Genomic DNA, 72089 nt, shown 5'->3' on the forward strand with positions numbered 1-72089 from the left:
AATATAAAATGAGAACAAATGTGAAATTCAGTTTAATAAGTAACTTTTACAAGCATTCGTGAAAACATTTTATTAGACTTATACAAATTACAAATTGACTATATTCTCAATTTAGACGTAACAACGCCTGTCACGTCATCAAGCTAGGACATCACAATAGAAACAATGATAACCTTGATCCAATCCCTGAGGTCATAATACACGTGTGGTTATGACGTCATTCATGGATAAATATAGCTCGATAAATCCATTCATACTAATTTCAACAGTTCTAGGTCATCTGAATTCATGGATTTAGAGTATTCACGTAATCAACGAAAATTAATCCCCTTCAAAATTATTGACTTTGCAGTAATATTTATGGTTTTTAAAACAAGAATTCCACAGGAATAGACATGTCACCTAGTATACCATCTTCAGTATCAAGTTTTCTTAACATGATGCGGCTTATCAATTTATTGCAACGAAATCGCCGTTAGGGCAACTGACGACAGATGAATTCGCCGGAAATAGAAATTAGCGGAAACACTGACTCTATAGCTATTTGAGGTATAGTATTTTTATGGGTTTCTAACGATGTATGTAATCTTTGTGTGATGTTGCCTTAATATTTTAACATTTACTTATTTGGCCTCACTAACAAAGCTGATATTTCTTCGTTTAACGTCAAGTCTGGCACGTAGGAAGTCGGGTCGATTTCACTTGCGGTAAAAATGAGTGTGAATCCGCATTTTGTGCATTTATTTTGTAAAATGATACTTTGTTTCGTGTGGTGATGAGTGGTGATGAAGAAGTCCAAATGCTGTGCGGGTGTTGAAGGTTTTATTGCGATGTAGGCTTTGGAGAGATGGAATACTCACATGCCTTCAGGAACCGATACATACTGGCTAGAAAGGTGATCGTATTTATACTAGCCATGTTAATTAACTGAAGTACTAATACACATTAGCTAACAGGTAAACATTGATTGCATTGTACATGAGTTATTGACATGGTCTTGCACACATAAATGGCAACAGATTCTGCTGTTTACAACAAGATAAGGTTACACTGACCATCATACAAACTGCTTAGATAGGCTTCAGGTAATGACTAATATAATCAGGGAACGAACTAATACATGAACATGTGTAGTAGATCAGTAACGAGAGAATACCTCTTGCCACTGTTCAGTACATAATTGTTAATAGTAGATGTCGGTACTAAATTAATAGATACATTATGATGAGACATCTGACTTATGTCTAGCACAATTTTGAATAATTGAATCTTGAATCATATTAACTTTTAATAGATGATTCGTCCCTTTCTATAAAACTGATTTCAAATTAGTTACAATTTGACATCATCTATGATAATATATACAGTCCATTATCCGCTTTTAGTGCATTTATTTTGCATAAACTAGAAAAATCAACACAAAATTTGAAAGGAGATGCAAATATTTAAAATATCTTACAAAAAATTAATAAAAAGACGTGTGGAACTATTTTCTATTTACTTTTTGTAGTTAAAATTGTTCGAATCAATGAATTTAAGATTTATACTAAAACCATTGCAAAAGTACCAGGAGAATATGACCAGGTGTTTCTAGTGGTAAGTGTCTTTCGCTTCATCGATGACATCTCTCAATGAGAACAATGTTGATAACAATGAACATCCCTATATTACAACGAACATCGATTATATTCAATTTTACATCACATATTTCTCAAAGATATCATGGCAACTATCAGAAAACTGCCCTATAATCTTCACAAATCTGCATCTGCAAAAACACCTTGTTATAAGAATAGTTATCAGAAGTCAAAATCTCTCATAGAAATTGTGATTTAGATATCAAGCCCTAGTGTATCGAATCAACAGCAGAGGCAGGAAAAGCAAGGATGTAATTACCTTGAATTATCCCGCAATAAGTAAATCGAAATCATGACGCTTCGGGTAGATAGTTATCTCCCTTGGTTGGTAGGACAACAGAGTGTGTCATGTCCTTGATTCCCGTGGACATGATTAATGAATTGGTATTTTAGACATCACTCTACCTAAGCGTGAACCGACGTTACGGTCCTTATAACTTGTCTTGATAAGCTCCTATATAAATTCAGGTTCGTACGAAAACAAAAATAAACCAGCCAATAGATAGATGGACAGCGTTTAATCTGAAAAAGACTCAGGTATTCCATTCTGGAAAGCGACAATAAAGCGAAAAGAAGGGCACAGTAGTGGCCGAGTTTTTTATTTTTTTTTTTATTTTTAAAGAAATGAAATATTTTCATATGTTTACTTGTAAATACATACGAAATTTTCATTCCTTTACATTCCTTTACATATATATATTCTAAGTAACATGGGTGAATGAAAACCTCGATGTTTCTTGAAGGAGATTACTCGAACAAAGCGAAAGTAAATTACATTGCTGGTAACAAGGAAAACAGTGGGATTTTATATGGATCGTTCCGCAATATGAAATACATAAAAGATATCTGCTGTATGTGTTACGCCTAAATATATTGCTAACTTTTGACCCGTGATCAGCATTCATCTTCGTGTTTCGTGTTAATAATAGCTCGGTGTTAACCTTGCCCTATAATCACCCTTTTATAATGTACACACAGGGTATGTCTTTGCATACATATATGTAGTATCATTAGCACAAAGTCGCGTTATCTGCGTGTGTCATACGGTCACACTGAAGAGTCTCTCGCTGGCCGACTCATAAAAAGCGTTTGTCCCTCATGCCAACTTATAAACTAACATATTTTCCCTCTCGTGCGAGGGGGGAATTAATTCGCCTTATATTCACAATTGTTGGACAAACATACAAAAATGACATTATTGCGATGGCAGACTGGCCGCTCTTTAAGAGAAGTAAGTAATATAATAATAAGGGGGTATTTTAAAGTTAACCTGGCTGTTAAATCCCTGATGTGTAACTATATTCGATGTCTGTTTAACCAGGAAAGACTCTTGTTACAATGTCGGCAGAACTTACGTCATTATTGAAAATTTAATAAACAAAATGATAAGGCTATTTCAATTCGTATTCTAAACATGTCATTCTACGTTTTATCTTACAGAGATGCCCACAGGGCAGCTGCCAGTCCTGGAGGTGGATGGAAAGCAGCTGTCACAGAGTCTAGCTATAGCCCGTTATCTAGCCAGGGAATTCGGTAAGGTTTACGTGTGAGGTATAAAAATGACATCTAATTATCACAAAAACATTTTCCAGGATGAAATTTGAATTGATAAATTACATATTTCATTAAAAGTACTATCTATATGAGGGAGACTAACGTTTAAAATCATACACATAGCCATTTTCCCCCAGCGTTTTAAGGCATATCTTGAACTTTTGTTGTTATACATGCATTCTTTGTAAAATAATGTTTGTTTCTGCTGGAAACAATATTACAATACGTATAATTTTCCTCCATGTTATTGTGTCATTTAAACACCCTACTCCAGCACTAATGAAACATGTGATAGCTATTGCAAGGAAAATAACACTTTCATAGACAAAAAGTATGGTACGGTTAAAACAATAGCAAGTAAGCGCGTCAGACGAGCCATGTATATTATATATAAACGGTTAAAACGATTTTCACGTCGTCTTTTTAAATACCTAATACACAGGATTTTTGTTCTTGATAATGTACTCATCAAATTACTGTTGGTGTCCTGTTACAGATCTGGCAGGTCATAGCAGTCTGGAGCAGTGCTTGGTAGACCAGGTGGTGGATACAGCCGCAGACGCGTTTACGGAGTACTATGAATATTTCAAGTTGCAAAGGAAAACGAAGATCAAGGGCAAAAAGGTTGTTGCACAGTCGTTTGGGGAACCTTATTGTTCTTGAATTACGAGTTTTTTTAGCACGACTGAGCTGAACATTTAGTTCGTATATAGTGCATGCTTCCATCCATCTTTGCATGAATCAATTTGCTATGCTATCATGTTGCAGGTTGCAACTGCAAATTCTGAAGCGTGACATCAGTCATACATCTTCTAAAGATAAGACATTTCGTTTTTAGTAAGCTTGAAGATAAGATAGTGTGTTGTTGGTAAGCTTGAAGATAAGACATTTCGTTGTTAGTAAGCTTGAATATGTGAAACAGGAAATAACTTACTTTCATACATTGTTCCTTTTTCCCTGAATAACAGTTACAGATGTTTCCTGTTATTTTTCGCGACAACAATTTGTCAAAATATTTTTTGTCTACCATTACAAGATGAGATTATGATACCTGGATATTAAGAAAAAATAATGTTGAAACGGGCTTTAAACTGCATAGCAACCGAACAATGAACTTGTTTCAAAATTATCTCAATCATTTATCTATCTTCTAGTATTAAACTTTTAAAAATACGTTATAGCGATAATCTTTTTATGATACTTTTCATGATTAAATAAGAGCGATCACTGTGCTTTATGTTTTACAATTTTCGTCTAGGAAGACTTTTTTAATTTGAAATACTGAACTATTTGTTTTCGAGTACTAAAAATATAATTCTTGAATTACGTCTCTGTTTCACTTATGTTTTTTTGTTTATAAATTCTGTTGTATTTGTCAGGAGGAACTTCAGAAAACCTTTGTAAATGAAACTGTTCCAAGGTTTGCGAGGATCTTCAACAATTTTATGGAAAGCAACGGAGGAGAGAACATGTACTTTGTTGGTACTCAAGTAAGTTAATTAACACAACCATTTAGTTGTCATTTCTGTCCAACGAGGAAAAACACAAATATCGTTTGTTAAGAACACAATCTTTTTTATGAAATCTGAATGAAGACGGGGACTTCTATCGTTTGAAACAAAAGCTCAGTATCACATCAGTCCTGTCACATCAACCGTTTTTTTTAGTTTGGATACAAGTGATTCGTTTAGATGCTTCTGTTTACGTTAAAGACAACTATGAAAGATTATTATAATGTTGATACGTGTTAGATATTACGATCGTTATATTGTTAAAATACATTTTTTCTAAAGTGTTTGATAAAAATGTATGATATGAATCGTTTAATATAATACCGTTACACAGCCTTCTGCCCTTTTGGTGGTTGATAAAGGGTGTGTTATCAAAATAGTTCTATGATATAGCCTCTAAGTAAAGCACAAATTGTCAACTATCTCTAAATAAATAGTCATTTAATATAGTCTGGAAGTAAAGCATAAATAACACAGTAGATCTAACGAAATAGTCCTTTAATATAATATCTAATCTCAGCATCAATTAACCAGTATTTCTAAAGAAATATTCCTACAATATAGCCTCTAATTAAAGCATGAATTACCCAGTATCTCTTAATGTCATCAAAGTCGTACTAGTAAAACTCATGTCAGATTGCTGGGCTTGTATTATGTTCTATGCATAATAAGTATATTGTAAAATTATATTTTATAGATTGTAGCTAATTCATGTCTTTGGCCTACTTTTTGAAATAATAAATTGTGTGATCCGAAACCTGTTTTTAAACTATAAAAAGATTACAAACATGATACAAATATTTCAAAAATATTACAAAAAAATATTTTACGGAGTAACGTGTTATTTTTTTTTTTTTTAGATGACAATAGCAGATCTTGCCTGTTACGATATCTTCACGTCATTTCTTTTGTTGAACCCGAATGCTTTGCAAGACTTTCCCAAATTGAAGGCAAACCGCCGAAAAATTGAAGAGAACGAGAGATTGAACCAATACTTGGCAAAGCGCCTGAAGAGCTCTATCTAAATTACACATTATACAGTCGGATGTAGATGTTAAACTTCGTTATATGTGGAAAGAATGAAATGTGAACGATATGCTGTCTTTTATCTGTACGTGTAAAGACATTACAACATATATTAAGACTATGTTAATATGTGATAGTTGTTGTTATTTACTAGAAGCCTTAGATTGCTTTTTGGAGAGAGAAATTTATTTTGACATTTTCATTTTTACCATTTTAGTAAAGTGATCATGAGATAAAAAAGTTGTGTTATTTTGCATAATGTGATGTTGGTTCGTTTCAAAGTAATTTATTATTTTTATTAACGTTGAGAGACGGAATGAATAAAGAATGTCTTCATTACAGTTCTTCTTACGGTTATGGTATACAGATTGATGAACATTTAATTCCCTCTGGCAGATATTTTATTCAGCAGAAAATTCATTTCACAGCCGTTAACCAGGTGCGCAATGAAATATTCATTTCATCAAAATAGCATTGCATGTCTTTGATTTGTAACTTTCTGACATTTACACGCTGCAAAATTGTCATGTGTACGTAATTCTTGTTTTTTATTGACAAGTATGCTCAGAGGCGTAGCAATAATGTATGCTTGTATGCTTAAACATACATTCGAATTCCATTAAGATATATTTGCCCTACTTTTTTTAACCTTACTGCGCCCCTAGACCCCCTTAACCGGGGCTTCGCCCTTGGATCCTCTCTTGAAAGCATACACTCTTTAAAATGTTTTGCTACGCCACTGATGCTCATTGAATTTGTCGTCGTTATACAAAAGTGGCTATCAGGTGCATTCTCACCTTCCAAAAAATAACACAAACATCGAAATATCTTGTACCATGAGACATAATTGGAATATTGCAATACTCTCCAGCCAAAAGACTTCTTGTATACGCATTTAGGTGGTGTTTGCATGTTTCTTGAACCATTTCAATCAACAGTCCATGGAACAAGGAATATGTATGGCAAGATCCAGGTCTGATTCTGAAAATGTGGAGTATTCATTAACCTTTGTAATATTGCTGATGTCTGTAAATGCTTTCCTGAGGACATGTTATTGTCAGTACACCTAAGTGTTTCTTGATACCGTTTTCAGACTGTGATGTTAATAGATTATTGATATTTTTCTTCCTAAATCTTTTTATTTTAAAGACATATTATACAGATATTGAGATAGACCTTCAAACTGGCTGATTTACTCCATTTTGTTGTATTGCCATCGTCCCTTCGTCCCGAGATTATGCTATCTTATATCTAACATATAACTGCTAAATGTTTAAGCAATATGTACCTACATTTTCCCTCTAGTTGGAAATCAACAAATGTGGCGCCAAACTACTCCTCATTTTTACAGAGGCAACGTCCAGACATGCTTCTCTATCGTGATTAAAATCCATTGCATTACGTACTAACATGTAGGTAGGAGTTACGAGCAGACTGACAGGGAACAGTGGTAAGAACTTCGCAATATGTTCTCTACATTTGATGTCAGAACTCGATGAAACTCTTCTTTTATCAGAGATTTTCCGTTCTTTTTTCGCCATCGTGTTGTTTGCATGCTGCAGGATGTGGTCACAAAACCTCAATGGGAAGACTTAGACAAGATATGGTTTTTCGATTTTATTGAATGTTACTAGTAGGTAGATTGAAAAGGCTTAAAGCTGTCGCCGCTGATTTGGAGAGTAATTAAGACAAGTAAACAGTTTACATATTGTTTACTTAGAATTGCCAGTAAGTGTATACCTAATAAAGATATCATTAAAAAGCAAATGATGCTGCTTCGATGATTAGTGCAATTAGAAAACTGATTCGTAAACGTAAATATATAACATAGCAGAGTCAAACAGTCACAGATTGCTGACGACTAGAGGAAATTCAGGAATGCCCGAAACATTTGTATCAAAGCCATCCGTAAATTTGATTACTTTAACAAACTATGTGTAAAACTTAACCTTACTAATACCAGTAACAAGGAATGGTGGAAGATTAATAATAGTTTCACGTCAAACACATGTATTTCCGATAACGGTAACTTTATCCATGACGACCGCAAATAGTCAATGCTTTTAACACTTTCTTCAGTTCACAAGCTACTATTAACGACACTGGTGTTGAAATACCTGGCCCCACTTGTATAAAACATCTCAACTTGAGATTTCCTCAAGTCGAGATTTTCCTCAGCTGATATCTCCTCAAAAACGGCTTGTATAATTTTTTTCAAGGAACAGGAGGATGGCATCAGCTAGGATGTCCTGAAATTCCTTGAGGAATTTTCATACAAAATATTTTCAAGGAGATATTAGCTGACGAAAATCTCGACTTGAGGAAATCTCAAGTTGAGATGTTTTATACAAGTGGGGCCTGATCTACACATATTCCATAATCATTTTCCTTCTGACATACTGACAAGATGTTCTTGCGGTAATACAATCGCTTGGCCGCAAGAAGCTGTTGCTCCTGACTTTGTAAAGGCAGCCGATGTTCTTCCTTACCCTCTTCAAACGTTTTTCAGCTATTCTCTTATTACTTATTAGTTCCCGTCACTATGGAAGAAGGCAAATGCTACTCCTGTAACAAAAAATATGAGTCATCTGTTCTAAGAAATTATCTTCCTATCACTCTTTTCTCTATCTTGGGTAAAATTATGGGATGTATATGTATATCGGGTTTCAGATCCGGTGATTCCACTATAAATCAATTTCTATATATTCCTGATGATAAAGAAGTTAGAATGGTGCTCTGCTTTATTAGTCAGGCATTCAACCGAATATGGCCACTATCCTTTATTTTGTTATCACTGGTATCATTGGACGAGTTCTCGAGCTTTTTTCATACTCGCAGTCAAGCTGTTGTCGTCAATGGTAAACAAACTTGACATACCTTTTTGCTGAAGTTCCTCAAGGGTCAATTCTAGGTCCATTATTATTTCTCATTTTATAAACGACATTGTCGAAGATATTAATTGTTTTTATAAAGTTTTTGCAAATATTGCGTCTCTATACGTTATAGTGGATTTTCCGGACATGAGCGCCGATCTCTTGAATGATAACCTAAAACAAATTCATGAATTGTCCAAAACATAACTTGACGATTGCAATCCCACTAAGACAGTGCCAAGAACAGTAAGTAGACAAACTACTACATCCGGCATTATACCAAATATACAGTATTATCAAATAAAGCAGCTAACTCTCCATACATATAATGTATTTGTAGAGAAAATAATTTCGTTATGTTCGCAGTTAGGAAAGAAAACATTTTTGCATTTTTTCAACGAATCAAAATTTGAGAAAATATCTAATATTCCTACATGCATCGATACTAATCGATAGAGGAAAACGAAATTAAATACCCATGTGGTAGCTCAAACCAGACAATCACCGCGAAATTACATTTAGCCAAATGCAGGAAGATTACTAAAACCTAAGCCTGACTTTACATGCTATCAACAAATAAGCGCACTTGTAAGACAGTGTGGAAAGACTCCCATAAGAAAAAAAAACAAGACCAACTCTATCTTGTAGCGTTATCATGTTTACTTAAATAACGATAACTTATCGTTGCCTGATTATCACTTCACATGTGTTTGCATACACATTTAGCGTCATTATCATAGTCCCGAACTTGAATTACAAGGCCGCAATCACAAGCCGTCTGTAACAAGCCACCACAAAGACATTCTATCAAGACGTCTTCCAAAATGCCGTCATACAAACTGATTTATTTTCCCGTCAGGGCGAGAGGAGAATTGATTCGTCTTGTCTTTGCAGTTGCTGGTCAAAAACACGAAGATGAAGTTATCACCATGGACGACTGGGCGTCTCTCAAACCAAGTAAGTAATAAAATAGTTGAAAAACTATGAAATGCAAATTGTTTTATTGAAATAAGTAAACAATTACAGAGCTAAGCATTGATTGCAAATACAGAACAATATGTTATTGTATTTAATCATAACAATAGAAAGCTTTTAATGGGTATCTCGTTGATTGCAATCAATCCATTCATGTTTAGCACTTCTCATTTGCATTGCAAAAGACCCGGCAATTCGTATTTTTTTTAATTGGAACGAAAGATGAACGATTGAATGAGAGATTGTTATAAATATTTCACAGATATTGTCATTTCTTTGAATTCTAAGATTTGAGACCTCTTGAAGAATAATAGGTGGTCAAAGCTTGCCTAAGTGATAACAAAAATTTATTATACCACAACAATATTATAAACAAGCAGTTCAGAATAGCTTACAGTACTTTACTTTAAACCTTCTATGTTTTTGTCAAACCAGGAAAGTCATTCTGTTGTTACGTTTATATAATTCGATGTATACTGTTCAAGCTAAGGTTGTCTCATATTTTCACTGTATCAAATAGAGATGCCAACGGGTCAGCTTCCAGTACTGGAAGTGGACGGAAAGCAGCTGTCACAAAGTTCGGCCATTGTCCACTATCTAGCCAGGGAATTCGGTAAGAATTTTATCAAACCCATTAATGTACCTTACAAAGACATTTATTCAATGACAATATAGCCCAAGATATGACATTGATAATGACAAGCACGTTTGCATGTACAATTAAGAAAAACTGTCTGGATTGATACATGGTTTAGAGATTGTCAGCCATATAAGTGAGCGCAATGTGCGGTTTAGATATTGTCAGCCATACATTCTAGCACAATGTGTGGTTTGAATATTGTCAGCCATATATGTGAACGTAATGTGTGGTTTAGATATTGTCAGCCATATAACTGAGCGCAATGTGTGGCTTAGATATTGTCAGCCATACATGTAAGCACAATCTGTGGTTTGGATATTGCCAGCGATATAAGTGAACGCAATATGTGGTTTAGATAATGTCAATCATATATATGAACACAATGTGTGGTTTAGATATTGTCAGCCGTATATGTGAACACGTCACATAGTTCTAACATGATCTTACTTCAATTGAATAATTTCAGTATCTTCTTGTTAATCTCAGTTATAATTATATCCGGAATCTCAAGTGTACTTTCTTGTAGAGATATATAATTTTTAATAGGATATTGTGATAGGACAATTGATAATCTAAGACCTGTTAATTTTCCTTATATTACGTAATATAAGAAGCAAAGACTTGACAGGTTCGTATATGTTTCCATTCCCTACAATGTTTAAAATCATGTAACAGATATGGCAGGTCACAGTAACCTGGAGCAGTGTCTGGTTACTCAGGTGGTGGAAACAGCCGCGGACGCTTTCAATGAGTTTTACGAAAATTACAAGTTGCAGGACGTGGAGAAAGACAAGGACAAAAAGGTGGCTTCTACAGCAAACAAAAAATGTTCTATGTTGTCAAAAGCAGGAAATTTTCTGAGATTTTTCATTAAAATTAGCAGCAGATTTGATACTTTAGTATTATATCTTTTCATGGGTTAATTTTCATGGGTTTTGTGGATTAATTCAGGATATCTATTTTACTTTTTATTAATATATATCATTTGCTTTTCCTTGTGTTCTCTTATGTTATGCATATCCGTTTCATCTTCCCCAGGAGGAACTAAAAAAGGTATTTGTTAATGAAACTATCCCAAAGTTTGCAAGAATCTTCAGTACCTTTATGGAAAATAGTGGAGGTGAAAACGGGTACTTTGTTGGATCTAAAGTAAGTTGACATAAACCTACATGTAACTAAGTGATTATAATTCATTGAAAAGAGAATCAACGAACACTTTCATCGTTTTTATACCACCTCCAAGTCCCTTAAATCAATAATGTTTTATGTCAAAGATTATTCATAAAAACCCGGTTTCGTCATGCCTTTTATTACAATTAAAATGTTTATATGTCATTGAAAAATATGATGGAATATTATTTTGTTTAGAGTAATGATTGTGGCGTCGTTTGTTACGTCATGTCGACAAACCCAGGGATTCAAACACTTCTTCATATGTATAAATGTTTATATTGTATTACAAGTAACTACGATAGATCTGGTTCTCATATCCTCAGAGAGGTAAGACACCATCAACAACCCTCAGTTACAAATTATTTTTGTTCATATTAATTCGAAAACGTTTGACTGTTTGTAGTTTTTTCGTTGTTTCAAAGTCTCTTTGAACCCCAAACAAAACTATAGGCATCCGTACAACTAAATCCTGCGATCGGATATTTTAAAAGTAAAATTGTAGATTAGGAATGAAAACATGCTACAGTGTTAACTGTATAACAAAAAGAAAACATTAAAAAGAGGTTTCTTATCTCCTGACTGCTCAATGAAGAATACACCGCCGTGCAATATTCGATGTCAAAATTCTTACACAAAGAGAACATAAAAATCTGACACGGTATTTGATGTGTAGTAATATCTATAGGAGGTTCGGTCAGGATAGTCATTATTTCAAACAATAAGATTCATATTGAGACAACAATGGTTATATATGCAAAATCATTAAATGTATATGTAGTTTGATGACAGATAATGCAACACTAGGATCATAGCTTAATCAAATCAATATCACTAACTCTGTTTGCCGTAATGTCTTGATTGTGATGTCTTTTTCCTTTTTACAGCTGACAATTGCAGACTTGGCGTTCCATGATATCTTTACAACGTTTATCTATTTAAATGCGGACGCTTTGAAGGATTTTCCCAAATTGGCAGCAAATCGCCAAAAAGTTGAAGAAAACGATGATCTGAAACAATACTTAGACAAGCGCCCAGAGAGTTTACTATAGAATCCGGACCTCAATTTATACTACTCTCCATTAACAGCATTTTTTTAAAAAAAATACACTAATTGAACATGAATACAGCGAGAATTTGGGACTGATAAGCACTTGATAACAATGTTTTATTTTATGAAATATAATGTGGAGATCGGACAAATAAACGTCAATTTCTTTATGTAATGCGAAACCAGGTGATGAATTGTGCCTAATAATAAATCTTAAGAGATCTGCATTGACATTTTGTATTCATTTAACACGAATTTTATTCTGTGTATACTAAACGTGTGGTGACACGATAAATTGTATATATTGTAGTAACACATCAACAAAGTCTACCAATATGTTTTATTATATGCATGATTTTTTTCTCGAAATCGCATTGGCATGATCCTATACACGTGATCAGTTCTCAAAAACTGATGAGGACTGGTTTTCCGGTGAATATCGATTTCTAAATATAGCCTAAATGGAAATTCCCTACAGCTTGTCGCAATGCATGCGCAGTTAGACCGGAACGCGATCTGTCAGACGATCACAGACGTTGCGATGGCTGTCGGCGAACGTTTCGCCTCTGTTACAGATGAGGGTTTTGGAAAACTGCTGGAGGATAAAGATGCTGTAAACACCAAAAAGGCAACCGAGCACGCAGTGCGTGTTCTTCATTCGTATCTCAAGGAAAAAAAACCTGGATCTTGAACATATAATAAAACAGTTATGGACTTCTGTGCTGGTAAATATGATGTGATATGAACCTGAAAACATGATATTAACCTCGGCTTCGCATCGGTCAATATCATTTTTTCAGGTTCATATCACATCATATTCACCAGCACCGAAGTCCATAATTGTATAGTATACCATTATCATCTGGAATAGACAATAAAACATCATTTTTAAACAAGCTTTATTTCTATAAGCCTGAGATAGATTGTGAAGACATAAACTAAATAAAATGTAGTTCAAACATATACAATACCATAGCAAGCATAAGTGCTCGGAAAGCGTTGAAAATGTGGAGGGAAAACAATTATGCTCCTTTGCTCTCAGATGTGTTTTTAATCCCAATCATTAATTTTACTGTTTTGCTTTTTTGGTGTTGCCTGAGGTAATGATTTACTGATGAAAGTCCATTTTAATATAATATCTCTCAATTCTAAATTACATGGTTTCATAGTCACATTTTCAATAAAGATAGGACATTTTCATGAGAACGCTTGTTTAGATGTACATTCAATCAAATCACACAACGGGTAGCCTTTCCGTCGTCTTTTATGTATTGTTTTCATAATGCTTTAAATTAAATTGGGACGCATTTATATGTACATTTGCTTCACTATACCGGCTCGTTATTGTATTTTGAAATTGACTATCCGGATGCAAATTAAAGCAGAATCTTTCTTCTAATTTGTACTGCATTCATGTGTATTATCGAAAACCTTTGATGCAGACACGTGATTTGGCATGACTAATCATAATTTGATTTCATCTGTCATTCAAAATATACACTGTAAAAGCCACACAGCGTTTACATCAGACTTCGTATATCGCTTCATACTGTAACAAAATTCCTTAATGCATAATTGCATACGTATCATTGTCTTTCTAACGAGAATATGCTTGAGAAAGAAATACACGTCTGATCAAAATTTATTTACATATAATATTCTTCGCTCAGTGTTGTAAAGGAATTGACATGAACCAAAAGAGCTTAAATACAGGACTTTTCATGCTCTCAATAACGCAAGTTAACAAATGGATTTTTAGGCGTTGTTACAACAAACAACGACGTGTATACGGGAATTCGTTATATCCAACGCCGCTTTCATGGATTTTTGTATTTGGTTGTTGTTTTAGTGAAACATTCGTTGCTATTATAATGTTAGTAAATGGTATTTAAACATTTCCAATACATAGAGATAATACAATAATTTATAAGTAAAGGAAATGTCGGGTCTGGTCAGATTAAAATGCATTAAAATGTAACTAAATCAGTATGCTGCTTATGTAGAGACTATCCGGAGACAAATTTTGACAGTTGTTGACTTCGCGTTAATTGTTGTACTGTTGCCATGGCCATTCTTCTTTTCGGTTACAATAAAACACTAGGTGTACGCGATCATCGGTAGTCTCCGGTACTCCGTCACCGTCAAATCTCCATGTATTGAGGAGAGCGTCCGCATAATTCTTGCCATAGTGCTGTGGTGTATCGTTATTTATTCGAATCGTGGCAGTACATCGCTTGTACGTCCCATCCACTTTACAGTAAGGCTTACAAAGTCTCCCACAAGAGTCGTACGCAGCAACAAAAACTTCTGAAGGTTTATTTGTTGGCTCTCTTATTGGCAAGTAACTGTATCCTACTGATAACGCCATTCTTTCATCTACGATTGTATAATCAGTTGAAAATCCGTAGTAATTCAGTCCATAAACATCAACGAATATCTTGGAGGCACCAGAACCAGAAAGCTGGCACTTCCTATTGGTACCCATATCACCGAAGTCTTCATGTTTTCTCAGCTCAGCGTATTTTTCCGTATCGTATATGTCTAATGTTTGGTTTGCAATGCCGTCTTCAACGTCAAATGCTCTGAATTTTTCAAACTGTTTCCTTTCGTTGATGATTTTAATTGGAAAATAAGCCCATTTACTGGTATCCGCAATGCCATCTAGGACGAAAGTGTTTTGAATAGTTGTGTCCATCTTAAAGCAGGTGTCTTGAACAATATCCTCCATCTCACAGAGTTCCGCTGTTGTGGAGGTCATTAAGGTATCAAAACGTTCTGGGCGAAAGCTGTTCGTACGCCTTCGTCCTTTTGATACACACCTCCCTGTGTGATGCTGGCAAATAAGCCATTTTGAATTACATGACCAAGATTGATCTTTCGAACATGTGGGACTCATTTCATACGTATAAATATCCCGTGTCCAGTTTCGTGAATAACCATCGATATTTCTGTACATACCAAATCCATTCATTATGTCATTTGCCTGATGACCATCGATATCGGTTTCAGGATAGTCCATGGAGGGATCGATACCATTGGCTTCTTGTTGATTTCTAAACCTCCACCAAATGTAGTCAATAAAAGCATGCAACATGTAGAATAAAGGGTCGTGGGCTGCTGAGACTAAGTTCCCCAAATGTCCACCTACAAAGGTGTGTATTCTTCCATGAAAATGTTCTATGTTATACTGGCTTTCTGCATTGGGAACAGTTATTTCAGATGTATAGTCTTTTGATAAAAAGTTGTCAACATCTTGGTAACTCATCAGCTCTCCGCCGTTGTTAGCTGCTCGAGTTAATTTGCCGAACTCTTCATGTTCCCAGTCTTTGTAAGGACCTGTATCAACTTCTCCGTCACTATTTCCGGCAAAACGACGGGAAAAGATTATTGACTTCGACGGATCGCTCATTGGTTCATCCAACGTACAATCCCAGTAAGGTAATGTCACGTCAGGGTCAATTTTTCTCAGTGCGTCTTCGTACCTAAATTCAACATTAAACATTATAGTAATACTTAGTGATTATATTGTTCTATGAATACCATGAAAAACTCCAATAATTGCCTTTTAAGTAAAATCTAATTACACTCTTTATATTCTGATTATATTCGTTAAATCTACCTTGAAAGCATTACTTTTACATAGCATACAGCTTAGTGTCTGGTAATGAACTGTTCTTTTGATTTGATATATTTAATAAGAACACATATGATATGATTGCGATAAGATCTATATATATGAACTGTATGGAACATGATATTTCAAGCCTTGGTATGAAATTTCTTCTACAAAACACCTCAATCTGCTCTTCTGTCAATATCTTATTCTATATTATGGGGAACGGTGGTCTTATATATATCTGATCAATGAAGTAATAGCAACAATATATATTTATATAATCCTTTTAACTCGAATAACTTACGTCATGAGATAAATTCTGTGCCACCCCAGGAAATTAGGTCCCCAATGTGCTGAATGTTGTATTTCTGTATTGTGGTAATTAGCGATAGCATCGTAAGTGTTCGGTTTCAGCCTCTATGTAGAAACAAAATATAATTATTGTAGATAGCGATCGCGTTTGATGCAATACTATATCGTTACTCTAATGTTTCGGGAAATGTAATAAAAATCGGCGAAATCGGACTGCATTAGTCATTCAGCATTCCAAAGTATTACAAATTTTCTCATTTCAACCTTGATCATTTTTAACAAAAACATATATGAATTACTAAAAGCTTAAGATATCCTTATGCTACTCTGTTTTAGTGTTCTCATGGAGTACCTTATCGTTTTTCAGGGCTTTTACTGCTCGGTGATATCGCCTTCTTTCTTTGTTCGACAACATGCGATACTCTTTGCGGACGTAGGGTTTTCTGAACGGCAAAGCGGTCTTGGTTTTTGGGTTTGATGTTTCATCTATCAATCTGTTCCTCTCTTTGCCCTCTTCCGCAATAAACTTTACAATGTTCGGATCAAAATCCGGAGACCATCTCTCCTTACCTGTTTTCCACAGGAAGCTGGACATACATGTATGCAAGACATTCTCTCCAGCTATGTTGCGTATGTTTTCATTTCTAGCCCAGTTTGAGAAACAATCCACTAGTTTTGACGGGATGTCAATGTTTTCGATTTTTGATACAACATGCCAGACCAAAAGACTGAATGTCAAATATCTTAAAATATATTTGACATGTGCCATCTGTGAAACAAAAATTTAGAGGTAAAACATTTTCAAGTTGTGTAACATAACATCACAAAATCTTCATCATCAATGTCATTGTAAACAATAATTCATGTCTTTGCTTGTAATTTTGTTAATTCCAAATATGTGGAACTGGTTCATCATTGTTGCTAGTGGAGATTTGGGGTGATATTGTGCTTGTAAGCTTAAACCAAATACGCGGAAGCAAACATTTCAAAATCAAACTTTTCGCTGTTTTATAATTTCGGACATGAAATGAGTATATTTCTATATTAAACAATAAACAATAAATGCCTTATGTCATATTTAATGCAAACTCACAAAAATGAAGCTGAAAACATTGTTTGGTGGTAGAAATTATTCTGTTTTAAGATACATAACGTCGTTATCTCGACCTCATATGACTCGAAAACCAAGTTTAAATCGAATTATTGCGTCGGTCCCGACAAAACTTCATACTAAGAATTCTAACATACATGAATAGAATACTCGGATGAGTCGAGGTTTTCCCACGGTTCCGCCGACTCCTTGATAACGAGGTTCGGCGGTATTTTTTTTATCATTATCAGAAAAATCAATATGACATGACGTCTCATCTCTAAAATCATTATTCAACATTAAATATTTTTAGGTCTTAATTATATTGTGTTATGGTGTGTTTAATTATATTCAAAATCTGAAGGTAAACAAGGAATATAAGCCCAACAACATGTGAAGAATGTAGAATCTAGTTCTAATCGCAACTGTAACTATTCTTCACTGTTGCATCGTTACTTTATTCTGAATGGCAATGAAACGCTTTCTAATGAGTTTGTCCTTTAATACATGTCACTACTTTAGGTATTAAATGAAGGGAACAACTTCAATACAAATACTTTCGAAAACGAAACACCGGACGAAATAATCAACTCATCCACGTCATTTACAGAGAATTTTTGATAAGCATCGGAAACACGTCATTGTCCATTTTTCAAGTAATGAACAACACGTGGATCTATGACAATATAAAACCGATAAACTGAAAATAAAACAGCTACTCATCTCATGTCAAGCTTTATATATATTAACATGCTGTAAATCCTATGAAAAGAACAACAAATTAAATGTATTTCACCTGAAACATAATTGAATATACTTCGTACATAGGTACAAGTAAGCTAGTACTAAGTACCATAGATAGAAAGGCAGAGGGACAGTTAACGAATACTTACAGACCCACAATTTATATCAGGAATAGGAGAAAGGAATACAGAAAAGAGAGACAGTTAACAAATACTTAGATACAATATACACACGGAATAGGAGAAAAAGACACAGGAAAGACAGAGAGACTTTAAACAAATATTTTAGATAATCACAATATACATATGGAATAGAAGAAAAAGACACAGGAAAGACAAAAAAATATTAAACAAATACCAAGATACTCACAATATACACACGGAATAGGAGAAAAAGACACAGGAAAGGAAGAGAGACAGTTTACAAATACCTAGATACTCACAATATAAACACGGAATAGGAGAAAATGACACAGGAAAGACAGAGAGACATTAAACAAATACTTAGTTACTCACAATATACACAAGGAATAGAAGAAAAAGACAAAGGAAATAAAGAGAGACAATAAACAAATACTTAGATATTCACAATATACACACGGAATATGAGAACAAGACACAGGAAAGGAAGAGAGACATTAAACAAATACCTAGATACTCACAATATACACACGGAATAGGAGAACAAGACACAGGAAAGACAGAGGAAAATTAAACAAATACTTAGTTACTCACAATAAACACACGGAATAGGAGAAAAAGACACAGGAAAGAAAGAGAGACAATAAACAAATACTTAAATGCTCACAACATACACACGGAATAGGAGAAGAAGACACAGGAAAGAAAGAGAGACAGTGTACAAATAATTACATACTAACAATATACACACGGAATAGGAGAAAAAAGACACAGGAAAGACAGAAAGACATTAAACAAATACTTAGTTACTCACAATATACACACGGAATAGGAGAAAAAGACATAGGAAAGAAAGAGAGACATGAAACAAATAATTAGATACAATATACACACGGAATAGGAGAAAAAGACACAGGAAAGGAAGAGAGACAGTTTACAAATACTTAAGCTCACAATATACACACGGAATAGGAGAAAAAGACACAGGAAAGACAGAGAGACAGTTTACAAATAATTATATTTTCGCAGTATACACACGGAATAGGATAAAAACACACGGAAAAGAAAGAGAGACATTAAACAAATACCTAGATACTCACAATATACACACGGAACAGGGGAAAAACACACGGAAAAGAAAGAGAGACATTAACAAATACCTTGATACTCACAATATGCACACGGAATAGGAGAAAAAGACACAGGAAAGGAAGAGAGACATTAAACAAATACCTAGATACTCACAATATACACACGGAATAGGAGAAAAAGACACAGGAAAGACAGAGAGATAGTTTACAAATAATTAGATACTCGCAGTATGCACACGGAATAGGATAAAAACACACGGAAAAGAAAGAGAGACATTAAACAAATACCTAGATACTCACAATATACACACGGAATAGGAGAACAAGACACAGGAAAGACAGAGGAAAATTAAACAAATACTTAGTTACTCACAATAAACACACGGAATAGGAGAAAAAGACACAGGAAAGAAAGAGAGACATTAAACAAATACCTAGATACTCACAATATACACACGGAATAGGGGAAAAAGACACAGGAAAGGAAGAGAGACATTAAACAAATACCTAGATACTCACAATATACACACGGAATAGGAGAAGAAGACACAGGAAAGAAAGAGAGACAGTGTACAAATAATTACATACTAACAATATACACACGGAATAGGAGAAAAAGACACAGGAAAGAAAGAGAGACATTAAACAAATACCTAGATACTCACAATATACACACGGAATAGGGGAAAAAGACACAGGAAAGGAAGAGAGACATTAAACAAATACCTAGATACTCACAATATACATACGGAATAGGAGAAAAAAGACACAGGAAAGACAGAAAGACATTAAACAAATACTTAGTTACTCACAATATACACACGGAATAGGAGAAAAAGACATAGGAAAGAAAGAGAGACATGAAACAAATAATTAGATACTCACAATATACACACGGAATAGGAGAAAAAGACACAGGAAAGGAAGAGAGACAGTTTACAAATACTTAAGCTCACAATATACACACGGAATAGGAGAAAAAGACACAGGAAAGACAGAGAGACAGTTTACAAATAATTATATTTTCGCAGTATACACACGGAATAGGAGAACAAGACACAGGAAAGGAAGGGGGACATTAAACAAATACTTAAATGCTCACAATATACACACGGAATAGGAGAATAAGACACAGGAAAGGAAGAGAGACATTAAACAAATACCTAGATACTCACAATATACATACGGAATAGGAGAAGAAGACACAGGAAAGAAAGAGAGACAGTGTACAAATAATTACATACTAACAATATACACACGGAATAGGAGAAAAAAGACACAGGAAAGACAGAAAGACATTAAACAAATACTTAGTTACTCACAATATACACACGGAATAGGAGAAAAAGACATAGGAAAGAAAGAGAGACATGAAACAAATAATTAGATACTCACAATATACACACGGAATAGGAGAAAAAGACACAGGAAAGGAAGAGAGACAGTTTACAAATACTTAAGCTCACAATATACACACGGAATAGGAGAAAAAGACACAGGAAAGACAGAGAGACAGTTTACAAATAATTATATTTTCGCAGTATACACACGGAATAGGAGAACAAGACACAGGAAAGGAAGGGGGACATTAAACAAATACTTAAATGCTCACAATATACACACGGAATAGGAGAATAAGACACAGGAAAGGAAGAGAGACATTAAACAAATACCTAGATACTCACAATATACACACGGAATAGGGGAAAAACACACGGAAAAGAAAGAGAGACATTAAAAAAATACCTTGATACTCACAATATACACACGGAATAGGAGAAAATGACACAGGAAAGACAGAGAGACAGTTCATAAATAATTATATACTCGCAGTATACACACGGAATAGGATAAAACACATGGAAAAGAAAGAGAGACATTAAACAAATACCTAGATACTCACAATATACACACGGAATAGGGGAAAAACACACGGAAAAGAAAGAGAGACATTAAAAAAATACCTTGATACTCACAATATACACACGGAATAGGAGAAAATGACACAGGAAAGACAGAGAGACATTAAACAAATACTTAGTTACTCACAATATACACAAGGAATAGAAGAAAAAGACACAGGAAAGACAGAGAGACAATAAACAAATACTTAGATATTCACAATATACACACGGAATAGGAGAAAAGGACACAGGAAAGAAAGAGAGATATTAAACAAATACCTAGATACTCACAATATACACACGGAATAGGAGAATAAGACACAGGAAAGACAGAGAGACAGTTTACAAATAATTATATACTCGCAGTATACACACGGAATAGGAGAAAAAAGACACAGGAAAGACAGAAAGACATTAAACAAATACTTAGTTACTCACAATATACACACGGAATAGGAGAAAAAGACATAGGAAAGAAAGAGAGACATGAAACAAATAATTAGATACTCACAATATACACACGGAATAGGAGAAAAAGACACAGGAAAGGAAGAGAGACAGTTTACAAATACTTAAGCTCACAATGTACACACGGAATAGGAGAAAAAGACACAGGAAAGACAGAGAGACAGTTTACAAATAATTATATTTTCGCAGTATACACACGGAATAGGAGAACAAGACACAGGAAAGGAAGGGGGACATTAAACAAATACTTAAATGCTCACAATATACACACGGAATAGGAGAATAAGACACAGGAAAGGAAGAGAGACATTAAACAAATACCTAGATACTCACAATATACACACGGAATAGGGGAAAAACACACGGAAAAGAAAGAGAGACATTAAAAAAATACCTTGATACTCACAATATACACACGGAATAGGGGAAAAACACACGGAAAAGAAAGAGAGACATTAAAAAAATACCTTGATACTCACAATATACACATGGAATAGGAGAAAATGACACAGGAAGGACAGAGAGACAGTTCATAAATAATTATATACTCGCAGTATACACACGGAATAGGATAAAACACACGGAAAAGAAAGAGAGACATTAAACAAATACCTAGATACTCACAATATACACACGGAATAGGGGAAAAACACACGGAAAAGAAAGAGAGACATTAAAAAAATACCTTGATACTCACAATATACACACGGAATAGGAGAAAATGACACAGGAAAGACAGAGAGACATTAAACAAATACTTAGTTACTCACAATATACACAAGGAATAGAAGAAAAAGACACAGGAAAGACAGAGAGACAATAAACAAATACTTAGATATTCACAATATACACACGGAATAGGAGAAAAAGACACAGGAAAGGAAGAGAGACAGTTTACAAATACTTAAGCTCACAATGTACACACGGAATAGGAGAAAAAGACACAGGAAAGACAGAGAGACAGTTTACAAATAATTATAGCAGTATACACACGGAATAGGAGAACAAGACACAGGAAAGGAAGGGGGACATTAAACAAATACTTAAATGCTCACAATATACACACGGAAAGAGAATAAGACACAGGAAAGGAAGAGAGACATTAAACAAATACCTAGATACTCACAATATACACACGGAATAGGGGAAAAACACACGGAAAAGAAAGAGAGACATTAAAAAAATACCTTGATACTCACAATATACACACGGAATAGGGGAAAAACACACGGAAAAGAAAGAGAGACATTAAAAAAATACCTTGATACTCACAATATACACACGGAATAGGAGAAAATGACACAGGAAAGACAGAGAGACAGTTCATAAATAATTATATACTCGCAGTATACACACGGAATAGGATAAAACACACGGAAAAGAAAGAGAGACATTAAACAAATACCTAGATACTCACAATATACACACGGAATAGGGGAAAAACACACGGAAAAGAAAGAGAGACATTAAAAAAATACCTTGATACTCACAATATACACACGGAATAGGAGAAAATGACACAGGAAAGACAGAGAGACATTAAACAAATACTTAGTTACTACAATATACACAAGGAATAGAAGAAAAAGACACAGGAAAGACAGAGAGACAATAAACAAATACTTAGATATTCACAATATACACACGGAATAGGAGAAAAGGACACAGGAAAGAAAGAGAGACATTAAACAAATACCTAGATACTCACAATATACACACGGAATAGGGGAAAAACACACGGAAAAGAAAGAGAGACATTAAAAAAATACCTAGATACTCACAATATACACACGGAATAGGAGAAAAAGACACAGGAAAGGAAGGGGGACATTAAACAAATACCTAGATACTCACAATATACACACGGAATAGGAGAATAAGATACAGGAAAGAAAGAGAGACATTAAACAAATACTTAAATGCTCACAATATACACACAGAATAGGAGAAAAAGACACAGGAAAGACAGAGAGACATTAAACAAATACTTAAATGCTCACAATATACACACGGAATAGGAGAAAAAGACACAGGAAAGACAGAGAGACATTAAACAAATAATTAGATAATCACAATATACACACGGAATAGGAGAAAAAGACACAGGAAACACAGAGAAACATTTACATACACTCAGATGATTTAAATAGACATTAAGAACAAGAGAAAAAGACACGTGTACTTAAATACACAAAAGAAGAATTGTAAATTAGAACATTCAACAAACCAATTACAAATGAACGTGAGGGTGAAATTAGAACAAAGGAGACTAATAAAGATACTATTACACTATAACGAACGGCTCTGAACGCCAAAGTTACTACTTAATTTATCGCTAATTAACGCATAATGGTCTAAACAAACAAAAACCAAATTGTTAGTTTCTATCGCAGAAATTTGAAAATAGGAGAAACTTTTGAGTACATTGATAATGTAAATAAATGTTTCTTCTGCAGATTATGCAGCTTTGTATACCTACCTTGAGGTTGGATCTGTTGTTAAGAAACAAAATCCTACTGTTATATACCCGGTTACGCCTCATATCTAATAGCATCACTCGTGACCTTGTGGCCTTATACGTAAGTGGTAAAGTATTCAATGTCAAATAGGGTTTTTCAGGACCTCGCACATCGTTCTTTCATTCGTTATCCGCGAACGTTTAAGAAAAAGTATTTCAATGAATACTATTATGGTCACATATGGTAAATTAATCATTTATTAATTTCAAAGCTATATCTGATTTGAATACAAAATGTCCGTGACTTTGCTGACAACAGAGAAGTAAGGAAAAATTTGACCTATATTCTTTTTATGTATTCTTTTTAGAATATCATCATGTTGGCATTTTTACTTCAAAGAAAACTATGTGTTTCGATTTAATATACCCATCTGAAAAAGGATATACCTTGATTTCAATTTTCTTTTTATGATGATAGGATTCAATTGCGATAATTTGATTGATTCAACAAAAGTATCAGTCGAGTGATGTCTAATTTTAACTACACTTTATGAGTCATTTCGTGAACAAATATAAAATATTTCTGTATAGAATACAAAATATACAAGTATATTGTCCACAATTGTTATTTATTCTGTTCACGTGTAGTAGACAATTGGAATCCACAATTGACTTCAGAATAGTTTTGTGACCCGTTAACAGCCAGTGATCTACAGCTTCCGCAGCAGATGGTCAGAAATTGATGTGAGGTGTGTCTTCGGTTTTGCTAATGTATTGATTACATAAATAAGTATTTTCGCGTGGTTCATATTTTCGTTATGACACATCATATTTACTGAGTCCAAGTATGTTTATGTTCCGTCAAGGTACTGATTTAAGTGATCTTTAGTAACCCGTGAAGGCAAGGATATGCCAGAAAAAAGTACTACCACATAACATGTTTCTAATACTGCATAATGTTGCAAATCGGTAGTGCAAAAAACGAGTCCGTGAAATTTTCCAATGGTTTTTTTCAGTAACAATGGAATTTGCTCAGTCATCAAATTAGATAAAATGGGAGATATTTATAGCACCTTGAGTAACTATCCATGACATAGGATTTAAAAAATCAAAAGGTCCATAGGGCCTGTGCTACGTTTGGAAGTGTTTAGTTGTCTTTCATCTGTAATGTTTGATTAACAAGGGTCAGTTTGACAATTTGGTGATAAATATGTCTCAAAACATCACCAAAAAAGGTAACATAGAAAACAAACTGAAAAAGTATGACTTTCAGTTGAGTGCACCAAAAATCTTTATATATTATTTAGCCCTTTATCTTAAGAACATTTGGTGAATATTTCAGGAAAATCGAGAAGCAGTAACGGTGTCATTTCAAAGCCAAAAGATTAGTATTTCAATTTAAATCATTTTTGTATATCCTCAAAATATTTGTTAAACAATGAGATACGTAGTTATAGGGTGTCAGTTTTGAATACGTCAATTCTGCTGCAAGTTCTCATGTCAAAACTAAATATAAATAATCAATGAAAATCAGCAATTTTTCAACCGTTTCGCAGATAAGAAAAAAATTCCATTGTTCCTGAAAGAGATCCTTTGCGTAATCTCGAAAATTTGTCAGTTGTAATACAACAGGACTAAATTATTACATGTACATGAATGTTTGAAAATAAAAAATATTTTTTTCTAAAAAATCGTCAGAAACTTTGTTATTGTATAATTAACATATTAAAGCATTAATAAGATAGCGGTAGTTTTGAATATGGCTTAAACAATGTTGTTCTAATGCGTTATATTTTATCAATCTATCGAAATAAACATATAAAACGACAGGCAAACGTCATTGGTTGATATTCCGTGGTAAACAGGACACAGTTCGGGATTTGTTTGCGTTGTCTTCCCAGTCAGTTACATTGCATTTACAGTCTTGTAAATTCCACCATCCTATCAATGTTTATTTACGGTGTTCCATAAAATCCTGGGTGTTGACATACACGACATTTGTTATTAAGAATAAAACATTTAATTACAGATATACCAAGACGACCTGTCGGGAATATTTGTGATACTTATGTTTTGCCTGGGGAGAATTTGAATCAGATTGTCGTTAACAGCTACTAAATCTCAGCTCCAATGAATAGTAACCAGAAAACAAGTATATTCTTCTCTAAAATACAGAATTTTCTCTGATATATTTACATTTTATGTTCAAAAGGAACATTATAAATAATATAATTTTGTTATAACTTACACAACACGACACCTACGTGTAATTTACCTCTGACGCACGATCACATCAAGAGATGCAGATTGATTTTATGTTGATAATTAATAAAAACATCAAACAAAATCAATTACCTTTTGTTAAAACGTCATGAATTCTTAAAGAGTGAAACTTTTATAATAAAAAACAACAGCGAAACAAATTATTCAAATTTTTATAATAGGCCAAGATTGAAGCGTATAAGGAGTGTTTATATGTGAGAACACTAGATACTGGACTACCCGTGGAAAACTAACATGGTCAGACAGGAAATCCCCTGCCTTTTCACGTCTTTTTCACTTAACATGAAAGGTTACTATGGAAATTAATTATTTTTGCAATGTGAACTCCCATCCCCCCCACGCAAACACACCGAAAAAGGGGGACACAAGATCTACAGCTGAGGTGCTAAGTTTCTTTAGAGATCATGAGTTCATGATCAGGACGTGGTATACGGTATCATTAAGTAATTTTCCAACTTAACCTCATAAAAGGTCAGCATTTCGTATCCTTTGTTATAAACTCTATCGGTGATGAATTCCAATATTTTTTTATGATCGTAATAACGAATCATGTTCACAATATGGAATACTGTTCTGTTATTACCGGAACTGATCTTTAATCGAAATCTTTAATTATTACTATATAAATGCCTTCAATTATCAACTCTGTTAATTTATATAAGAAGTACAAATATAAGTGTACTAACGTATAAGATATTTTCCATCATTAATGTTTTCCATCTAAATCATTATTGTCACACTAATGTACCGATGGATCTTATACCTTCAATCATCACCTCTGTCCAGCTATATAATTAGTATTATACAAATGTACCGATGGATCTTACATCTTCCATTATTAATGCTGTCCATAAACATTTTGATGAACTCTTGTTACACATGTTAACCTGTGGCGTTAGGGATTGAATAAACTCTTGTGAAATTTTGTATCAGAATTAGACGAACATCTGGTCGAGGATTGGAGAAGAAAAAATGAAAAAATGATATGCCCTTGATATTGTCACGAGACAAAAAAACTTTGTTAAAAACAATATTGGATATTCATTGTGCTTGTAACACTATTTTTTTTCTCTCTGTATATTTTCTTTTGCAATTCAGTATGTGATAGAATGATAGTTAATGAGCAATATATACCGTACTCAGGAACATATTTACATTTGATAATTAAAAAATATGATATGGTCCAAGTAATGTATGGAAAATTTGATGAGATATGTTTTTCGCCGGTAATAAGAATTGTAATGAGTGATGCTCAAGGACCAAAACATAACATGGGGATGGAATTGTTACATTTTATCGTGAACGAACTAAATGCTTTAAGATGTGTAATGATAAAAAATCACCGATTGCTCATTGAATAACCGCCATGTTGCTGAAATATTGCAGGAAATTCGCTTACGTATAATATTTCGTCGTCAATGAGGTGAGTTTTATATTGTTTCTACATACAACTTTCCCTTCATTGCTTCAAAATGGTTTTACATTACCAATGACTGGACTTGCTCAACTCTTTAACATTACCTTTTGGAAAAGTAATATGAACGTCCGTGACATTTCCAAATTTAGATGAGGTCAATTTCAGCCAGTACATGTATGCATTGTGTCCTGTTTAATTCAGTCCATTCTTGCAGTTCACGTGTCAGTATCATTCGCATTATTTCACTAATTAATTGTTCGTTATCACTATAAAGTAACGTGAGATAGCGAAAATGTCATCCCCGCGAGACCACAAACGGTCATGCGGTATTACAGATGAGATGGATAGATACCTGGGAACGTTCCTACAAACATTACAACGCAACACAGCCTGTTTTGTTATTGCGGTTGTCAATTTCTGTAACAAATCTTGGTTTTGTGATGGTTAGGTTAAATGTTATTACGCCTCCCACGTACAAACCATAATTGAACTATATGAAGCTACCGGTCACTCTAGTATTAAGAAACTACCGTTTCGCCTGTAGCGTTCATGGTGAGTAGTCATCTCCTAAATTAATCTTTTCATCAGCGTCGTCTCCTTAGTGTCAACTTGAACTGTATCTATATAAATCTAGGTTTAGTAGAATCATATCCTTACAAACATTAGTGACCTTCAATTCAATAACCTTGTGGTGCTGTGTGGCAAAAATATTGACCGATTAAAACAATAATAATAAAAGTATTAAACTCAACAAGTCACAAAGTCGAGAGGAAGAGTGGATGATAAACATTTCCATAGTAAACAACATGGGACCAGAACGATCACCGTTGATTTTGTGTATATATCTGTTACTGTGTGTGGCTACAGTGGAAGCAATACCTGTCTGTGCAAATGACACCGTTGGTTATGTAACAGACACTGGGTTGCACTGTGCTTGGGGACGATTGTCTGCTAAGCCAGTGTTAACCAGTGGCCAGAACATGGTCTTCAGTGAGGTGCTTGGTATGTGTGTGTGGCAGGGACAAGAACACGATGACTGTTCCTCGTCTTCATATACTTCATACAAAAGTAAGACCACCAGAGCTTCGGCAGTTCATGAAGAAATTACGATAATTATGTTGTCTGATTTCCAACATAAAGATTGTTCTTTTACTTGCAAATTAGAATGGTATGCAATGAAGTATTTCTATATTAAGGTAGCCTTTCTTTTATCATCTGTGTTCCTTCGACTGTGATATAATTTTTATAATATCTGTATATCAATGGTTATATATAGTGTAATCTAGTACATTTTTGTATCTCACGATTTGATAGGTATACATTAACAATATTATGTCACTGAGGTATAAGTATGTAAATTTATCCCGCAACATCAATTACAACAGGCCAGACTGGATGTCGCGATGAACTTCCCGCCATTCCCCATGAATAAGAGTGTCAGCTGTACTGCACCACTATTCAAGCTTCCTTGAATATCAGACGTGATTGTGTTCTGGGCAAGACATATCACCTTTACTGCACTAGTGTTGTCTATGTAGGTTATATTGGTGTTACAAGATCATATTATTGTTTGTTCTAGAGGAGATAATCTAACTCCAAAGGTATACGAATTATTCCTCTACATTGGGATTTGTTCGATATTGAGGTACATATTTTGTAGGATTTTGATAAAACGACTGGAACGATACAGTTGCGTTTTATGATTTTGTCCCCTTATGATGTGAAATCGAGTTTCCCCTGATCTCGCAATCACTACCCTTAATTACAGGCAACGACCCTCCTGCATGTTGCTCTTTGAGGAGTCACCAGCTACTTTATAGATACCCCACCTTAACATAACTGGCTGTACGCTAGCAGTAAACCAAGCACATGTGTATAGCACCATTCTATAAATTTAGATACACTACAAAATAACCAAATAATACTACAGCTACAGCATACAGGACTTACCAGTGATGTTAAGAACCATAATCGTTGAAATCTATAAGCGACTGAGGAAAATCGAAACTAGTCAACATCAATGTCCAAAACCAGATGGGAAGGTGCACAGACCCCAAATTCAATAAACCTATTCAATTTACATTTCTATCAGAGTATCTTTACTTTTTCGTATCACCAGCGAAGAAGGACATCACCACAGTATCTTTGTTGAAATGATACACAAATCGGTGATGCTGTTTATGTCTCTGATGTTTTGGCATCCATTCTTTTCAGGTTATTATCAAAACCGTAGCCAATTCCATTCTCCTGAGACTTGCTCACCGCGTGCCATGCGGTACCCTAGCTGTAAAGGTCAAGCCAACGGCCCTCACTCCGATGTCACAACATCCAACCCATCAAGTTTCGTAGTCTATTACAACGATAGATTGGTAGCACGTGGAAACTGAAAAAGACCTCTTTGGAAAGAATTCTGCGAGAATTGGGGACTCGAGACAAGTGGCTCTTGTTGAAGTGTACATGACATCCAACAGAACGGCGGAGGACTTCTTCCAAATTGTCCGAAAGGAGTTTTCTTCAATGTATTTCCAGATGAGGAAGTGGCATGTAACAAATTCTATGAATGCATATACGGTATGACGTTCGTCAGACGCTGTCCTGGCAGTTTGGTGTACGACTCTCGCCAAAGTGTCTGTAGTGCTAAGGCATAAATATGCGCCCCCTGTAGAATGCGAATCTGGTAAAGACCCACTATCACTCTAAGATGTATATGTTGTGTGCTTGTTATTCGTCTTCTTCATGGTTTCAAGGGATGCAGTTCAACGTTTAGACTTTTTAACTGCAGTCATCATGGTCTAATTTGGTAAATATTCCACGAGCGATGGGAATTTAAATGTTTTTGACATTTGTTTATAAACATTTCCTGCTTGAGAGTGATGCATCATGTAGTTTGACCTTGATTTACATGGCGGTACAAATGTAGTACATATCGGATGTGGTAAGCGCATGTTATGTGGTCTTGCAAAAAGTCATTTCTCATATACAGTGTACATATACATATACAATGATATGGTATTAATGTTTAATTTTAATTGATATTTTGTCGTTAAATGTTAGTTGGAGTAATCGTATAACGTAATATAATTTGTCGTTAAATGATATATGCAATTAACATTGATTTTTTTGTTCGATTCATGGTAAAGTTTGTTTTCCTCATTTTCAGAAATGCCACAAGGCTCGCTGCCTATATTCACAGTAAATGGGGAAGTGTTTACGATATGTCACTAGGAAACATGGTTAGTATGACATGTAGTTGTTAAATTGTAAGTAATCAATATCATTAACTAAAATGAAAAAAGAAATAACCTTAACACGTAAATATCATTGGACTCAGAAAATATTTTAAAAATAAATCCTTGATAGCAAGCGAAGCGCTAGAGAACATAAATTTTGTCGTAAACCTGATATTTTTGCGTGCAATCTTTTTCTTGCATTTTTAATTATGACCAATTGATGTCATCAAATTATTTGATGAAGTTAAACCAATGCTATCCATTTCAATTGATGGTAATAAATCTAAATTGATTTACAAAGACGTTATAGTTAAATTAGGACTGTCAAACACGTTATAGCTCGCATTAGGTGAAAAAGACCTTGTAGGTGAAACTAAAATGTCAAAACAAAAATCTTTTAGTACAAATGTTGTTGACAAGGATCTTATAGCTTAAATTGGACTTCGAAAGACCTTATAGCCAGAATTGTGTTGAAAAGAAACCTGTAGATCAAACTGGGTTGAGAAAACCTTATAGCCCAATCGAGACAACACGAGGTTATATAACTGTACAGTGTCACAATAAACGTAACGACGATTCTATATTATATTGCTTCATCTCTAGATCTTTATGATGAAGGGAACAGATATGTGTCTTCTACATGTGTTTCACAAAGAATTTTTGCACACGTGCGCTTCTCCAGAAAACCTTTGGAGAAATGAAAAATTCGCCTCTCCCCTTGAAAAACAATTAATGTGGCCAAGCTTTGCTTGGTGATTATAAACGTTTAACGTTCACTGTCACTTGTTTTTCTGAAACACATGCATAATGTTAATATATCATGTTTATTTTGATACATGATGTTATCTTGATACATAATATTCATATTGATATATGATATTTATATTGTTTCATGATGTTTATGTTGATTTTTCTATATGTTCCCCAAGTCTGTTGATGTCTGTTGCCGTGTGCAAACTATGTCATTGTTGTTCGGTTTTGTGTGTAAAAAACTGTAATTGTTGTTTGGTTATGTGTGTAAATAATGTTATTGTTGTTTGGTTATGTGTGTAAATAATGTTATTGTTGTTTGGTTACGTGTGTAAACTATTGTTATTGTTGCTTTGTTACGTGTGTAAACTATTACTATCGTGGTTTGGTTATGTTTGTTGCTCATGTGTATATATTCTATAACAGAAAGAAATTGTGGCCGCATTAGGTGATAACTTGGTTCTTAAATATGTGAAAAGTGACGATAAAACACTGGACAACAAGGGATGGTTAGTCGGAGATAAGGTAAGACTTCGAGTATGTTAAATCACTGGTTATCTAGTATATAAGTATATAACTGTTCCACTTCTGACACCAATGCTAAGTAAAATTAACAAAAGATAACACAAAACATCATTTGATCACTGCTTTTCGCTAATTTCTACTGCTGCATTCTGAACTTTTTTTGACTTCTATGGTTGGGAATTCAACATGAATTCTCTTTTTTCCACATAAATAATTTTTCATTGATTTTGAAGAGCTATATCAAATGTATTTCACTCTAATGGCCTATTCAATCTATACAAATATTTACTTCCTCTACATTGGAAACTCTGCAATATTGATTATTATGAAATTGATTAAAGGTTTGGGGTTACTACACATATCATTTCTGCCGACCAGTCATGATTCTTTTTATCTCCTTCAAGGCTTCAAGATTAGGCCCATGTCTACTAACATTTGTATGATGTCTAATTCATTAATTGTCTATACAGTATTTGATTCTATATTTGTATTACGCGCAATCACGCCTTGGCGATTTCGCACGGCTGAGCTAAACTGAAGCCCAAAAGTCGAAATAATGGAATCAGAACTATAGTGCTACGGTATCACATCGCTAAGAATCATCAGAACATCGGCGACAAAATCAGCAACTTCAGACAAAGAAATTTTAACATGCTCGAAAATGTTTGCCGTTTCGCTCAGTCGAAGTGAGCCAGGGGAATTCAACAGCAGTACCAATTGCATCATTTTGTATCAATTCCATAAATGTAAGTTTATGTAGTGATGTCACTACGATAACAATGAATGTGATGCTCGTTTGAAGTGAGTATATGTATTTATGCTTAGAGATCAATATCATCAAAATCGGTAATTTATAAAAAGATGAAAACAAACCCCAAAAAACAAAAACAAAACAAAACACAAGAACTTACATATGGAATGAACACGCGGGTTGTAATATTGAAATCTTTGTTTTAGTAATAATGATTAATATATACAATCGATGGGCTTTATGTTGCATTTGAATTCATCATTTTCATTACTTTATGGAAAACTATTTTTTAATGAATCACATGGGCCTTTTTAGTAACAGATAAGAGGTCCTGAGTATCACTTGTCAGACATTAATGAATGACCCAGCATCATAAACCCGAGTATGTTGTTATCTATATTGATATGCTGTGTGTGATACACGAACACGGCCTCGAATAACTTTATATTTCAGATAATGTAAGTTAACATCCAAATAGGCTTATTCTACATACGTGTACAAGCTATACGAACAAAAGTGTTAAGCAATGTTTTACATACATGTACAAATAATATGAACAATTTATCAAAAATATCAAGTAATGTGGATGATACAAAATGTATAGGATACAGTTCATACGCTTATGTTTTAATTGTTTCACATTGTGTACTGTATTGCTAACATTATATACAAACAATGGAATATTCTTACAGCCCAGTTTCCTATCTGCTGGCTTGAGCCTGCCATTACGTTCTTTTATTTCGTTACATTTCGGATGATGCTGGATTATCTTAATTTAGATACATGACACTGGCCTAAAGCAAATAATCATGATGGACGGCACATACATGAATATAGAGTAAGTTGGACAAATGTCAGTGTTTATTTTTTAAAAAGGGTGAATAAATCCACTCGAAAAACATGAATAAACACATCAACGTACTTTGTCAAATTCTCAAAAAAATTATCCTACCCAAATATTTCACAATATGCGGTATTGTACCAAAGTACAAAGTGGTGTAAGTTCTTCTGCAGATCCAAACTTGTTAATCACTGCGAAATTTAAGTTTCCTTGTTGATATTCACCGTGGAGCTTAATTAGTAGTTTTATTTACCAAAAGAGTCACTGGTGGAGTGTCATAACATATTGTAATAGTATAGTCTACACTTAGTGTTGCGCTACCTATACTTCATGTCCATGAGTTATGGCCCCTGTTGTAACATTTTTAGTTATGTTGTATGGAATATAAATGGCAGAACAGATCAATGTGTCGTTCTCTTTATAAACACTTTATAAAAAGATTAAATATTGACATAACCTACATCTCAAACACCCAACATTGCACATATCATGTAATGAAATCAGGTATTCAAGTAAGAGTAGATTACGTAACAGTGATTATGACGTCATCCACTTAGGCATTCGCCGACATATTATACATTTGATGATAACGCGGTCAACTAAGACTTTAGTTGAACGATAAACGTAATGGATCTAATCATGATCTACTTAATACTGTTTGATTCATAGATAATCAACAACGGTGCTTAATTTGTAAATATGCAATTAGCATTACAAACACTGTAATTTAGGGAGAGAATGCCCGTAGTGTGTACCAGTTGAGGTTGAAATTCCAAAATCAGCCGACGAACGATTATCGACAACGAGCGTTTTTTTAAAACATTTTTGGATAGCAAGTTAGAGTTGTCTCTCATATCACTGAATACGGATAGCGAGCAATTGGCTTTGAAACTTTGAAAGCGCCATAATTACACCTGTTTTTCTTTAGACACACTTGAGACACCCAGGCGTGAAAACCAAGTTTTTCTTTAAAAAATTTCTCCATACACATTAAAATCGTGAAACAGTATTACAGTGTGCTAAAGTCGAGAACTTAAATGTCGATTTCGAGTTTTGAATTATTTCCGTGGTGATTTGTTTGCGTACTAAAAGTTACATTTTTATTTGATTTATTATCTATAATTATGAATGCGCAATTGCACATAAGCACAGGTGACATAAAAGCGGAGGAGGGGACAAAGGTGCTTGAAATATATTTGTGTGTTTGTTTTGTTTTTCCCTCATGATTAACTACATGTATCTGTAGAATTTTGGTTACTGTCGTTATTCATTGTAAGGTTTGTGATGTAATTATTTTTCGATGTTTTATATGTAATGATTCGTTAAACTAAGGTGTTGGTCTAAAGGGCGAATCGGAAGTACTATGCTAATGTCACTTCTATTACAGCTATCAATAAACACATTCCCTTATCACATGATAACATAGACACAGATACAAGCTAAGGTCATTCATAGTTGTCAATGATGGTATCACATTAGTGTCGCCTGGTAGTGATGGTCAGTGTAACATTGCTTAAAAGGTCCTACGTCTTACACAGAGCACATGGTATGGTCCCTTTTTATTTGAGTAAGATTTTGACCGATTTGATTTCATTAATTGTATCATTCAGATATCGATTCAACTGTATACCTTTCTGGCTTAAAAAGTTTAAGGTCATCTGAGACGAAGCTGCAATCGACTGTTGTTCGGCGTCCTCCGTCGTCCGTCGTAAACAATTGACATTTTCTATTTCTTCTCAATAACCAAGGACCCAGAGTGTTTATAGTGGGGCTGTAGCATGTTGGGGTGAAGGGCTACCAACTATGTGAAAATGAATAACCTTGATCCTCTTTCAAGGTGACATGAGCAAAATAGTTATTAGTTCTGTTCAATTGAAATATTTCAAACTTACTAACAATTAAAACCTTTTAAGTAAGCCTAGATCAGTTCTATTCTGTCTGCCCCATTCCTAGGACTGATGTACAGACTCTAAAACTGTACAAAGACCTGAAGACCTCAGGTGACCATTAAGGCCCGTGGACCTCTTGTTTGACCTATATTGAAGCAGTTTTGAGTGACATTGAGTGATTCGATTGGTCTGTAGGATTTTCTGTAGGTATGTCGTTGAAATGGTTTTCATCGGTACGTTTCATTATGAATGTTTTTTCCATGCACATAATGATTCTTTTAATCTTGTAGAAATGCCCACAGGGCAGCTGCCAGTGTTGGTGGTGGATGTAAAGCAGCTGTCACAGAGTTTAGCTATAGCTCATTATCTAGCCAGGGAATTCGATAAGGCGTGATACGCTTAGGTTGCATGCAAACATATTTAATGTAATGTAGTTCATGTCATTTTCTCTCTTACTTCATGTACGTTTAATGTTTTTTTGAATTCTGCAAAAAGAACAATTTCCCGCAAAGAATGTTTTTTTACCTAAAACTCATCAACCGTATCACTGCCCTAATTATTGCTGTCAGCATCACTCACACTTGTTATACAGGTATGACTGACCAGTTTATTTAATATTCTGTTCACTATACAGGTATGACTGACCGGTTTATTTAATATTCTGTTTACTATACAGGTATGGCTGGCCGGTTTATTTAATATTATGTTCACTATACAGGTATGACTGACCGGTTTATTTAATATTCTGTTTACTATACAGGTATGGCTGGCCGGTTTATTTAATATTCTGTTTACTATACAGGTATGACTGACCGGTTTATTCAATATATTGTTTACTATACAGGTATGACTTGAGCGGTTTATTTAATATTCTGTTTACTATACAGGTATGACTGACCGGTTTATTTAATATTCTGTTTACTATACAAGTATGACTGACCGGTTTATTTAATATTTTGTTTACTGTTCACGTGTGTGGCTGACAAAGACTCTTTGGAACAGTGTCTGGTCGACCAGGTCATTGACACTGGCGCGGACGGTCTTACCACCTTCGTCAAGTGGTACTTTGAGAAAGACCAGGAGAAGAAGGTACAGTGCATCTATATATTATCTATATATAATTTCCTGCAAAAAAAAAAAAATCAGTTGTTCAAAAACATGCAATTTAGAACAACGTTTTGTAGAAATCACACACATATTGCTTATGCCATAGAGAATTTTCATACTCATTGATTTTATTGTTTCATTCGTCCGCAGAATCAGTATTTAAATAAGTATTTTTTACACATCAGTTAAGGTTAATGTGGTGTTACATATGTTCATTAGGAGGAAATAAAAAAGAATCTTGTGGAAACGTTCATTCCGAACTACGCCAAAATCCTAACAATCTTCTTGGAAAACAGCGGAGGTAAAATGGATTCTTTGTCGGATCAACTGTAAATATGCACAATGGACCAGATTTAGGTAAACATTACTGTAGTAGTAACATACACTACCTACATTCGAGTTTGTTCTTTGAACTAGCCAACCTTATCTTTATATTGAAGAATCGCACGGTCTTATTATGGCATTAATGGACGTTATTAATGACAGTTCTTTGTATCATAATATATCACGATATTGTATGTGTCCACAAAACCGAAAAATATATACCATACCAAGACAATTCAATTCTTACTTGTTTTCAGTTTACTGTTTTATACAGATATACAGCCACGATGACGTTGTCAGGTCGTCTTTTCATGCCAAAAATAATGCCATTTTAATTGTCACTGGTTGAATGTCGCTTCTTGCTTGTTAGCGTATTTAATAATATTTATATATCTATGCAAATATATGACTCTGAAGGCGTTCATTTTCAGTTGTGATGACGGAACATTGTTTAGTTGAATATTAAAGTTATTAAGTGAGGACGTTTGATAGTATGATGTTTACTACAACAATGGAATACTTTTAGCTTTCTGTAACATTTCTTTCAGTAAATGTTACATTATCAACAAACATCTCTCAAAGCAGTCATTTTTACCGTAACATTATCATTTTTAATGATTAATGACTTCAACTGGTGACAAACATCAACTTACATCAATCTTATTCAAAATCACTTGAGTGGTTCCCGACTACAGTAACAGATAGACGGAGAGACCCGAACATTTCCAGTTACGAATCAATCACATGAGATTGGTCTTTGATTAATTGAATATCAATAGTCCTGGTAGATAGTTTCATTAACGTAATTGAACAACGGAGACGTAATGTATTAATGTAAATCTAGATGATAAACTTTTTAAATAATACGGAAATGTGTTTTTGGAATTATTGACGTCATTCCTGTGCCATTTCCTGACGTCACATTAATGAGATTAGGTCGTATTTCACGTGTTTTAATGCCGAAAATGTTGCACGAGTTTCTGCAATGAATAAGAAGATAATCATGTTACGACTTAAATATCACTCTTATGAAACGATCTATCAAATATCAAACCTCGTCATGACCCGGTAAATGAAGACTAACTGAAGTTTCATCAATAAAATGTGAAATGAGGACAAATGTGAAAGTCAGTTTATCAAATAACTTTTGCAAATATTCGTAAAAACCTTTTATTAGGCTAATACAAATTGACTATATTCTCAATTAAGACGTCACAACGCCTATCACGTGATCAAGCTATGACATCACAATAGAAACAATGATAACCCTGATTCCATTTACAATATAAAACTAAGAATCCATGGTAATCATACATTTTGATGGGACTCAATTTTCGTTGTATTAATACTAAATCCTGGAAACTTTATTTTATGGATAAATATAGCTCAATAAATCCATTCATACTAATATCAACAGTTCTAGGTCATCTGAATTCATGGATTAAGAGTATTCACGTAATCAACGAAAACTAATTCCCTTCAAAATAAATGACTTTACAGTAATATTTATTGTTTTGAATACAAGAATTCCACAGGAATAGACATGTCACCTAGTATACCATCTTCAGTCTCAAGATTTCTTGACCCGATGTGCCTTATCGGTTTATTGCAACGAAATCGCCGTTATGACAACTGACGACAGATGAATTCGCCGGGAGTAGGAATTAGCGCAAACACTGAGTCTATAGCTATTTAAGTTTAATATTTTTTTTTGATAAATTCATTACGATGTATGTAATCTTTGTTTGATGTTGCCTTAATACATTTAAATTTCCCTATTTGGCCTCATCAACAGAGTTGATATTTACACTTCGTCAAACGTCAAGTCTGGCGCGTACGAAGTTGGGTCGCTGTCACTTGCGGTAAAAATGAGTGTGAATCCGCTTTTTGCGATTTGCTTTTTGTATAAACTTGCAAAATCAACATCAAATATAATAAGAATCGCAAATATTAAAAATGTCTTACAAAATTTTATTAAAAAACGACGTTATTGTGGAACTATTTTCTATTCAATTTTTGTAGTTGAAATTGTTCGAAAATCAATCGAATTTACACCACGACCATTGCAAAAGTACCAGGAGAATAAGAGCAGGTGTTCCGAGGGATAGGCGTCTTTGGCTGCATCGATGATATCTCTCAATGAGAACAATGTTGATATCCCGAAATGACAACGAACATCGATTAGATTCAACTTCATATCAATATTTCTCATATGGCACCAATCAGAAAACTTCCTGTAATCATCATAATCCGCATTTGTAAAAACCCCTTGTTTTAAGTAAGTATGTTTGTCTGAAGTCAAAACCTGAAATAGAAATGTGATAAAGATATTAAGTCCTTGTATACCGAATCAACAGCATAGGCAGAGGAAGCAAGAATGTAATTATCTTGAATTATCTCGCGATATCCCACAATAAATGAAAGTAAATCATAAGCATTACGCTTATCCTTATCATACTGCTTGGGGTAGAGAGTTATCTCCCTTGGTTGGTAGGGAAACATAGCTTGTTATGTATTTGATTCCCGTGGACATAATTAATGTATTGGTATTTTAGACATCACTCTACCTCAGAGTGAACCGAAGTTAAGGTCCTTGTAACTTGATAAGCTCTTACATAAATTTATGCAAATTCATCCAGTAGATAAAGGGACAACTTTTAATCTTAAAAACCGCTAAGGTTTTTCATTCTGGAAAGCTATAATAAAGCGTTAATAAGGTCACAGTAGTGAAATATTTTCATAAGTTTGCTTGCAAATACATATGAAAATATTTCATTTCTTTACATATATATATTCTTTATAAGTAACATAGGTGAACGAAAATCTCGATGTTGTTGGAAGTACGATTACTCGAATAAAGCGAAAGTAAATTACATTGCTGGTAACAAGGAAATCAGTGCGATTTCACATGCACCGTTACGCAATATGAAATATATAAAAGATATATGCTGTTTGCGCTACGCATAAATATATTACTAACTTTTGACCTACGTGATAACCATTCATCTTCGTGTTCGTGTTTACAATAGCTTGGTGTTAACCTTGCCCTATAACCACCCTTTTATAGTGTAAATATAACAGAGTATGTCTTTGCATGCATAGGTAGTATCATTGTCACAAGGTCGTGTTATCTGCGTGTATCATATGCTCACACACTGAAGAGTCGCCCGTTGGCCGACTCATAAAAATCGTTTGTCCCTCATGCCAACTTATAAATTAATATATTTTCCCTCCTTATATTCACAACTGCTTGACAAACATACAAAAATGACATTATTGCGATATCAGACTGGCCTCTTTTTAAGCAAAGTAAGTAATAAAATAATAAGGGGTTATTTCAAAGTCAGCGATTCAAAACAATAACCTGGCTGTTAAATCCATGATGTATAACTATATACGATGTCTTTATTGAACCAGAAAACCCTCTTACATTGTCGGCATCATCCATAAGGCACAGTGTAACTAGTGCACAACACAAAACATCATTGTAAATTTAATATACAAAATGATAAGACTATTTCAATTCGTATTCCAAACACGTCATTCTACGTTTTATCTTACAGAGATGCCCACAGGGCAGCTGCCAGTGCTTGAGGTTTATAGAATACAGCTTTCACAGAGTCTAGCTTTAGCTCGTTATCTTGCCAGGGAATTCGGTAAGGTTTACGTATGAGGTATAAAATGTCATCTCATTATTACAAAAACATTTTTCAGGAATGAAATTATGAATTGATATTTATATGAGGGGACTAACGTTTAAAATCATTCACATGACCATTTTTTCTCAGCGTTTTTGGGCATATTATCAACTTTTCTTGTTATACCTGCATTTCTTGAACTGTTGAATACATTGTTTCATTCGTGTAATATAATGTTTGTTTCTGCTGGAAGCGATATTACAATACGTATAGTTTTTCTCTATGTCAGTGTGGAAAAAAATACAGTCATTTAAACACCCTACTCCAGCACCAATAAAAATGTAATAGTTATTGCAAAGAAAATAATACTTTCATAGACAAAATGTTTCAAAGTATCGTACGATTAAAATGATAGCAAGAGAGCTTGTCAGACGAGTAATATATTATATATATATATACAATTAAAAACTTGATATTTTCACGTCGTTTTTTAATACCTAATACACAGGATTTTTGTACTGGGTAATGTACTAACTCATCAAATTACTGCTGGTGTCCTGTTACAGATCTGGCAAGTCAAAGCAGTCAGGAGCAGTGCTTGGTTTACGGAGTACTACGAATATTTCAAGTTGCAAAGGAAAATGAAGATCAGGGAAAAAATGGTCGTTGCACTGTCGTCTGGGGAACCTTATTTTTCTTGATTACGAGTTTTCTTTAGCGTGACTGAGCTGAAAATTTAGCTCGTTCATTGTTCATGCTTCCATCCATCTTTGCAATAATTAATGTGATATACAATCATGTTGCAGACTTGAATGTGACTTCAGTCATATATCTTCTAAAGGTAACATATTTTGTTGTTGGTAAGCTTGACGATAAGATACTATGTTGTTGAAAAGCTTGAAAATAAGACGTTTTGTTGTTAGTAAGCATGAATATTTGAAACAGCAAATAACTCATTTTCATATATTGTTCTTTTTTTCCTGAATAACATATATTTCCTGTTATTTTTCACAACAACTTTTTTTTCAAAATAACTTTTTGTCTACCATTATAAAATGAGATTATGATACTTGGATATTAAGAAAAATGTTGTAACGGGCTTTAACTGCAAAACAACCAAACAACGAAAATGTTTCAAAATTATTAAAATTATTTATTTGACTATCTCCTAGTATTAAACTTTTTAAAATACTTGAAAAAGTTGAACTATTTGTTTTCGGGTTCTAAAAACCAGGGATTGTGATTCATCAAGTCAGAATTCACGAATTTGAAATCTGTAATTTGTGATGATAATTCATGCATAATTAAGTTGAAATCTACACAAGATTTCCAGAGTTATACTCAGTCTTAGCAACCAAAAATTGTTGACTGTATTAACCGAATCACGCCATCAAAAAGGCGAAATTTCTTCAATACTTCCTGAAAAATTCCCGTTTTTGAGTTTAAATGTACAACTCTACATATCAAAGTAAATACTGCTACCAAAGCCCAATTTTTTATAATGGGATTTATTTTATGTTCAGTTACGTCTTACTTCCTGTCAAAACATCAGAGGAGCTCATCCTTAACGAAAATAAAGAATGATTTACTAATGGTTTTGACATCTTTATAAGTCACCAATGATGTATCTTTTTAACTTAGTTTGTTGTTTATAAATTCTGTTGTATTTTTCAGGAGGAACTTCAGAAAACATTTGTAAATGAAACTGTTCCAAGTTTTGCGAGGATCTTCAACAATTTTATGGAAACCAACGGAGGAGAAAACATGTACTTTGTCAGTACCGAAGAAAGTCAATCAACACAACCATTTGATTGTCATTCCTGTCCAGCGAGGGAAAACATCGTACATATCGTTTGTTGAGGACACAATCTATCGTATGAAATAATAGCACAGTATCACATCAATCCTGTAATATAGCCTCTAAGTAAAACATAAAATACCCAGTATCTCTGAAGAAATATATCTATAATATAGCCTCTAAGTACAACATGAAATACCCAGTATCTCTGAAGAAATATATCTATAATATAGCCTCTAAGTACAACATGAAATACCCAGTATCTCTAAAGAAATATATCTATAATATAGCCTCTAAGTACAACATGAAATACCCAGTATCTCTGCAGAAATATATCTATAATATAGCCTCTAAGTACAACATGAAATACCCAGTATCTCTGAAGAAATATATCTATAATATAGCCTCTAAGTACAACATGAAATACCCAGTATCTCTGAAGAAATATATCTCTACAAAGAAAATATATCTATAATATAGCCTCTAAGTACAACATGAAATACCCAGTATCTCTGAAGAAATATATCTATAATATAGCCTCTAAGTACAACATGAAATACCCAGTATCTCTGAAGAAATATATCTATAATATAGCCTCTAAGTACAACATGAAATACCCAGTATCTCTGAAGAAATATATCTATAATATAGCCTCTAAGTACAACATGAAATACCCAGTATCTCTGAAGAAATATATCTATAATATAGCCTCTAAGTACAACATGAAATACCCAGTATCTCTAAAGAAATAGATATATCATATAACCTCTAAGTAATGCATACTCTATCCAGTATATCTAAAGAAATAGATCTATAATATAGCCTCTACGTTAAACTTAAAAATTCCCAGTATCTCTTAATGTCATTAATGTTGCACTTATAAAACTGTAGTTAGATTACTGGACTTATATTGTGTTCTATGTATGACAATAAGTATACTTGTAAAAGTATATTTTAAAAATTGTAACTAATTCATGTCTTTGGCGTAACTTTTGAAATTATACATTGTGCGATCCGAAACCTCCTTTTTATTTCAACTCAAAAAATATTGCAAACATGAAACAAAGTTTTCCTCTTTTTTTAATTTTAATTTGAATGCCCATTTTTTATTTTTTGTTTTCTTTTTTAGATGACAATAGCAGATCTTTCCTGTTACGATATCTTCACGTCATTTCTTTTGTTGAACCCGAATGTTTTGCAAGACTTTCCCAAATTGGAAGCAAACCGCCGAAAAGGTGAAGAGAACAAGAGATTGAACCAATACTTGGCAAAGCGCCTGAAGAGCCCTATTTAAATTTCACATTATACAGTCGGATGTAGATGTTAAACTTCGTTATATGTGGAAAGAATGGAATGTGAACGATATGCTGTCTTTTATCTGTACGTGTAAAGACATTACAACATATATGAGGACCATGTGAATATGTGATAGTTATTTGTTATTTGTTACAAGAATGAGCCTTAGGTTGTTTTTAGGGGAGAAAAATTTATTCCATTTTTCCATTTCAGTAAAGTGATAATGTGATGAAGAGCTGTGTTCGTTTGCATAATGTAACGTTAGTTCGTTTAAAGATCATTCATTTGAATTTAAAAATAAATAGCAAAATACAGGTATGGGAAGTAGATAAAAATCGGAATGAATACATAATGTCTTCATTACAATTCTTACCGTTATGTGATACAGATTGATGGACATTTAATTCTCAATACCTGTCTGGTAGATATTTTATTCTGCAGAAAATTCATTTCCCAGCCGTTATCCATGTGTGCAGTAAAATATTCGTCATTATACAAAAGTGGCTATCAGCTGCCTTCTCATTTACCAAACATTAACACAAACATCGAAACCTTGTACCTTGAGATATAATTGGAGCATTTTACAGCAAAGCCACGAAACTTTTTTGTAGACGCATATAGGTGGTTTTTGCATGTTTCTTGAACAATTTTATTGAACATTCCGTGGAGCTAGGAATATACATATATGGCGAGCTCTGATTCCGAAAATATTTGGTGAGTATTTATTATCCTTCGTAATATTGCTGATATCTTTCCTAAGGATGATGGATTCCTAAGGATATTTTAGTTTCAGTGCACCTTCTTGGTACCGTTTTGAAACTCGTGTGATGTTAATAGATAATAGACATTTTCTTCCTAAATCTATTTAGTTTAAAGACATGTTAATACAGATATTGAGATAGACCTCCAAACGAAGGCTGGTTTACTCCATTTTGTTGTATCGTCATCGTCCTTTCCTCCCCAGAGTATGCTATCTAATATCTAACATATAATATAACTGCTTTGTTGTTTTAAGTAATATGTACCTAAATTTCTCCCCTAGTTCTCCTTAGGAACTCCAACAATTTTGGCGCCAAACTACTCACTTTGACAGTAGTAACGTCTAGACGTGCTTCTCTATCGTGATTGAAATCCATTGCACTTACTCCTTATATGTAGGTAGGAGTTAGGAGCAATTGGTGTCAGAACTCGATGAAACTCTTCGTTTTCCAGATATTTTCTATGGTTTCTTCACCGTCGTGTTGTTTGCGTGCTGCAAGACGTGGTCGCAAAAACATATGGAACTACTTAGACAACTTGTAAGATCAGATTTTCCGATTTTAATAAGAATTACTAGTAGGAATATTTAAGGAGGCTGTCGCAGTTTATTTGGAGAAGACAATTTATGACACAAGCAATAGCACAGAGCATTTTAATTATTGTTTACTTAGAAATGCCAGTGTATACCTAATCGGATATCATTATAGGAGTGAATGATGCTGATTGGATGGCTAGTACAAATAGAAAACTGATTCGTAAAAGTAAATATATACAACGCAGAGTCAAATATTAATAGATTGCTGACGACTAATGGAAATTCAGGAAAACCCGAAATATTTGTATCAAGGTCATCCGTAAATTTGATTACTTTAACAAACTATGTGTAAAACTTAACCTTACTAATACCAGTAACAAGGAATGGTGGAAGATTAATAATAGTTTCACGTAAAACACATGTATTTCCGATAACGGTAACTTTATCCATGACGACCGCAAATAGTCAATGCTTTTAACACTTCCTTCAGCTCACAAGCTACCTTTGACGACAGTGATGTTGATACACCTGATCTACACATATCCGATAATCACTTTATTCAATCATTCTCTTACTATTTGTTAGTCCCGTGACTATGGAAGAGGGCAAATGTTCGTCACTCCTGAATTGATTCGTCTTGTCTTTGCAGTTGCTGGTCAAAATTACCATGGACGACTGACCGTCTCTCAAACCAAGTAAGTAATAAAATAGTTCAAAAACTATGAAATGCAAATTGTTTCAGTGAAATAAGTAAAGCATGACGGAGTTAAGCATTGATTGCAAACACAGAACAATATGTTATTGTATTTAATCATAACAACAGAAAGCTTTTAATGGGTATCTCGTTGATTGCAATCAATCTATTCCTGTTTAGCACTTGTCATTTACACTACAGAAGACCCGGCAATTCGCAAAATGGTTTGTTCATTGGAACGAAAGATGAACTATGGAATGAGAGACGTAATAAATATTTCCTGTATATAATGTCATTCTTTTGAATATGCTTTTTCGGGAAATATAAGGCACAAAAATTTAAAGACCTCTATAAGAAAAATAGGTGGACAAAGCTTGCGTAAGTGACAACAAAAGTTAATAATACCAAAACAATATTATAAACAAACAGTTCAGAATAGCCCACAGTACTTAACTTAAAATCTTCTATGTCTTTAGCAAACTAAGAAAGTCACACCGTTGTAACTTTTGTAGTATCCGATGAATACTGTTCAAGCTAAGGTTGTCTCATATTTTCACTGTATCAAACAATGTATGGTTTAGATATTGACAACCATATATGTGAACGCTAAGTGTGGTTTAGATATTGACAACCATATATGTGAACGCTAAGTGTGGTTTAGATATTGACAACCATATATGTGAACGCTAAGTGTGGTTTAGATATTGACAGCCATATATGTGAACGCTAAGTGTTGTTTAGATATTGACAAGTATATATATATGTGAACACATCACATAGTTCTAACATGATCTTACTTCAATTGAATAATTTCAGTATCTTCTTGTTAATCCAGTTATAATTATATCCGGATTCTCAAGTATACTTCCTTTTAGATATATATAATTTTGAATGGATAGTGTGATAGGACTATTGATAATATAAGACCAGTTATTTTTCCTTATATTACGTAATATAAGAAGCAAAGACTTGACAGGTTCGTATATTTTTCGATCCGTTACAATGTTTAAAACATTAGATATGTTAAAATTATTCTCTTTACGTCATGTAACAGATATGGCAGGTTACAGTAGCCTGTGGCAGTGTCTGGTTACTCAGGTGGTGGAACCGGCCGCCGACGCTTTCAATTAGTTTTACGAATATAACAAGTTGCAGGATGTGGAAAAAGACAAGGACAAAAAGGTGGCTTTTACAGCATATAAAAATGTTTTATGTTTGTATCATTTTTGGTTTTGGTATTATCAAAATTAGCAGTAAATTTGATGCTATAGTATTATATCTTTTCATCGGGCGATTTTTCATGGTTTTTATTGACTAATTAAGGATATCTAATTCTGCGAATTTTCTTTTTATTAATATATTTTTAATTGTTTTTCCTTTTGTTTTTTTATGTTAACCGTTAAATAACTTGTTCTGGTTTCCGTTTCATCTTCCCCAGGAGGAACTTAAAACGGGATTTGTTAGTGAAACTATCCCAAAATTTGCAAGAATCTTCAGTACATTCATGGAGAATAGTGGAGGTGAAAACGGATACTTTATTGGATCTTAAGTAAGTCGACGTAAACCTACATGTAACTTTGTGAATAAAATTATTTGAATAGAGAATCAATAAACACTTTCATCCTTTTATACCACCTCAAAGTTCTTGAAATCATTTATGTTTTATGTCCAGGATTATTCATAAAAGTCCAGTTTCGTCATGCCTTTTATTACAATTTAAATGCATATACGTAATTGAAAAATATAATGGAAAATTTTGTTATCAAATTAATTTTTGCATTGTCGTTTGTTATATCGTGTCGACAAACCAAAGGATTCACACACTGCCTAATATATATATATATCATTGAGAAAGATCTGGTCATCATATCCCCATACAGCTAAGACTCCATCACAAACCCTCTGTTCCAAGTGATTTTTTTCATGTTTATTCGAAAACGTTTGACTGTTGGTAGTATTTCGTAGCTTTAAAGTTTCTCTGAACATCAAAAAAAGTATAGGGCATCCGTACAACTAAATCTGCCATCGGATGTTTTAAAAGTAAAATTTTAGATTGAGAAGGAAAACATGCTATATTGTTAACCGTAAAAAAAAAAAAAAAAAAAAACCTTACACACATATTTAAAGATACAAGGTTGATTGTGTCTTTACAAATCGATGGAGGATACATCGCCATGTGATATTCGGTGTCGAAATTCTTACAGAGCGGAGAAAATATATAAATCTGGCTCGGTATTTTACGTGAGGTGGTGTAGTAGTATCTATATGAGGTTTGGTCAGGATTGTCATTACTTCAAAGAATAAGATTCATACTGAGATAACGATGGTTAAATATACAAAATCATGAAATGTATATGTAGTTTGATGACAGATAATGCAACACTGGGATCATGGCTTAATTAAATCAATATCACGAACTCTGATTGTTCAAACTTTCGTTATTGTAATATCTTATCTGATTGTGATGTATTTCTCCTTTTCACAGCCAGCAATTGCTGACTTGGCGTTTCATGATATCTTTACAACGTGTTTTTTTATTTAAATGCGGACGCTTTGAAGGATTTTTTCAAAATCGGCAGCAAATCGCAAAAAAGTTGAAGAAAACGAGAACCTGAAACAAAACTTAGGCCAGCGCCAAAAAATTTACTATAGAATCTTGGCCTCAATGAGCATTTCTCAAAAAATACACTAACTGGACATAAATAATGCGAGAATTTGGGACGTATAAGCACCTTGAGTTGTGCCTAATAATAAATCTACACTGACATTTTGTATTCATTTAACACGAGCTTTAATATGTTTGTACTACTCGTGTGGTGACACGATCAATTGTATATATTGTAGTAACACATCAACAAAGCCTACCTATATGTTGTATACCATTATCATCTGAAATAGACAATAAAACGTCTCTTTTCAACAAGCTTTATTTCTATAAGTATAAGATAGATTGTGAAGACAAAAACTTAATAAAATGTACATTTGCGTCACCATTCCGGCTCATTATTGTATTTTATTTTTCAAAAGGAGATGCATTTTAAAAATGACTATCCGTATGCAAATTAAAGCAGGTTATTTGTCCTAATTTATACTTCATTCATGTTTTTTATCGAAAACCATTTATACAGTGACAAGTGATTTGGCATGACTAATTAGAATATGATTTCATCTGTCATTCTAAATAAACACTGTAAAACCCACACAGCGTTTACCTCAGACTTCGTGTATCACTTCATATGTTCTGATCAGATTTAAATACAATAAAAAAACTAAATCAGTATGCTTCTTATGTAGAAACTATCTTGAGAGAACATTATATAGTTGTTGACTTCGCGTTATTTGTTGTACTGTTGCCATGGCCATTCTTCTTTTCGGTTACAATAAAACACTAAGTGTACGCGATCATCGGTAGTCTCCGGTACTCCGTCGCCATCAAATTTCCACGTATTGAGGAAAGCGCCCGCATAATTCTTGCCATAGTGCTGTGATGTATCGTTATTTATTCGAATCGTGGCAGTACATCGCTTGTACGTCCCATCCACTTTACAATAAGGCTTACAAAGTCTTCCACAAGAGTCGTACGCTGCAACAAAAGCTTCTGAAGGTTTATTTGTTGGCTTTCTTATTGGCAAGTAACTGTATCCTACTGATAACGCCATTCTTTCATCTACGATTGTATAATCAGTTGAAAATCCGTAGTAATTCAGTCCATAAACATCAACGAATATCTTGGAGGCACCAGAACCAGAAAGCTGGCACTTCCTATAGGTACCCATATCACCGTGGTCTTCATATTTTCTCAGCTCAGCGTATTTTTCCGTATCGTATATGTCTAATGTCTGGTTCGCAATGCCGTCTTCAACGTCAAATGCTCTGAATTTTTCAAACTGTTTCCTTTCGTTGATGATTTTAATTGGGAAATAAGCCCATTTACTGGCATCGGCAATGCCATCTAGGACGAAAGTGTTTTGAATAGTTGTGTTCATCTTAAAGCAGGTGTCTTGAACAATATCCTCTATCTGACAGAGTTCCGCTGTTGTGGAGGTCATTAAGGTATTGGAACGTTTTGAGCGTGCCCTGTTCATACTAAATCGTCCATTTGATACACACCTTCCTGTGTGATGCTGGCAAATAAGCCATTTTGAATTACATGACCAAGATTGATCTTTCGAACATGTGGGACTCATTTCATACGTATAAATATCCCGTGTCCAGTTTCGTGAATAACCATCGATATTTCTGTACATACCAAATCCATTCATTATGTCATTTGCCTGATGACCATCGATATCGGTTTCAGGATAGTCCATGGAGGGATCGATACCATTGGCTTCTTGTTGATTTCTAAACCTCCACCAAATGTAGTCAATAAAAGCATGCAACATGTAGAATAAAGGGTCGTGGGCTGCTGAGATTAAGTTCCCCAAATGTCCACCTACAAAGGTGTGTATTTTTCCATGATGAAATTCTATGTTATAAAGGCTTCCTGCAGTAGGAACACTTATTTCAGACGTATAGTTTCTTGATAAAATGTTGTCAACATCTTGGTAATTCATCAACTCGCCGCCATTGTTAGCTGCTCGAGTTAATTTGCCGAAAGCTTTGTGTGTCCAGTCTTTAAAAGGACCTGTATCAACTTCTCCATCACCATTTCCAGCAAAATGATCGGAAAAGATTATTGACTTCGATGGATCGCTCATTGTATCATCCAACGTACAATCCCAGTAAGGTAATGTCACGTCAGGGTCAATTTTTCTCAGTGCGTCTTCGTACCTAAAACCAACATTAAACATTATAGTAATACTTAGTGATAAGTATATCGGTCTATGAATACCATGACAAAACCCAATAATTGTCATTTAAGAAGAATCTAATTACAGTCATTGTATTCTGGATATCTTCGTTAAATCTACCATGAAAGCATTACTTTTACAAAGCATACAGCTTAGTGTCTGGTAATGAACTGTTCTTTTGATTTGATATATTTATTAAGAACATACAGCATGTACTTAAAAATGAAGCTGAAGTATATTTTCATTAGATGATATGATTGTGAGAAGATTCATGAACTGTATGAAACACATTGTCTCATGATATTTCAAGCTTTCTATGAAATTACTTCTACAAAACACCTTATTCTTTTCTTCTGTCAATATCTTATTCTATATTATGGGAAACGCTGGGCTTATATATATATATATATATATATATATATATATATATATAAACATTGAAGTAATAGCAACAATATATATTTATATAATCCTTTTAACTCGAATAACTTACGTCATGAGATAAATTCTGTGCCACCCCAGGAAATTAGGTCCCCTATGTGCTGAAAGTTGTATTTTTGCATTGTGGTAATTAGCGATAGCATCGTAAGTGTTCGGTTTCAGCCTCTATGTAAAAACAAGATATAATTATAGATAGCAATCGCATTTGATGCAATATTACATCGTTACTCTAAGGTTTCGGGAAATGTAATAAAAATAGGCGAAATCGGACTTCATTAGTCGTTAATCATTCCAAAGTATTACAAATTTTCTTATTACAAACTTGATATCTTTTTTTACAAATACATATATGAATTACTAAAAGCTTAAGATATCCTTATGCTACTCTGTTTTAGTGTTCTCATGGAGTACCTTATCGTTTTTCAGGGCTTTTACTGCTTGGTGATATCGCCTTCTTTCTTCGTCCGACAACATGCGATACTCTTTGCGGACGTGGGGTTTTCTGGACGGCAAAGCGGTCTTGGTTTTTGGGTTTGATGTTTCATCTATCAATCTGTTCCTCTCTTTGACCTCACCCGCAATAAACTTTACAATGTTCGGATCAAAATCTGGAGACCATCTCTCCTTACCTGTTTTCCACAGGAAGCTGGACATACATGTATGCAAGACATTCTCTCCAGCTATGTTGCGTATGTTTTCATTTTTAGCCCAGTCTGAGAAACAATCCAGTAGTTTTGATGGGATGTCAATGTTTCCGATTTTTGATACTACATGCCAGATCAAAAGACTGAACGTCAAATATCTTAAAATATATTTGACATGTGCCATCTGTAAAACAAAACTTCAGGGGTAAAAAATCTTGTCACTAATATAAAATTAGAATCAAAATAATGCATTTGTTATCTAAATATGATTTGTTTAACATAACATCACAAAATCTTCATCAACTGGATCTAAGTTCATCTTAATTGCTAGTGGAAAGTTGGGGTGATATAGTGCATGTAAGTTTAAACCAAAAACTCGGAAGCAAACATTTCAAAATAAAACTTTCCGCTGTTTTACAATTTCGTAGCCAGCAAAATGTTTAATTACTTGAATATCACTCAACGCAATTTTTTTTAAACGTATGGACTGGAAATGAGTATATTTCTACATTAGAAAACAAACATAACACTCCTTATGTTATATTTAATGCAAACTCACAAAAATGAAGCTGAAAACATTGTTTGATAGTAGAAATTATGCTGTTTTAAGATACATAACGTTGTTATCGCGACCTCATATGACTTGAAAACCCAGTTTTATTCGAATTATTGCGTCGGTCCCGCCAAAACTTCACACTAGAATACTCAGATATGTCTAAGTTTTCCCACGGTTCCAACGACTAACGAGGTTCGGCCGTATTTTTTTTTTTATTGTTATCAGAAAATTCAATACGACATGACGTCTCATCTCTGAAATCATCATTCAACATTAAATATTACTAGGTCTTAATTATATTGTGTTATGTTGTGTTTAATTATATTCAAAATCTGAAGATAAACAAGAGATATAGGCCCACTAACATTTGCGGAGTATAGCGATAACACTAATTCTACACGCAACTGTAATTGTTCTACATTGTTGCATCGTTACTTTATTCTAAATGGCAATAAAACGCTTTCTAATGAGTTTTTCCTTTAATACATGTCACAACTTAAGCTATTAAATGAAGGGAACAATTCCAATACAAATAACGAAACACAGGACGAAATACTCAAATCTATAGACGTTATTTACGGAGAAGTTTTTATGTGCATTGAACTCGTTGTTGTCCATTTTTCAAGTTCCGAAAAACACGTGGATCTATGACAATATAAAACCGATAAATTGAAAATAAAACAGCTGCATGTAAGAAATGACTATGTAACATTGATAGAAAGACAGAGAGACAATATACATCAGGAATATGAAAAAGTACACAGAAAAGACTGAAGAACAGTTAACAGTTAACAAGCACTCAGATATCCCCATCAGACATAAAGAATAGGGAAAAGGACACTGGAAAAACAAAAAAAAATAATAAAATAAAAAAACAACATTTAACAAATACTTAGATACTCACAATATACACCAGAAATAGGAAAAAGGACACAGGAAAGACAGAGAAACAGGTAACAACCACTCATATAAGTAAAAATATACATAAAGAATAGAAAAATTGACACTTGTACTTAAATACACAAGAAAAGAAGTAAACTAAAACAACCATCCCAATTATAAATAAACGAGAGGGTGAAATTGAGAACAAAGGAGACTGATACACTATAACGAACGGCTCTGAAATGAAAGCCATAGTTACTAACATGTTTATCGTTAATAACGAAAATAGAAACTTTTGAGTACATTGATAGCATAAAATAAATATGTCTGCAGGTTTAACGATTAAGTAATAAGTATATGCAGCTTTATATACTTGCCTTTCGATTAGATCTCTTAACAGAATCATACTGTTATATACCCGGTAACACCTCATATCAAATAGCATCAATCGTGACCTTGTGGCCTGATACGAAATTGGGAAAGCATTCAATTTTAAATAGGGTTTTTCTGATTACGTCATAAAATGTCCCTTTTGTTCCGGTTTGCTGATCAGGTTGAGATAACGCACATCGTCAATTCATTCTTTATACGTAAACATATAAGAAAACAAATATTTCAATGAATAATATTATGGTCAAATATGGTAAATTAATAATTTATCAATTTCAAAGCTATACCTGGTTTGAATTCAAACGTACTAACTTCGCTGAGAACAAAGAAGTAAGGAAAATTTATACCTATATTCTTATCATGTATTCTTTTTAGAATATCATCCTGTTGACATGTTTATATCAAAGAAAACTTTGTGTTTCGATTTAATAAACCCATCTGAAAAAGGATATACTTTGATTTCAATTTTCTTTTTATAATGATAGGATTCAATGGCGATAATGTGATTGATTCAACAAAAGTATCAGTCGAGTGATGTCTAATTTTAACTACACTTTATGAGTCATTTCGTGAACAAATATGAAATATTTCTGTACGTAATACAAAATATGCAAGTATATTGTCCACAATTGATATTTATTCTGTTCACATATATTAGATGATCGGAATTCACAACTGAAGTCAGAATAGTTTTGTGACTTGTCAATGGTCAGAGATCTACAACTTCCGCAGCAGATGGTCAGGTACTTATGTGATGTGTTTGCTAATGTTTTGATCACATGAATAGTATACCGAAAAAAAATATTTTCGCGTGGTTCATATTTCCGCTATGACACATCACATTTACTGAGTCCACGTATTTTTATGTTCAGCCAAGGTACTGATTAAAGTGATTTTAAGTAACCTGTGGAGGCAGGGATATGCCAGAAAAATCGGTAATACATAACATGTTTCGTAATACTGTATAATGCTGAACATCGGTATTGTTGCCAAAGAATACGAGTTATTCCCCTTTATTGTGATTTGTTTGGTATTGAGGTACATATTTTTGGAGAAGTTTTATCAAACGGCTGGAAAGATAGAGCTGCGTTTTATGATTTTGTCTCCGTATGATGTGAAAGCGAGTTTCCACTGATCTCGCGATCACTACCCTTGATTACAGGCGACGGCCCTCCTGCATATTGCTCTTTGAGGAGTCGCCAGCTACTTTATGGATACCCCGCCTTAAAATAACTGGCTGTACACGGGCAGTAAACCTAACACATGTGAATAGCACCATTCTACACAAATTTAGATACACTACAAAATAACCAAATAATACTACAGCTGCAGCATACAGGACTTACCACTGATGCTAAAAACCATAATCGTTGAAATCTATAAGCGACTGCGGAAAATCGAAATTAGCCCACACCAATGTCCAAAACCAGATGGGAAGGTGCACAGATCCCAAATTCAATAAACCTATTCAATTTACATTTCTATCACAGTATCGTTACTATTTCGTATCACCAGCGCAGAAAGATATCATCACGGCATCTTTGTTAAAATGATAAACAAATTAGTGATATCGTTTATGTCTCTGATGTTTTGCCATTCAATCTTTTCGGGTGACTATCAAAGACGTAGCCAATGCCATTCTCCTGAGTCTTGCTCACTGTGTGTCATGCGGTACCCTAGCTGTAAAGGTCAAGCCAACATTCCTCTCTCCGGTGTCACAACATCCAACCCATCAAGTTTCGTAGTCTGTTACAACGATAGATTTTTGGCACGTGGAAACTGTGAAAAAGACCGCTTTGGAGAGAGAAAGGTTTTCTACGAGAATGGGGACTCGGGACAAGTGACTCTTGTTGGGGTGTACACGACATCCCACAGAACGACGGAGGGTTTCTCCCAAACTGTCCGAAAGGAGTTATCTTAAATGTATTTCCAGATGAGAAAGGGGCATGTAACAGATTCTATGAACGCATATACGGTATGGCGTTCGTCAGACGCTATCATGGCAGTTTGGAGTCTGTATGCCAAGGAATATGTATGCGCCCCCTGCGGAATGCGAATCTGGTAAATTGACCCATTATTACTCTAAGATGTATATGTTGTGTGCTTGTTATCCGTCTTTTACATGGTTTCAAGGGATACAGGTAAACATTTAGACTTTTTAACTGATAAGAATTTAAATGTTTTTGACATTTGTTTATGAATATTTCATGCTTGACAGTGGTGCATCATGTAGTTTTGACCTTGATTTGCATGGCGGTACAAATGTAGTACATGTAGGATGTAGTACGCCGCATGTTATGTGTTCTTACGAAAAATCATTTTTCATGTAGTGTATATCAATATTCCTTTCATTGATCGTAATCGTAATTCCGCCGTGTTTAACTAAGAAGAGATGTTTTGAAGCGAAACTATTATGTAGAGTTGAAAGTACACACTCAATTGCAAGCATAAGGTCTGAGCTAACCGTCAATATAGATTTTTAAATTGAGATTTAAATCAAAATGCTGGCATTTTCTTGCTTTTTGCTCTCATTTCAAGGTAATGTCGTATTGTCAATATTTCAATATTGCATTGGCAGGGAAAATAAAACTGAATCTCAAAAATGTTTGAATTTTCAATGAATTAATCAACTTTCCGATCTCTTTTCCAGCGATGTTTAACAGTATGAAGCTGCAATAACAAATCAACGCATCGACCATAAGGACAGTGAGTAATTACTAAACGTCTTTGAATTGCATTCTTAGATAGAATTGTATTCCTTTAGAAAAGTCACAGTTTCCTACAAACGTAATAAATAATTTGGTAACATACATATCCGCAATACACACGTATACTTCAGTCTTTCATTATTTTGACTATAGTAAAGAATATAAATATATCATAGTACTTTGTAACTGAATTCACCAATGTCTAGCTTTTATTTTTATGTAAAATAAGGTATCACTTAGCGTGGCATAATCCTACATGCACAGTGGTTGGTTTGTACATCCTGACATTTTACATAAAGATACGTTATTGTTATTTTAATGCAAAATCATTGTGGATGTTTAATGCCTGAAACAATCAATTGTACAGTTTTCAATGGGCACTGTTGCATTTCTGACCATGGAAACGATTAGCATGCAATGTCGCCAATCCCCCACCACCATCAAGTAAAAGAGTTAAAAGGATGTCTATAATACAATAAAGTAATAAAATTGATATTGCTCTGTGGAAAGTACCGAATGAACATCATGCAGCTAGGACCTATAATTATAGACATTTCATATATTTAAAGCTGAAACTTACATATTTTCTCCACACCAATTCAATGGCAACCCCACCATAAGACAAAATAGATAGATGAATGTATCAGGAAAACATAGGTAGGAAGGTAAAACATTCTTCAAGTGCACTAGACATTGTACTAAACATCCATTCCTCTATCTAATGCCACTTTAGTTATTTTGGTTCATCATTGCTTGACATCATCTTAACAGCAAGGGTCATTTAGGACATGCCAGGTTTGGGTAGTGGAGGAAAGCCAGAGTTGTCGGGGGAAAACCCCCCAACCTTTCACCAGTACCAGCCGATAGCCTCATGTTAGCTGCAAGCCAACCATCCAAAGGTGGAGGGTCAGTGAGGCCCCAACCGCCACGTAAATGAAGTGCAAATTATGTATGGACAAAAAAATATTGTACCCTTGAATTTGTAATAAACAGCCTTTGGTTTAAAAAAAAATCCTTTTTATGATTATCTTAAATGTACACAAGAAAACCTAGAAATGTTACTACAAAAACTTAACAAATTATTGTTAGTGAGTAAACAAAATACCATATAGCACTCTTCCCTAAATCCTTCTTCAACATATTGGATAGCGTAACAAAATATCATTGTACAACAGGAAGTCACATAACATATGACACAAATGATATTCTCTCAACAACTAAATTGGAACTGACTCCACATTATGTACTTACCTTGTGGTTGGATCTGTTGTTAACAAACAAAATCCTATCGTTATATACCCGGTAACACCTCATATCTAATAGCATCAGTCGTGACCTTGTGGCCTGATACGAAATTGGGAAAGCATTCAATGTTAAATAAGGGTTTTGTCTGATAAAGTTATAAAATGTCGCTTTTGTTCCGGTTTGATTCAGATCCTTTCATTCTTTATCCGTAAACGTATTAGAAAAAAATATTCCAATGAATGTTATGGTCACATATGGAAAATTAATAATTTATTCATTTCAAAGCTATACCTCAAAACGTACTAACTTCGCTGAGAACAAAGATGTAAGGACAATTTATACCTATATTCTTATCATGTATTCTTTTTAGAATATCATCCTGTTGACATTTTCATATCAAAGAAAACTGTGTTTCGATTTAATAAACCCATCTGAAAAAGGATATACTTTGATTTCAATTTTCTTTTTATAATGATAGGATTCAATGGCGATAATGTGATTGATTCAACAAAAGTATCGGTCTAATTGTCTAAATGTCTAATTTTAACTACACTTTATGAGTCATTTCGTGAACAAATATAAAATATTTCTGTATAGAATACAAAATATACAAGTATATTGTCCACAATTGATATTTATTCTGTTCACATATATTAGATGATTGGAATTCACAACCAAACTCAGAATATGTGACTTGTCAATGGTCAGAGATCTACAAGTTCCGCAGCAGATGGTCAGGTATTTATGCGATGTGTTTGCTAATGTTTTGATTACATGACTAGTATACCGAAAAAAATATTTTCGCGTGGTTCATATTTCCGCTATGACACATCATATTTACTGAGTCCACGTATTTTTATGTTCCTTCAAGGTACTGATTAAAGTGATCTTTACCAACTTGTGAAGACAAGGATTTGCCAGAAAAAGTGGTACCACATAACATGTTTCTAATACTGCATAATGCTGCACATTGGTGGTGCGAAAAACGAGTCCGCGAAATTTTCCAATGGTCTTTTTCAGTAACAATGGAATTTGCCCCGTCATCAAATTAGATAAAAGTGGGAGGTATTTATAGCACCTTGAGTAACTATCCATGAAATAGGATTTTGAAAAATCAAAAGGTCCATAGGGCCTGTGCTACGTATGGCAGTGTTATGTTGTTTTTCATCTGAAAAAGTATTAAAACACGACGTACATTACGTAATGATGTAATATTTGATTAACACGGGTCAGTGTAACAATTTGGTGGTAAATATGTATCAAAACATCGCAAAAATGGTTACCTTGAAACCAAATTGAAAAAGTATGACTTTCAGTTGAGTGCACCAAAAATCTTTATAAATTATTTGGCCCTTTATGTTAAGAACATTTGGTTAATATTTCAGGAAAATCGAGAAGCAGTAAAGGTGTCATTTTAAAGCCAAAAGATTAGTATTTCAATTTTAGTCAGTTTTATATATCCTCAAAATAGTTGTTTAATAATGAGGTACATAGTTATGAGGTGTCAGTTTTGAATACGTCAATTCTGCTGCAAGTTTCCATGTCAAAACAAAATATAAATAATCAATGAAAATCAACAATCTCGAACTTTGAACTAAATGACATTTTTCAACAGTTTCTCAGAGGGGACAAAATTCCTGAAAGAAAAACACCTTTTTTCATTTTCAGTACACAAATATTTTTATCAAATTATTTGGCTCATTATCTGAAGTGTATACCATGAAAATGTCAGAAAAAATTGCCATTCAAAGGCCCGAGCACTGATGTGTGCTACAAATACCACCCACTTTTATTTGATATGGCACGTGGGAAAAATTCCATTTTTTCCTGAAAGAGATCCTTCATGTAATCTCGAAAATTTGTCAGTTGTAATGTAACAGGACTAATTTATAACACATACATGAATGTTTGTAAACAAAAAATATTTTCGCTAAGAAATCAATTTGAAACAAACCCCAAATTGGTACATTTGCAAAGTTTCCCATCTTCTGAAGTAAATGATAAACATGTTTTGATGAAATCGTCAAAACCTTTTCTATTGTATAATAAACCTATTAAAGCATTAATAAGATAGCGGTAGTTTTGAATGTGGCTTAATCAATGTTGTTCTAATGCATCATATTTTATCAGTCAATTAATATATAAAACGACAGGCAAACGTCATTGGTTGATATTCCGTGGTAAACAGGACACAGTTCGGGATTTGTTTGCGTTGTCTTCCCAGTCAGTTACATTGCATTTACAGTCTTGTAAATTCCACCATCCTATCAATGTTTATTTACGGTGTTCTATAAAATCATGGATGTTGACATACACGACATCTGTTATTAAGAATAAAACATTTAATTACAGATATACCAAGGCGACCTGTCGGGAATGTTTGTGATACTGATGTTTTGCCTGGGGAGAATTTGAATCAGATTGTCGTTAACAACTACTAAATCTCAGCTTCAATGAATAGTAACCAGACAACAAGTATATCCTTCTCTAAAATGCAGAATTTTCTCTGATATCTTAACATCTTATCTTCAAAAGGAACACAATAAATATTATAATTTTGTTTTAACTTACACAACACGACGCCTACGTGTATTTTACCTCAGACGTACGATCACATCAAGAGATGCAGATTGATTTTATGTGGATAACTAATGAAAACATCAAACAAAATCCGTCACTTTTTGTCAAAACGTCATGAATTCTTAAAGAGTGAAACTTTTATAATAAAAAACAACAGCGAAACAAATTATTCAAATTTTTATCAATCAATTCTATAGGCCAAGATGGAAGCGTATAAGGAGTGTTTATATGTGAGAACACTAGATACTGGACTACCCGTGGAAAACTAACATGGTCAGACAGGAAATCCCATGCCTTTTCACGTCTTTTTTTACTTAACATGAAAGGTTACTATGGAAATTAATTATTTTTGCAATGTAAACTCCCATCCAGAGGTATTACAGAGGCAATGGACAGTTTCCTGGGAACGTTCCTACGAACATTACAACGCAACACAGCCTGTTTTGTTATTGCGGTTGTCAATTTCTGTAACAACTCTTGGTTTTGTGATGGTTAGGTTAAATGTTATTACGCCTCCCACGTACAAACCATAATTGAACTATATGAAGCTACCGGTCACTCTAGTATTAAGAAACTACCGTTTCGCCTGTAGCGTCCATGGTGAGTAGTCATCTCCTAAATTAATCTTTTCATCAGCGTCGTCTCCTTAGTGTCAACTTGAACTGTATCTATATAAATCTAGGTTTAGTAGAATCATATCCTTACAAACATTAATGACCTTCAATTCAATAACCTTGTGGTGCTGCGTGGCAAAATACTGACCGATTAAAACAATAATAATAAAAGTATTAAACTCAACAAGTCACAAAGTCGAGAGGAAAAGTGGATGATAAAAAATTTCCATAGTAAACAACATGGGACCAGAACGATCACCGTTGATTTTGTGTATATATCTGTTACTGTGCGTGGCTGCAGTAGAAGCATTACCTGTCTGTGCGAATGATACCGTTGGTTATGTAACAGACGCTGGGTGTCAGAAGGTGTGGCGCTGTGCTTGGGGACGATTGTCTGCTAAGCCAGTGTTTACCTGTGGCCAGAACATGGTCTTCAGTGAGGTGCTTGGTATGTGTGTGTGGCAGGGACAAGAACACGATGACTGTTCCTCGTCTTCATATACTTCAGACAAAAGTAAGACCACCAGAGCTTCGGCAGTTCATGCAGAAATTACGATAATTATGTTGTCTGATTTTCACCATAAAGATTGATCTTTCACTGGCAAATTAGAATGGTACACAATGAAGTATTTCTAAATTACATGTAGCCTTTCTTTTATCATTTGTGTTCCCCCCCCCCCCCTTCAAATTCATCAACGAAGATATCCCTACAGTATGTGAATATTTCAACAGGGTGAAACTGTCCTGAACAACAAATACCGGTGTTTTCTGCTAATGATTTCAAAAGCTTTATCGATAAACATGTAGTGATATATGCTTTGTGTAGGGAGTTTAAATACAAATATCAGAAAAACAGATATGCGCAGAATCTACAGTTGTCATGGCATTTCAATATCACTGTGGCTCGACTGTGATATCATTATTATGATATCTGTATATCAATAGTAGTACAATCTCGGTGGACAATTAGCCTACATTCTTGGAACTCAGGATATCACGATTTAACATGTATTCATTAACAATATTATGTCATTGAGGTATTAGTATGTAAATTTATCCCACAACATCAATTACAACAGGCCAGGCTGTATGTCGCGATGAACTTCCCGCCATTCCCCATGAATCGGAATGTCAGCTGTATTACGACTGCACCACCATCCAAGCTTCCTTGAATGTCACAGACGTAGAACCTACCGATGGTGTTTCCCTCCGAGAGTGTGAATATCCTGATCTCTTCTCCGATGTCACCATGAAGTGTGAAAGCTTCATCAACGTAAATTGTGGTAAAAGACGGGAACCGGTTGATAAGTGTAAGTTATGTTATTAGACTTTCTATGATGTCTGATATCAGAGGGTCTTACATTGCGAGGGATAGGGGAGGGGAAGGGGTGCAGTTTAGTAAGAACGCTTGCCAACTTAACCTCAGATGAAATCCGAGCTGAGTAGCTATACACTATCTATCCGTGGCACTCGAGTAACGATCTGTCCTGACGTGATTGTGTTCTGGGCAAGACATGCCACCTTTACTGCACTTGTGTAGGTTATATGTGTGTTACAAGATTACAGTATTGTTTGTTCTAGGGGAGATAATCTAACTCCAAAGGTATACGAGTTATTACTCTACATTGGGATTTGTTCGATATTGAGGTACATATTTTGGAGGATTTTGATAAAACGACTGGAACGATACAGCTGCGTTTTATGATTTTGTCCCCTTATGATGTGAAATCGAGTTTCCCCTGATCTCGCAATCACTACCCTTGATTAGAGGCAACTACCCTCCTGCATGTTGCTCTTTGAGGAGTCACCAGCTACTTTATGGATACCCCGCCTTAAAATAACTGGCTGTACACGGGCAGTAAACCTAGCACATGTGAATAGCACCATTCTACACAAATTTAGATACGCTACAAAATAACCAAATAATACTACAGCTGCAGCATACAGGACTTACCACTGATGCTAAGAACCATAATCGTTGAAATCTATAAGCGACTGCGGAAAATCGAAATTAGCCCACACCAATGTCCAAAACCATCTATCAGAGTATCGTTACTTTTTCGTATCACAAGCGCAGAAAGATATCATCACAGTATCTTTGTTGAAATGATACACAAATCGGTGATTTTGTTTATATTCTTTTCAGGTGACTATCAAAAACGTAGTCAATGTCATTCTCCTGAGACTTGCTCATCGTGTGCCATGCGGTACCCTAGCTGTAAAGGTCAAGCCAACGGTCCTCACTCCGATGTCACAACATCCAACCCATCAAGTTTCGTAGTCTGTTACAACGATAGATTGGTGGCACGTGGAAACTGTGAAAAAGACCGCTTTGGAGAGATGATGGTTTTCTACGAGAATGGGGGACTCGGGACAAGTGGCTTTTGTTGGAGTGTTCACGACATCCCACAGAACGACGGAGGACTTCTTCCGAGTTGTCCGAAAGGAGTTTTCTTCAATGTATTTCCAGATGCGAAAGGGGCATGTAACAGATTCTATGAATGCATATACGGTATGGCGTTCGTCAGACGCTGTCCTGGCAGTTTAGTGTACGACTCTCGCCAAAGTGTCTGTAGTGCCAAGGAATATGTATGCGCCCCCTGCGGAATGCGAATCTGGTAAATTGACCCATTATTACTCTAAGATGTATATGTTGTGTGCTTGTTATCCGTCTTTTACATGGTTTCAAGGGATACAGGTAAACGTTTAGACTTTTTATCTGCAGTCATCATGGTCTAATTTGGTAAATATTCCACGAGCGATAGGAATTTAAATGTTTTTGACATTTGTTTATAAACATTTCCTGCTTGAGAGTGGTGCATCATGTAGTTTTGACCTTGACTTACATGGCGGTACAGATGTAGTACATGTAGGATGTGGTAAGCCGCATGTTATGTGTTCTTATAAAAAGTAATTTCTCATAGAGTGTATATAAATATTTATATTATTGATCTTAATCGTTATTTCGTCCTGCTTATTCAAGATTAGATGTTTTGAAGCGAAACTATTATGTAAAGGTGAAAGTAAGCAGAATCATCCAAACGCAATTGCAAGCATACGGTCTTTGCTTTCACTCAAATTTATTTTGTCGCCACCATGATCTCATCAGGATTTTTTTTCCTTTTGAGATGAGAAATGGCATGTGTTCAATGCTCGCTAATTGTCTAAGGGTTTCGTTGTTAAAACTCTTGATCTCCATTTGAAAATGTACAAATTATAAATGTAATCATTCGGATTGACCAAGATTTACATGGCAGGTGTCTTCTATAAAAACATAAAATATCCCTTCTGTTACATCTGACCATTGTTTTGGACTGTCAAAACATCTGTCGTTCTTCTGTTGGCATTCTGCCCTCTTTTCATCAATATCGATTTTTGAATTAAAATTTAATTTAAAATGTCATTTTCTTGCTTTTTGCTCTCATTTCAAAGATATGTCGTATTGTCAATATTTCAATATTGCGTTGGCAGGGAAAATAAAACTGAATCTCAAAAATGTTTGAATTTGCAATGAATTAATCACGTTTCCTATCTCTTTTCCAGCGATGCTTAATAGTATGAAGCTGCAATAACAAAATCAACGCATCGACCGTAAGGATAGCAAGTCATTCTTTAACGTCTTTGAAATGCATCCTTAGCAAGGATTGTATTCCTTCAGAAAATGTCTGAAGTTCCTATAAATGTAATAGTTCGCTAACATACATATCCGCAATAAACACATACATCAGTCATTCATATTGTTGACTATAGTAAAGAATATCAATATATCATAGTACTTTGTAACTAAATTCATCGATGTCTAACTTTTATTATTATGTAAAATAAGGTGCCATTAAACGTGGCATAATCCCACACACCGGCGGTTGGTTTGTACATACTGACATGTTACATAAAGGTAACTTATAGTTAAGTTATTTTGATGTAGATTCACTGTTGATATTTAATGCGTGTAACGATCAGCTGTACAGTTTTCAATGTGCACTGTTGTATTTCTGACCATAGGAAAGATTAGCGGGCAATCTTGCCTTTCTCCAAAACAAAATCGAACGCAAATGTACTTATAGGAGTCATAAGGACATCTAAAATGCAATAAAGTTATAAAATTGATATTACTCTTTGTGGAAAGTACCGAATTATTTGCGTTTCACATGTTTAAATCCAATTCATTGGCAACATCACCATAAAACAAAATGAAATGGGTGAAGGTATAAGGAAGCCATAATGGAGGACTGTAGTAAGGTAAAACATTCTGCAGGTGTCCTAGACAATGTACTTAAGATCCAGTCCTCTGTCTAATGCCACTGTGGTGGAAGAAAGCCGGAGTTGTCCAGGGAAAAAAACACAACCACCCTTCCACCAGCACCTGGCAATAACCTCGAGCCAACCATCCAAAGGTGGTGAGTCAGTGCGGCCCCAACCGCCACGTAAATGAAGTGCATATCATAAATGGAGTGCACATTATATATGGACAAGAAACGAATGTGGAAGTCTATTAAACGCTTTATTTCAATGTTTCAGAGAAACTTTCGGGTATAACACAAGGCAGTTGTCATTGTCATCGAAGCAAAAAATGTACAATAATCAAGTATTTAAAAAAAACTTCTGAATATACTCGTATCACCAGTAATGTTTTATAATGCCACACGTCCTTACAAAAAATTATTGTACCCTTGAATTTGCTATGAACCGTCTTTGGTTTTAAAAAAAACCCTTTGTATGATTAGCTTAAATGTATGTAAGAAAACCTAGTAATGTTAATACAAAAACTTAACAAATCATTGTTAGTGAGTAAACAAAACACCATATAGCACTCTTCCCTAAATCCTTCTTCAACATATTGGATAGCGTAACAAAATACCATTGTACTACAGGAATGTCACATAACATATGACACAAATGATATTCTCACTACACATGAATTGGCACTGACTCGACATTATATACAATATTTTTTTATTGTTACTTGATATCTCTACCATGGACCAACATCAAATCTATATACATTTGTGTTTATATTGGTGATTATGTCTTGGTTATACACTCCAAAAATTTGTTGCATTGGTATTTATGTGTTCAAACTTGGTTTTCTTAAAATTTACATTTATCTATACATTTCAACTTAATGTGGACTTTTATTAAAAACACATAACTTCCATATAATATTCAGATATCTGATTTTATCTTAATATATCATATCTCAATTTGTGAAAAAATTAAAAAAAAACAAAAAATGACTAGCTCATTTCAACCAAAATTTGATGTTATTAAGATAAGTAAGATTTTTCCAGTAATTAAATCAATTTTATGAAGGTAAAACTGTTATTTCTCAAGAGGTAGTATAACTGAATACAGACTACTTCAAAACATTGCAGGTGGTAATAAGTTCAGGACATCTAATGGCTTATACACATCTATAAATGACATCAATTCAAAATAACAAACCAATTAACACATGCTACACAATCAAAAAAAAACTTCGGTTAAATAAAAAATAAAACAAACAAACAAGGTACAATTACAATCTACAGAAAGATACATCATTACCTTTCATTCTGGTTTACCTGAACCACTTAACCTTAATCATGCAATAATGTTGTTGATCTTCACAAATTACATATATACATATTTACATAAAATCAACATCATTTTAGAAGCTAACATGATTAATTTTCAAAATATGTGATCATTAAAAACTGTATGAATTTTAATGCCACCGATATTCCTCTGAATATCGTCTTTTTTCAACTGATTTATCACATAAAGTTCTGTAAAACATGAAAGCAAATAGTGAGGCCATATTGTAAACTTTAAACACAGAAAAATAAAAAGATCATTTTGAAATAGTGATATCATATGCTGAGGATTTTGTATTTTGCATTTGAAGTCAGAAAACCTACAAAGTGACAAAATACAAAAGAGGATACATTCAGAAATTTACTTATTAAAACTTTGAAAGCTAGAGTCTGCTAGTAACTCAGCTGATCATATAAAATTATGATACAATGCTTTGTGAATCCTGTAAAAACAATCTTATTAATTTCACATGATGTGATAATTATATGATAGTAGTTTCTTTTTCTGAACAATTTGTGTCTTGTTACACTCTTACCTTATGATTTACCAACCACCACTGATGAAGTGTGAGAGTGATTTCCCCTTTCTTATTTACTCTGTGTATCTAGCTGATATTACATTTGATAAAATTCTCTTTACTTTCTGAAATCTGTCAATGATGCATCATACTTTACATCAATTTCGCAGATATAAACAAAAATTGAACATTCAATTATTTTATATATATCTGGAATACTATTCATAATATATATATATATGTGTGGATCATGTCAGCTTCATTCTGGATAATGACAACTGATACAGTATGGTTTAACAGCACATTAAAGTAAATACATCATGTAATTGTACATGATATTTATATTGAAAGATACCAAATATGGTCATATTACATGTAAATAAGGTCAATACTCTACTTCTTTTGGCAAAATTTACGTAAATGATAAATAATATCATTAAATTAACTACTAGACTAGAGGCTTTCTCAAAGAAAATATCAATAGTGAGACACTGAACACATTTAACACATAGACTTGGGATTTGCCAGTTCACGTACTAGTTATAATAAGTGAAACAAAAAGTGTAAAAGAAATAGACATGGATATATCAACTAGGGACAAAAAAGTACAAATTACTGTTTAAATTTTCAAACAAAATTTAAAAACAGAATTGCATTGTCATTACTTAAAAATATCGCATAGCTTTGCATGTACAAAATTTAATACAAACACTGTAGTGCTGTTGAGCTCATTATCCTGACTTTTGTGAAAGACTAAGATATGAAATAGAAGTCATTATTATACGGCAGTAGCCACAAAAAATTAATTACTTGAATACTATCTACTTGTGCAGTCTAATAAACATGCGAAATACAAAAATATCTTAAATGAAACGGTCATGTAATTCAATTTAATTTTTTACCATTTGTGATTCAACCTTGTTTTGTAAATCTTTTCATCAACAAACATGTTTTCTTTATGTAATTTGATGTGATGAAACGAAAATATAAGGGACAACAAATGTTTCGTTGGACAATCTACAAGAAAAAAGAAAAAAAAAGAGACAATTTTGATGCTGTATAAAGACATATACTATCTTTACAGCTGAAGTGGTATTTAAGTGTGACCTCCTTAAACAATGTGTCGTGTTGACTCACTGCACTCAAGCGGACAGTGTAATTTGACCTTCCTTAACAGTGTGTCATGTTGAATTTGATCTTATAATGAGGTGTCATGCTTTCTCCCAATCTTAATACTATTGTTAAAAATGTTAACTTTTAATCTTTGTACAGCATCTTTTGTAAATGGCTAATACCTATATGTAACATTATATTCAAATAGTAATTTTGGGACACTTGTAACAAAAGTCTGGATTTTTCAACTGGGATTGATCTATACTTATGGAAGATATGTAATGAATAGCACCCTTCCAAACAATACGGTAGAGCCAAATTATGAATTCAACTGCATCATAAATCTTCCAGGACTTGTCAGTGATGTCTTTTATGAAGAGTATTCAGAACTCAACCTCTACCATCCCTAAAAAGTCACTGTTTAAAGAAGCTGCAACAAAGATTACATGCTACATACCAGTGCTAAACTAAAATTATGCGTAAATATATGTATATGTTGTGTAAAATTCAATTTTGTATGAACTATTTAAAACCTTATTTACATCAATTTACTGATAAAATCATGCCCCTGTTGAAATACTATCAATATCCAGTTGTTTATGATTTGAATTTTGAAGCCCCTTCTTGTCCCACAAAAAAATCCTATTTACCGAGTCTCCATGTCAATCTTCCTCTTGTTCATATATTTCCATGAATTTTAATGATTTTTTTAGTTTTACTGATTGTGTTTCGAATAATCATTTAGAAAAACAAGAGTCCTACTGACCTTGAGACTTTGTCTCAGGTGACCTTAAAATCTCAAGCTGAAAAATTTGCTGCGAGTTCATTATATCCCTCAAGAAAATTCCAGAGAATTCACTATTATGGCTAAGTTTCAACAAGCTATTACACATTTATACATTTTTAGTGTTTTGCAGGGCATAATATAAACAAACTGTGACAGATATGAAACAGATTCAGTCATTTCCTCTGACTAGCATGTACCTTTAATCTAGAAAATTTCCTACATATATATACTACACATCTAAAATAAAACATGAGCTTTACACATTATGTCTAAATGCTAACAACTAACTGCGATAAACATGCAGCCATAACAAAGAAATTACAAGGGAATGGACTTCATAAACTTAATACTAGACTACAGTAACAAAATGCTCACAGTTAACATCAATAAAATATGCCTCAGGCTTTTTATCACAGTGTCATACTCTACAAGGACAGAATAGTCGCACATCAATAATACCGTTCTTATAAAATTGTCAAAAGATTTGCTGAATCCAGTACATTTCATCATCTTAAATATAACCATACAAGAAACTAACTTGATATCTTTTAAGACAGGTACTTTCTATTAAAATCTACACTATTCAGTCCAAAAATTGTTACAAATATTAATTATATTCTCAGTGGCATTACAGTAAGTTAAATACTGTGATGCTATCCATGCAGTTCTTCCATTTAATGTTAACCTTTCCATGGCTTCAAATTTCCTGTCAGTGTGTTTTATCCTGAATGATGTGTCTCTTATCTCTTATGAAGGACTGTGATTTATATATTTATCAAGAAAGCCAAAAAATGGTGAAAAAAGGATAATTTAAAATCCAAAGCAACATACATTTGATCAACAATGATGAAATGAACTGAATGTTTAATTTTCGATTTTCAAACCTTGAATTCATAAATGGGAAAATTTGAAAATGAAAAAATTTACCACACCTTTTGACCAAATTTTGATTTCCTTAAAAACAATGAATTGGGACAGAAAAGGTTAAATACATATATATTAAATCCATTGAAGTAATGAACAACAATTATGAAAACAATAATTAATGAAATTAAATAAATAACACAAGACTTGAAATAGCAATAAGAAGAAACAATGATAGCAAAAAAAAAAAAAAAAAACCACCAAAAAAAAAGTACCTAACATGACCTTAACCATTAGCTCTGTAAACTGCGGATATAGTTGAGGGGTGGAGGGTTGGGGGTGGGGTTTGGTTGATATAAAAACAGATAACTTCATTGTGGTTTTGTATACCAACTTGTGCCAGTTTTGTTACTGCTTTTTGAATTTGTATGCAACTAATTTCATGGGGGAACATTTGAGGGGAACTTTTGGGAAGATGAAGGGGAGGGGAACATCTGGAGGCAAAATAAAACACATTTCTGTGTCGGGTGCCCTAATTACGTTCAGATTCAGTATGGTCCTCTGAGCAAAACAAGAAAAAGAATACGAAAAAAAAAAAAAGGAAAAAACAAAAACAAAAAAAGAATTCCCTTTGTATGTGACTATAATAAAGAACATTTTGCCTTATCTGTTTAAATATGTATATGTTCAATTATATTTTCTGTTTAGTAAATTATACAATTAACCCGTTTTGTAAACATATTTATCAATTATACATACAGGTTTTCACATAACAACATAAACAAGATACAAATGTTATGTAATCCAGTCTGGTCAGTCTGTGCATATATAACTTAGTAATCATGTTATATTTGAATTTCACACATGTGTAATCAATCTGCTGCATACCTTGTCACAGTAGCCTAAAAGTTTATACCAAAGAAACATGATCTTTAGTATGCAAAATAAGATCATGCAAAACCAAAAATTGATACACAGACCAGGTGTATAATCAGATTGGTTTTATATCTACATTATATCTAAGAATATCCAATTATATACAAACATAAGCAGGAAGCATATGTAGACAACTAGAGAAAAGTCTGAAGAGTGTCATCTTCAACTTCATGCACTACTGCGACTCAGTGTATACAGAAACACGCATAATGATGTACACTTCTTACATAGTCAGAAAAAACTGTAGTTGCCGATCACAAAACATATACAAGTTGGGTAAAACATTAAACATTATCCTTAATATTCAAATCAATACTTTCATTTTCTGGTTGAGAAGGAATTCATTCAGTTGTTTTGGCAAAAGCAAAATTGTGATAAGTCATGTTTATGACACTCGGTCAATAAAATTCTACTAATGATGAAGACACAGGTAGCATGTTCTTCTACAATACATGAATGCAAAGCACTTATCAAATAAAATGCTTTCAAACATTTTTTGAGAAATATACCACAAGTGCATGAGAGACGACTGTCAGAACATTGTACATACTGTAAACATACTTAATTTGGTGTATTCAAATCTTAGTGCTTACAATTTTTGGGAAATTAGCAGAACAATAACTCAATGCATCCACAATATTAGTAATTACTATATAATCGGAGCAATCATATGTCAGTGCAATACTTTCTGAACAATAATGCTAAAATAAGATAACCACCAAAATATGTACATTTACAATATATCTTAAGGATGAAGCTTGTTTTATCTGTATCAGCCCAGTTTATTGGCTGAAAAAGCCAAATATTTAATGATAGAATGCACAAAATATGATTTTGACTTACAGGTTTATAAAAGATTAAAAAACATTCCTTAAAATAAAAATCAACATTACACATTTCTTATTGTTGCTTGGCAACACATCGCAAATATTTCAATGTAAAATCATGGCGCCTCAAAACATTTACAAGCCAATAGAGTACCTGAGTTTGGTCTATATCAGAGTACCCCGTATTGACATGCCATTCACATATCACAATAAAGAACTACATTGGTGATGAACACAATGGACTTAATGCTTTTACTCTACCCTTCGTAGATATGTGTTTTTGCCAGCCACTGTTGTATCTATGGACATCATGGATGCATACTGAAAGGACATCCCCTCATCTCAACTCAAAGGGCGAGACAAGGAAATCTTGCACAGGTAAAAATCATAGATATACCTGTCCAGGGTAAGAGAATGACTTATCCTTAATTGATTACCATGTAAGCAGCAAAGTATCTTGTTACTTTCCCATGTCAGCATGGCCAAAATATACATGTAGCTATGGTATATAAGGCAGTGTC

General features: G+C 33.9%; 5 protein-coding genes and 1 pseudogene across 5 annotated transcripts; 4 read left to right on the forward strand and 2 right to left on the reverse strand.

Moving 5' to 3' along the window:
- The first annotated feature begins 2735 nt into the window (after positions 1 to 2735).
- Positions 2736 to 5727, forward strand: LOC132550978 (glutathione S-transferase-like). The gene is made up of 5 exons (XM_060215082.1): positions 2736 to 2868; positions 3078 to 3170; positions 3688 to 3818; positions 4574 to 4681; positions 5563 to 5727. The coding sequence occupies exons 1-5, from the start codon at positions 2736 to 2738 to the stop codon at positions 5725 to 5727; spliced, it is 630 nt and encodes a 209-aa protein (XP_060071065.1).
- A 3654-nt stretch (positions 5728 to 9381) lies between these two features.
- Positions 9382 to 12647, forward strand: LOC132550893 (hematopoietic prostaglandin D synthase-like). The gene is made up of 5 exons (XM_060214994.1): positions 9382 to 9558; positions 10097 to 10189; positions 10892 to 11019; positions 11255 to 11365; positions 12274 to 12647. Exons 1-5 carry the CDS (start codon positions 9426 to 9428, stop codon positions 12436 to 12438), a joined length of 630 nt encoding a protein of 209 aa, XP_060070977.1. The 5' UTR covers positions 9382 to 9425; the 3' UTR covers positions 12439 to 12647.
- A 1834-nt stretch (positions 12648 to 14481) lies between these two features.
- LOC132550550 (uncharacterized) lies at positions 14482 to 17134 on the reverse strand. Its single transcript, XM_060214643.1, has 3 exons — positions 16718 to 17134; positions 16358 to 16470; positions 14482 to 15919 (listed from the first exon to the last, which is right to left on the reverse strand). Exons 1-3 carry the CDS (start codon positions 17132 to 17134, stop codon positions 14482 to 14484), a joined length of 1968 nt encoding a protein of 655 aa, XP_060070626.1.
- A 19104-nt stretch (positions 17135 to 36238) lies between these two features.
- On the forward strand, positions 36239 to 44107 carry LOC132551010 (glutathione S-transferase-like; annotated as a pseudogene).
- Positions 44108 to 49432: 5325 nt separating this feature from the next.
- LOC132550562 (uncharacterized) lies at positions 49433 to 52159 on the reverse strand. Its single transcript, XM_060214655.1, has 3 exons — positions 51743 to 52159; positions 51384 to 51496; positions 49433 to 50870 (listed from the first exon to the last, which is right to left on the reverse strand). Exons 1-3 carry the CDS (start codon positions 52157 to 52159, stop codon positions 49433 to 49435), a joined length of 1968 nt encoding a protein of 655 aa, XP_060070638.1.
- A 9031-nt stretch (positions 52160 to 61190) lies between these two features.
- LOC132550573 (uncharacterized) lies at positions 61191 to 63572 on the forward strand. Its single transcript, XM_060214666.1, has 3 exons — positions 61191 to 61493; positions 62035 to 62260; positions 63097 to 63572. The coding sequence occupies exons 1-3, from the start codon at positions 61191 to 61193 to the stop codon at positions 63570 to 63572; spliced, it is 1005 nt and encodes a 334-aa protein (XP_060070649.1).
- The last annotated feature ends 8517 nt before the right edge of the window (positions 63573 to 72089 follow it).

The sequence above is a fragment of the Ylistrum balloti genome, unplaced genomic scaffold, assembly GCF_031769215.1.
Source record: "Ylistrum balloti isolate Yb309-2 unplaced genomic scaffold, AGI_CSIRO_Ybal_v1 Utg369624, whole genome shotgun sequence".
In the NCBI taxonomy this organism is placed as follows: Eukaryota; Metazoa; Mollusca; class Bivalvia; order Pectinida; family Pectinidae; genus Ylistrum; species Ylistrum balloti.

Bases quoted from the DNA above. Each gene is read 5' to 3' on its own strand.
- LOC132550978 (XM_060215082.1), top strand. From the start codon at position 2,736: ATGCCAACTTATAAACTAACATATTTTCCCTCTCGTGCGAGGGGGGAA. The intron at 3,171-3,687 runs GTAAGGTTTACG...GTCCTGTTACAG, and splicing joins TTATCTAGCCAGGGAATTCG to ATCTGGCAGGTCATAGCAGT. The intron at 4,682-5,562 runs GTAAGTTAATTA...TTTTTTTTTTAG, and splicing joins TGTACTTTGTTGGTACTCAA to ATGACAATAGCAGATCTTGC.
- LOC132550893 (XM_060214994.1), top strand. From the start codon at position 9,426: ATGCCGTCATACAAACTGATTTATTTTCCCGTCAGGGCGAGAGGAGAA. The intron at 9,559-10,096 runs GTAAGTAATAAA...TGTATCAAATAG, and splicing joins CTGGGCGTCTCTCAAACCAA to AGATGCCAACGGGTCAGCTT. The intron at 10,190-10,891 runs GTAAGAATTTTA...ATCATGTAACAG, and splicing joins CTATCTAGCCAGGGAATTCG to ATATGGCAGGTCACAGTAAC.
- LOC132550550 (XM_060214643.1), bottom strand. From the start codon at position 17,134: ATGGCACATGTCAAATATATTTTAAGATATTTGACATTCAGTCTTTTG. The intron at 16,471-16,717 runs GTACTCCATGAG...GTTTCTACATAG, and splicing joins AAGCCCTGAAAAACGATAAG to AGGCTGAAACCGAACACTTA. The intron at 15,920-16,357 runs GTAAGTTATTCG...TGTTGAATTTAG, and splicing joins CACAGAATTTATCTCATGAC to GTACGAAGACGCACTGAGAA.
- LOC132550562 (XM_060214655.1), bottom strand. From the start codon at position 52,159: ATGGCACATGTCAAATATATTTTAAGATATTTGACGTTCAGTCTTTTG. The intron at 51,497-51,742 runs GTACTCCATGAG...GTTTTTACATAG, and splicing joins AAGCCCTGAAAAACGATAAG to AGGCTGAAACCGAACACTTA. The intron at 50,871-51,383 runs GTAAGTTATTCG...TGTTGGTTTTAG, and splicing joins CACAGAATTTATCTCATGAC to GTACGAAGACGCACTGAGAA.
- LOC132550573 (XM_060214666.1), top strand. From the start codon at position 61,191: ATGGGACCAGAACGATCACCGTTGATTTTGTGTATATATCTGTTACTG. The intron at 61,494-62,034 runs GCAGAAATTACG...ACAACAGGCCAG, and splicing joins CCAGAGCTTCGGCAGTTCAT to GCTGTATGTCGCGATGAACT. The intron at 62,261-63,096 runs GTAAGTTATGTT...TATTCTTTTCAG, and splicing joins ACGGGAACCGGTTGATAAGT to GTGACTATCAAAAACGTAGT.